The sequence below is a fragment of the Amblyomma mixtum genome, chromosome 4, assembly GCF_055824585.1.
Source record: "Amblyomma mixtum isolate Tamu chromosome 4, ASM5582458v1, whole genome shotgun sequence".
Taxonomy (NCBI): Eukaryota; Metazoa; Arthropoda; class Arachnida; order Ixodida; family Ixodidae; genus Amblyomma; species Amblyomma mixtum.
In genome coordinates, this window is record NC_143015.1 from 102,862,943 (window position 1) to 102,930,725 (window position 67,783).

Sequence of the window (67,783 nt, forward strand, 5' to 3'; positions counted from 1 at the left end):
CTTTGAACTAGAGGCGCCAATAAAAACTGAAAAAGGAAGAAAATCAAACGAATGACACGTGAACAAATCTATCTATAACGTAAGTATTCATTTTTCATTTTCACCTCTGTTCTCTCTAAAACTCTGTGCGCTTGTTCCCTGCAGGAAGCTGCAACGGTCTCCTGTCAGCCTCTCTATAGTTCGTTCCAAAAGGTACGTGGATGACAGTCCAAACAATCTTGACGCCAATCTACTTGCAGATATGATGTATGGACTAATTCCTTTTTCTAGAAAGTAACACCACTTTCCGGGTCTCCATAGTGTGTAGTTCTGGCCTAATGATCGGCTGATTGGCAAAGTGTTCTTTCAGCGTATTGCCAATATATTTTTGCACTTGATACAAAATTCGGCACATGCATGCTATTGAAACACTGTTCCGTTTTTTTAGATGCGCGATAGCTTCCCATTGTGGCGTAGGCTTCGTAGCTGGCAGGTTACGCATATTCTCCCTTTAGCCTCAATACGCAGGCGCTTCCGCAACCGTGGTAGATTCGTCACTTGGGTGCGACCGACCCTTCTGATAGTCAGACCGTTCTCGGATGTTAGAGGGCCACCCAGACTGATGGAAGTTAATGGTATAGAGTTGGCCCACCCAATAAACGCTGCGGCCTATTGCATTGACAGAAATTTTCTGAAATTTGTCGGCACTGTTAGCGGTATAAATCACTCTACAAAGAGTGCTTATATATTAGTCGTACTGGTAAGCAACAATGTTCTCATCTGAAAGATTCATATAGACTGTGTAACTGCTGCTGCACACTTAAAGCTGCCTTTCTTGTGGCATTTTCTATAACTTTCTACAAATTAAATTCTTCTTCTCTACAAATCAATTGTCCCTCCTACAATGGGTTATGCTTCCGTTATCTGGGACCCTTGCCGTAAATCTAACATAGATAAGCTCCGCCTTCAAGGTACGACGCGATTGTTCTATAGCTATTCCTCCAATGTGTGCATTGGTCATTCTCTAATCTGCATTCTCATATCGCTGGGAGTCCTCATAGCAATCTGGGAGCGGTGGCGCAGTGAACACTCTGGCTGACACAAACAAGTCATTCATTGCTACGACAATAACGCCAGCTACCAACAAAATACGGGCAAGAGGGAAACTCCGAGGCCGGATGAGATGAGCTGGCGGGAGCATGTTCCCACCATGAGGCCGGCCGCCGGCGAAGAGCACAGCCTTTCGCGTGAGCGTCAGCGAGCGTCCAATTTCTTGAGCCGAAGCACTGTGACACTGTCTACCCCCCGCGCACAACAATCACGCCATCCGTGGCGCTGCGACGCCCGCGCCCTCCCTTGTTAGTTAAGGCAACCAACCAAGATAAGGCGTGGCCGCCGCGATCTGCCCCGGCGGCAACGCGCGCCGTTGCTAAAGCGCGCTTCGATCGCGGAGGCCACGGATAAGGAGGGTGCATCGCTTCGAAGGCAACCAAAGGGAGCCGGCGAAAGCACGTCCCCCCAAAATATATTAGTGCTTAAACACCAAGATAATACACTTTCAGCTATTGGGATAATCTACGTTGTGTGGTAGTCAACACAATGGGCATAAACGGTTTGGAACGACTATTTTGGGTGTGATTGTTTTGGTAGCTTTTTGAATGTTGCTACCTTTCTCGTTTTTCTTTGCCGCGACGTTCGTATTTCGATGGAGAAGAAATGCAAAGCCGCCCGAGTTCTGAGCGAAGGCCGCGCACATTACAGAGCCCCAACTAGTCTCCATTAATCCATAGCGCTTCACTATGGCGTCGTTGATAGTTCACGTTTCGTGTCGATCCCGGAGATCCCACAATTTACAATTTGAATTCTTTTTCTAATTTTAAACACCCTTTCTGTGATACTCCCCTCCCATTCCCCCCTGAAATGTAAAGAGTAAAGTCGGAGGCTGGGTTAGTTTTTAATAGACGTTCATGACCATTCAGGCACTAATAGGAGGCCACAATTTTCCTCTTGCAGTCATCGCTGCTACACAATCGTTGGAACGATGCCCACTCGACGTCCACGTAGCCCAGCACGAATAACATGTCCGCCTTGATGGCCTGCCAACAAAGGGCCTTCGATGCAACACTACCTCCGCGATTAAGCGTCCTTTATTCTGGCGCAGGCACCAAGCCGATGAAGTGAGTAACCGATGAATGACTACAGGCAGGAAGTGTGCTTGCACGTACTTCCTGGGTTCTTTTTGGGAGCGGGGCAGCTCTAACTGTACTACATAGGCGACATATATCAGACAGGACTCAACCCGGGCTGATGCGCACGACAAGAAAGCGTGAGCGACGCAATAATGAGTGGGTGAAGTGAAGAGCAGATATCACGGGGATGTTCGCTGGGGTGTTTGTAAATTTTTTATGTTGAACTCTGAGTACATTTTTTTTATTATTTATTTGCTCCCTGTTGGCACCTTTTCTGGCTTTGCTTCGCTTGATGACTGTGGCCCTTTCTTGTCATGCACATTAGCTTCGCCTGCTTTTGTCGACTTTGCAATAAATTTCCGTTTGGTACAGCTATTAATCAATGCACTTTTGTGTGTACACTCCTGCTTCTGCGCTGTCTGTGTCCAGTCGTGGAAATACGTATTCTGAACAGAATAACCAAACTAGCCCTGAACTTTGTTATTCAGCAGCATTTATCCCTTTCTTAGTTAAGTTTGTTTTAGAAGGCCAAGTTTCTGAAACAATTTTTGGCTTCCGTAAAGGTGTGAAGAAATAGTGCAGATGAAATTGTAATGTCAGGATTAAGCGAAATTGAAGATAGCTTCAAAAATCTGTGGATAGCATGTGTGAAGTATCGGTTTAGAGTATAAGAATTCATTAGAGTAAATGCGTTTAAGGTAATATTGATGGTAAATCCAAATGCTTTCGCAAGATTATCTTAGTTGCCTTACGATTCCCTAACTTTTACGATAAAGTTTAAAGACATAGAAATTATTTGCTACAGAAGTCCTGACTTCAGACCTTTACGGCAAGGCCGCTATGTTCCCAGTGTGGAAGTGGTGTTGAAGGACTTCTCTCGGATGCACCTCGTGTATCAGATGAACTGCGAATGAGCAGGTCTGGTCTCAGCGATGCGAGATATAGCAAAGTTACCTTTTCAGAAGAGGTTTCAAGCAATCCGAATCCTAATGCATATATTACGGGAAAAAAAAGTTTTGGCTTGTTGTTTTTGCACTCTTCGCCGTAAATGATAAATATAACGTAAACAACGAAAGCGATTTGGAGCAGCTCATGTCTTTCGCTCGTTACTGATTATTTAAAGTGTGTCACAATGGCAGAGTACGTGAGAAAAATTAATATACGGAGGAAACTTGACCGGTCCATTGCCTTTCGATGGTATTTAAATCATTATGAAATGCAGCCGCTAAACTCCTCTTGCTTGCGAGTAAGTAGTGAGCTGACTGGAGCAATCCCGTCAGATTCACCTCGAAAAAAAAAGACCAGCCCAAAATCAGTAAAAATGATGCGAGGAGCATAAGAATTACCTTGCCTGCATCACAGACGGCCTGCGTCACTGACAGTCACGCAGCTCTGTACAGCTAACATATGCTGCAGTCTGCCGCCATGCTCATGCATTCGTCGCCCCAGCAGGTGTGTAGTATATGATTGCGCTATATAGCGCTACCGCCGTGGTCTTTGAGTGACGTCATTGTGTGTGGAGCGTAGCACTGCTTCTGTGAAATAATGTTCTTCTTGCCGGTCTCAAAAGCTGCTAGTGTAGTTAGTGAAAAGAAACGTCTCTTTCGGAGCCCTATTTATTGTTATCCGCGGAATTGTATCATTTTTGGCGCGGCTGGGGTGACGTTGAGAAGGACGGGGTTTACGAGAAGCTCTTTTTTGATATGGCAGTTGATTGTAACACTAGATTACGGAAATCTGGTTAGCGCGTCTTGTCAGAAATATGTGCTTTATTTCAGCGGTCGTTTCCTATGAAATCAGGCAGGTTTTAGAGCAGACAGATTAATCGGGTTCTCATTTTTGCTTCTAACAAAAAGAAGCACGGAATGATCATGGCTGTGCTTTCTTTAGATAGGTGCCACCAAGCCAGCCACCTACAGCCTGTTCTAGGGGACTGGGCCCTAAGAGGGAGCTCTCGCAGGTGAGGGGTATTCCATGTGCCTTCTGCCTGTGTTGTCGTGCGCGTTTATGTTTCGTTCATCTTTTTATTGCGAAATCCTAAATGAAAGACGTGGTGCACGGTATAACAAGTGTCTAACTGATTGCAAGATTTTGCTCGAGCTGGAGCATGTGCTGCACATGCTCGCTAGGGTGTATTGGAGAAAAGAAGCACACCCTGAAGAGAAGTTAGGAAGATGCTCCTTAGTGAACTGAATTAGAAATGGTAGGCTTTGTCTGATAAGAAAATACAGAAGAAACTATAGCTTGTAAAACACCTTTTAGAAGAATGGAAGTCACGGAGACTTCAAGACACTTGAAAAGGGAAAAGATTGGTTTAGCTCTGGTTAAACCTGGAGGATTGCGAAAGCAACGAGGAGAGAAAGAGAGAGGCGATGGAGAGCGCGCGGCAGCGGCAGCTGCGCTGACACGCTAGCTATGCGCCGCTACTGCGCATGCACAACTGGCAAGCGGGGCGGCGGCACTTCTGAGCCGTGCTTCTGAGTCACCCGCGCAGCGACGGCGGCGGCTCGCCAGCTGTGTCCCATGTGACGTCCCTGCTCGTCGCGCATGCGCAGTATGGCCTTTCCTCAGCTCCGTGAAATGGCTCCGCGACTCGCGTAGTGTTGCTTTCGCAACTAAAGTTCTCTGCAGCGTTCGCCCTAAGGCACATCTCTACGGGCCCATCCGAGGCGCACGAGCGCAGCGCCTGCGGGTACCAGCGTACGCCTGAGCCGGTCTGCGCATGCGCGCGGCGCATAGGCGAGCTCGCGCTCTCGCCGGAAATGGCTCGCTGGTTTGCGGTCGGTGTAACCAATCAGAGAACGCAGTTCTCTCGGCATTCGGTACGGCCTTTTGCGCAGTTTTCTTCGCTCAGCTGAGCTGAGCGCGAGTACCTGCGACAGGAGGCGACACGCCATCGAGTTGCATATGTTCTCCGACGCTTATCACGGCGCAGCGCTGGGCGCGTAGGCGCTGCGCTCGTGCGCCTCTGATGTGTCCATGGAGATGAGCCTTTAGACACATGCACATTGCGCACAGGATAAAATCATTAAAGAAGACTGAAAAATAGGCATAGGAAGTGAAGATAAGATCAGACTGAAGGGATTCTTTTTTCCATGCACAAAACTTGAGAAGGAAAGACACGAGGCAGGCAGAGCTAAGCTTCGTTGCTTAATGCATCGATTTACGGCCAGAGCCGGCTTATTGCACCATGCTCTGGGCTGCTTCGGTTTTTTTTATTACACAGTGCAGAAGAGCTACAGTAGAGATACAAAAAGAAATGGTTTTGATTAAAGGAAAGGCGTAGTAACTATCTGTCTACGGAGTGGGCACCACACTATCAGTAAGGTAGGAGTGAGAGAGAAAGGAGAGAAAGAGGAATGCTCCAGCTTTGACAGCGCTGCTCCGAATATATGAAGGGGTAGTAAAAGCAGGTGTGCTATGCAGTGGTAAGGGCGTACAAAAAAGACATCTTCCTCCATGTTTCTGTTCATTTCTTTTCTCAGCAGACAAGTGTGCACATATACCGGGTGTTTCAGTGAACACTTTCAAAAATTTTCATAGATAGACTTTTTGGGGTAAAAACATGGCTTTTGCGGCACAGTGTTAACAATGTTGGTGGACAACAGAAAAGTGGTGTATTGCCTTAAGTAGTAAGCTTGGTGACTAATTTTCAATCAACTTTTTAACTACAGAGTTGGGTGCCTAGTTGCAAATAGACATTTGTAGTCGGCCATTGTAGTAACCATACCAGTTGTAAGGATTTCAAAAACGCACTTACCCTCGCCTCTGTGACTCGACAAAATCTTGCTTCATCGTGCTTAAATACATTGGCTAGAAAGCCAGTTATTAAAAGTTAGTTAACCAGCTAACTACTTAAAACAATACAACACTTTTCTGGTGTCCGCCAAAACTGGTAACACGGTGCCTCAAAAGCCTTATTTTTGCCCCGAAAAGAATATCTATGAAAATTTTCACGTTTTCGCTATAGCACCTGGTATATTTGCTAATGTGCGTGCCCATCAGCGTCATGTCTCGCAGAATACTCTGAGTTGACAGACAAGTCAGTGCACGTCTTTCTGTCTGTCGTTGACTTTGCTGCTTCTCAAACAAGCTTTAAACAGAAGTCCCGCAAATCTGAACCATTTGGGGCCATCACGCTTCTTAAGTGTAGATGCAATGGACTCGCCCCTACTGTCGGGCTCAACATAGAATGTGCGAGCCTTTACGTAGGCTTACATGCATAGGTAGATCACAGCGGTGTGAATTATGCACAAACAGATTCGTTTGTTCATTCGAAATTTTAACTGAGCCCATATATATGGTGTCTTGCTTTCGCCCACCAGACCGGGCTGGTCTGGTGGGTGTTTGAAGAATTCTAGGATGATGTCCCGCAAGAGCTTCTGCTTTTTTAAGGTGTTGTCTTGGCCGAACCATGCTCCGTAGGCTGCGTTAAAAAATCGGCGATCAGTGTGTATTCATGCCGAGGAAATCATTCTTTTTTTTACTCAGCAGTCTCTTCCATATCCAATTCTAATCCAATTCTGTTATTGTCTTGTACTCAACAGTCAATACCAATTCTGATTTTCATCCAACTACTACTGCAGAACTGCGCAAAATCCGACCCAATGATAGATCGGGGCGGTTCCTCGCGTCACTAGCGATGCAGTGGCGCAGTGGTCAAGTGATGCATCTCTGCAAGGACCGGCCAGTGGCCATTTCATACCCGTCCAGCGGTTTGGCTTGTGCTACCTTGGTTTCCTGATGAATCTCTCGCGACTAGTCATTTTAACTGCAACTTCCAGGATGGGAAGGTTATGATGACGTCACAAAGTCCCATGACACAGGTGGCATTTGGGCCACCTCCGACTCTTGGTTACAGCTGAACTGAAATTTTAATGTTGTTATCTCTGTTAATATCTTAGTGGTTTTCTTTTTTGCTGAGTCATCGCTTGTTCGGTGTCTACCTCCTTCTGCCACAAACGGAGAGTGGCAGAGGAAACGGGGATCTTTGAACCTGGTAGGTGCAGGGAGAGAAATCACTCTAAACTCTTCTTGCCGCCGAACAGGTTCCACCTCGATGGCCCCCCGAGTGCTATGACATTAAGAGCCCGACCACTTTACGTCATCTTTGTGCTGTTGCGTCGCTGACGTTTTCTTTACATAATGTCACCATATCCTTGAACAAGGGGTGCCGCTAAAAATTGAAAAATAAACCATACAAATGACACATGAACAAAACTATCTATAACGTAAGTATCCACTTTGCTTTATCATGTCGGTGTCCCCTAATCTTTGTGCTGTTGTTCACTGCAGGAAGCTGCCACTGCCTCCCGTCAGCTTCACTACGCTCGAGAAGTGGTACGTGCATGACAGTCCAAGAAATCTTCACCCCAATCTACTTGCAGATACCAGAATGCATGTACTAGTGCCTTTTTCGGAAAAGTGCGTTCTCGCCTAATGATCCCCTGGTTTGCAGAATGTTCTTTCATCGTATTATCAATATTTTTTCCCACTTGTAATGAGGCCTACGCTATACAGGGTGTTTCAAGGAACTTGAACCAAGGATTAAAAAAATGGCGCACGGGATCTAGTTAAAACCATGTATTTATCCTGTCATGTGGCGCTCGTAAAAGTATATTCAAATTCCGCCTAATTAGTTGCAAAAATTTAATATTCCCTTCGCGGTCACTTGCGTTCCGTTAAGTTGCAGAAGTTTTTTGTTGCGAGATATTTTCTAGATGGTCCTTTTTTCAAGCAATTAAAGATATGGAAAAAAAACACGTGTTGGCAGTCCTTCGCTACCCCATTGTTGCGCTGCTCAGCGCGTCCTGTTTGAGCGAAGCTTGTGTGCTCACGGTCTCAAAGTGAGCGGCCGACGCCGCTCTCACCATAGTCCTACAAGGGCGTCAGCACATTCTTCCTAAACGCGAAAAGCCGGCGTGATCTGCGATAGGTGATAAGTTGGCACTGCACAGCCAATTCAGGTGGAGATTATTTTGAACCATCGCATAGGCATGGCAGTAAAAGAAGGTAAAGCAGTGGAGTCGCGTATCTCGGGGGAGCCTCCGTTTTTTATTTTTATCACTTCAGCCCATTGGAAATGAGCGCCGATCATTCGCTTGCGCACGGTCAGCACGCACGTTTCGTTCGTTCAAAATACCGTTGGGAGTCCTGGAATATGGTAGCGCATGAGCGCCGTCACATGGTTTCCTTCATTTTTCGCAGGCTGTAAAAAGCACCAGATGCGTCGCTGTAAAAACACTGGATCTGTTCTTTTTAACCTCCTCTGCAACTCAAGGAACAGCTCGTGACAATAAAGTGAACACTAGGAAATTTGAATAATTAATATTTACATAATTAACTAAATAAGCAGAATTTAAAGATACTGTGAGGAGCGCCACAGAATAGCATCAATATGTCGGTTTCGCCCGGCTCTGATCAGCCACTTTTTTTTAAATCTTTGGTTCAAGTTATGGGAAACGCCATGTATATAAGTTATCCGCCAGGTGCGTGCTATTGAAACACTGTTGCGATTTTTTTTTTGATGCGCGATATCTTCTCAGTGTGGAGTAGGCTTTGTAGCGGGGAAGCCACACACAGTCTGCCTTTATCCTCGAACCGCAGATACTTCCGGCCACCGCTGCGCACTCGTCACGTGGGTGTACCTGCCCTTCCGAGAGCCAGACCACCACGGATGCCAGACGGAGCAGTTCGAGGTGAAACAGAGAGCATGTTGCGTTTTCCTCGCACCCTGTGAACCACGTTTCCAGGGTAATCAAGTGCAGTTAGGAGGTCGTGCAGACCTCTTGAGGCATCTTCATTCTGCACTACAAACAAGAATACGCGTATATGGGTGTAAAAAGGGATTAGTCTCCTCTTACACTCTTTTTCGGGGCCAGGGTATGCTGCTCTAGCTCTAGCGCAGATTTCAGTCACAAAATATCGGGGCTTGCTCATGATTACGGAGGTGCATGCCAAGAGTGAAGCATATTAACTTTATGCATAAAGTTAGCAATAGGAGTACTAATTTAAACGCGGCGTTGCAATTCTTAAGGTTAGCAAATAGAGGCGGCTGAGGCATCGCTTAAAATGTTCATAACGGCTACAACTTCGTATATTTTGAAGGGGCAACTTATTTCCTCTGCCAACCGCGATTATTACGTCTTTTTAGCTGTGGAAATGTACCAAGTGCTTGGGCAGCACACCCATTCCATTAAAGGGGTGCGCAAGTGGAGAGCTTACTCCCATTTCACTCGGTTCGTGTTTCGTGTAAACCTCCGTAGTTTTCCGCGCACGTCTGACCGCCCCATTTCTTCCCAGGTTGTGTATGCTCTAGAAGAGAGATTCAAAATATAAAATTCACTGCTCTAATAGGCGTTTCAATAATTTCAGCCAAATATATTTTATCTTTGATCTGTTCCCGGTGGTCTAATTTTGACGCGGTGATCAGGCGTTGCAGTTAAAATCCCACTCTCTGGGGAAGGTAGCTCTGTTAGAAAATTATAGGGAGAGTTTGGTTCGTATAAGAGCAGTAGGATACAAAGAAGCTGGCAACCGCCGCGGCAAGCTAGAACATGAAGACGTTATGCATGGCGGGGAGGCAGATGGGATCCCTGTTGAGTTACAATAAAAAAGCGGCTTGGGTTAAACGTGGCTTTAAGCTAGTTTTTCGAGCGAAAGCTCTGTTAAGCGTGATCTCCACTGTCTCAAATCAAATGTCAAGAGGAAGGTCAGGTGCCCATTGTTCTATATCAAATGTCAGGGTTGAGGGCTAAGGTCAAAGTTCAAGGTCAAGCACCCAGTGGTCGTAGTGGAAATCCCGTGGAAATCGGAAGCTGCACCGAGAGCAGTAGAGCTCTCGATTTCAAAATCCGAGGATCTCGGATTGTCTTTCGTATCCACAAGAAACGTGAATCTCATTCTTATTCACGTTGGCACTGAAAACATTTTCTTCAAATGCACCACACATGGCTTAATACTCAAGCAAAAAAAATTGACACCGAATTTCCTCTTATTTTTATGAAGCGGCAGCAAGTGCAGCTGATGAATAGCTGCTCCGAGAAAGAAGATCAAGGGAAAGTACGTAACCTAACCTAACGTTACCGAACTTAACATGCTTGAAGCGGCCGTTCTGTTTTTTGCTGCGTGTTTCATGGTCTCAGTCCGTTACGTTTGTGTTAGATTGTAGATGCAAATTCAAGCTTCCCTCTATATATACCAACATTTTTCTTATAAACTGCCCTGCTCATTTTATGACCAGCTAATTTTGTGGACACCGGTGTAACATTCGATGTGCTGATTGTGTTGGTTGTGGCCATCGACCGAACATTTGATGTGCTGTTTGCGGCGGTGAAGGGCATGGTGACTGTTTGATGACATATATCGCTTCAACCAGAGGAAGAGGCATAAATCAACGGCATTATATATCTTTAACACAGCAGTCATGTCATAAACGCAACAAAAAGGCGTTTACTCATGTATTCCGCAGTAGTTGCTTCACATTTCTTTCAAAACTTGAGTGCTAAACGACATTAAAAAACATATTAACGTTGTGGCCAGTGTTTTCAAAATCAAAAACTCTCCGCCGTGGTGGCTCAGGGGTTATGACCAGCTGAGGTTAATTAACGTGCACTGACATCGCGCAGCACAAGGGCCTCCAGAATTTCACCTTCATCGAAATACAGCCACCGCGGCCGGGATCGAACCCGCGTCTTTCGGGTCAGCAGCCGAGCACCATGACCACTGAGTCACCGCGACGGGGTTCGAGCGAGGAAGGTGCTGATTACCATAGCATAAAGTAAATGAGAAATGCACGTCTGGACATTTTGTCACCACGCAGTTCTGGAAAATATGCTCTGCATTCACGTATGCAGAGGAAGCACGAAAAAGTTGCTCATTCCCTAGCTGATTTGCTGTGAATGTAGAAAAGAAGTGCACTTCTTTAGAAACCGGTATCGCTATCTTTAGTTCGTGTCCAGTTTTTTGGCTCCTGACATCGCTCAGTACACGGGCCTCTAGAATTTCGCCTCCATCGAAATTTAATCTCGGCGAAATTCCAGAGACCCGTGTACTCTGCAATGTCAATGCACGTTAAAGAGTCCCAGGTGGTCGAAGTTTCCGGAGTCCTCCACTACGGCGTCCCTCATAGCCTGAGTCGCTTTGACGTGAAACCCCAATAAACCTCACCAAACCAAACCAACTCTCCTTTATGTCGTCCAAACCACAATCAGGTTTTCCTAAAATTGTTTGGAGATTTGTTTCTTTTTTGGGATTTTACATCCCAAAGCGATTCATTGTCTGACACCTGCCTAAACGACTCGCACACCACACGGGCCTCTAGGCTTTCGCGTCCATCGAAACGCAACTCCCGCGGCCGGGATCGAACCACCGCGTCTCCCGTGTCAGCAGCCGAGCACCATATCCAACAAGCTACCGTGGTGGACATATATTGTTCGTAGAGTTTCTAGGTTGGGTGCAATTAACGTCAAATATAAGCGAGAAACACCGTCGCTATACTGTGCGTTGTTTACGCGACATTATAATCTATTTGAGGCAAATTCGCAGGTTGCACTCGGCGTTTTGGATGTGGACTGAGGCTAGAATCCCAGGATTTGGCATTCAGCAGCCGGCTCGTGCGTTCTGACTTCAGGAGCTGTCCCGTTTCTTCGGGTTCCCGGCGAGTCGGTAAGTGCATGGGGCGACTTTCTGACTGCAACTGAACTGCCCCGCTGCAACACAGGGGGTGAAACATGAAGCTACCATACCTGCACCGTGAAGTTCGTCTCCGTTATTTAAACGAGTGCTTAACAAGGTGGCTATTTTCGATAGCAGCGTTGGCCATTACAGGAAGATTCAAAGCAAGAATTTTTCACCAAAAGTATGGTGTTGGAAAGTTCCTTCAGAATGCGCTAAATTTGATGTGCAGTTAACCTCGGATGCACATAGCATAACCAAAAGCGCATGTTTTATATGTCAAGAAACGAGACTTATTTCACTTCTAAACTAACCAGCTGGACCGGTATATGTGCTTTCATAGCTGGAGCTGGCAGTTTGTTTTAAACCTATCGAGGTGGAGGACACATGGCCATGTCCACAGCGCCCGTGTGAAGCAAGGATAATTAGCGCAGCCGCTTGCAGGAAGTTTGTGCTAACCTCCTCGCGGCGCTCTCGTGTTTCGGATTGGCTCGATAAGGTTTGCGGAGATGACTGCAAGAACGTGAAACCTTGTAATTGACTTGATTAGGATTAGCACTGAATGTTGTCAGCTCAACAGATGTCAGTAGTGCATTTCAGCTGCGAGTAGCCTGGGTTGACGATTAAAGGGCAACTGAAACGATTTTAGAATTCGATGAGTTTAAGGTTGCCGAATGAGCGAAATGTGCAGGTAAAGGCTGCGAAATCATTTAGCGCTAGCATTAGAAATGGTGACGTAATCGCCGAATAAAGTCGTTGTCGGCGTTCAGGCTTCTCTGAAGTGCACAACGACGGTCAGAGGCACCGATAATGACGTCAAGTAAGACGGTATTATGTTTCCAGCGAAAAAACGGTTATTCCATGGAATTAAACCGACGCAATCGAAGGTGAAGCTCACGATGCATTGTTTGGCATCATCTGACGACGCACAGCAGCATGCAGGCGTAAGCAGCGGACATCTGAAATTTCGGCAACAATGACGTCACTGTCTAATTTCCTCGCACTCCTCCAAAGTAGTGAGGAGAAGCCTAAACATCGTCACGGCTTCAATCGAAGATTATGTCACCATTTTAAATGCCAGTGCAAAAATCCTTTGCATGGTTTATCTAGAAGCTTGATAGATTAGATTTCTTGAATAACCTCGAATTCTGAATACACTGTTTCAGTTTCCTTTTAATAAGCGTGTCATCAACATTGAGGCACTAATAGGAGACCACCATTTTTCCCTGGCAGTCACCGCTGCTGCGCAATGGGTGCAACGATGTCCCAATCAACATCCACGGAGCCCAGCACGAGTAACATGTCCGGCTTGGTGGCCTGCCAAGAAAGGGCCTCCGAGCAAGACCATCTCCGATGTGGCCGAATACGCTGTTCGGGCGCAGGCACCGATCCGAGATGTGAGTGATTCATGACCTGCTGTTGGCAGAAAATGTGATTATGTGCACACCCTCGCTCTGTTATGGGAGCGGGGAGCTCGAACGATTGTAGATAGGCGACGCATAGCAGGCGGCACTGAGCGCAGACTAATGCGCATGTCATGAAAGGGTGAGTAGGCAGAACCCAGGCACAGCGGAGTGCTTGGGCAGGAAAGATCCCTGATGCTGTCGCACTGCAGTCTTAAGCTTCATGTTGTGGCGAAAAAAGAAAAGTGTCTCTGGCTGCGAAATGATGTACAAAGAGCACCCCAGGATGCCGAAGGGACCCATTAGCACTCTTGCACGGTAACCTTAAGGCGGAATGCAACTGTCGCTTCCGGCGAAAGGTTTTTACTGCATTGTGTGCTGCTTTGATTTTTTCTAACACAGCGCTGGACTTCTCAGAGTTTGTGAATACAAGTATCTCGGTGAGCTCATGGTTTAACATCTGCGTTGAGACCTTCATGTTACCCAAATTATCTTCTTATAGTTAAAGACCTGCGTTGGGACCGTCATATTGCCCACATTGTGCATAACCTCGTGACAAAATTATTTGCAGCGATGTTGTCGCAACTCCTTAAGATGTTGAGCTTCTAGAGAACAAATCTCTCATATCTTTCAAAACTAAACTCACATCTTTCAGCAAGGAGCCACACATTCCTTATACTGCAGAATTCACAACAAGAAACCAGTGTATGGGCATGAATCTTCAGTCTGATTTGTCATGGAATAATCATGTTTTGCCTCTTCTTGAATATAGTAATATAATACGGTATTCATTCACGTTTCTCACTACCAATTAAGTCGACAGGGTGCAAAAGAAAGCAATCAGGCTTACCTTTAAACTACATGGTATCACGTCCTTTACTGAACTCAGGAAAAGAACTGGTTCGAGGGCGTTATTTGACTAAAATAATATTGTGCGCCTGCGTTTCCTATGTGAAGTTGAGGAAGGCCAATTGAAAAGCAGCACTCATCAAAAAGTCACATTTTCTTCTGGTTATGCTTTGTTGCCTTTTCACTTTGTTGCCTTTAGAAACAAGAATGTTTTGAAATACCCTTTCTTTCACGCACAATAGTCGAGTGAAACATCCTTGACAGTATGTGGGTTCAAGTCGATGACGTGGGTAACCCAACCTTTTTTGCCTCGAGTCGTCAATCTGGATGAGACCACCCTCCTTTTAACAAGAAAGGAAAACCTCCAGCGCCGCACACTTGCTCTAATCCCTCCACGTGCGGTAACCCTCCCCAGTGATTTTTGCCAGTGCAAAGAGGGCTGTGCTTCGGAGGACCAGGGTCGGGGTTGCCCTAACTCTAGCCGCAGCACTAATGTGGCTGCAATTCCAATGTTTATATCCCTGTCTCGAGTGTCCAGTCTGCAAGAACAGAAATCTTGGGGCCGACATTCCCCACCTGCTGTGGCTTTGCCCGGCGCTGAAGCCGACAAGAATTCGCCACCTCGCGGCAGCGGGTCTTTCACCGAACACTCCTGCTTCGTACACTGCCTAATACAGGAACCACAACATTTTTCAGTCCTCGGTTTCATTAGATCAGCAAACCTTTTCTCATTTATTTAACCATCCTCGTCATCCATCATTACGTACCATTTTATGCCCTGAGGGAATAAACATCTCTTAACGAAAAAAATCAGCCTTTGATTGAACGTATGATGTGAGGTCTGTTTGTTATCATTTATTGTTTTTGAATCCTTTGTAGTTCCGTTCATGCGCTTAATGTTTTGTGTGCAGTATCCTTACCAAACGTTTATTTTTGGTTTTGTGGTTAACTGTTCACTATCTACTGATGTATTTCTCACCCTGCCATGGCTCCTACTTTGGGGTTACCAATACTGTAAAAAGAAAGTAAAACGGCTGCACTAAAAGCAGGCGCGTTATGCTGTGGTTTCTTCATTCTTTTGTTAACGGCTTTTCAAAGCTCAAGTGCCAACATATTGTCTCTAAAGTGCGTACTCATCAGCTTCGCATTTCGTGCAAAGCTGTGACTGCGAAAGACTTAAGTTAGTAAACGTTTTTCTGCTTTTAGTTGGCATTGCAGCGTCCGAAGCCGTCTGCACGTCGAAGTCGCGCATCGTTGGACTACCCGCGGCAATCACATTTCTGAAGCGTGCATGCCATGGACTCGCCCCTACTGTCTGGCTGGGTACAGTAGGCGCTCAGCCTTCACGTAGACATTCAGCCATAGAAAGAGCACGAGGCTGTGGGATCTTTATTTGCTGATTATATTTAAAAAAAAAATGGCAGTGGCTTAACTCAGCTAGGAAAGGATATACGTAGCGAGAGTGTGGTTAAACTTGATTACACCTTGTCGTTTAGCTTAGTTTCTCTCCGCCTATGTTCAGTGTTTAGCTTTGGTTGCTATCCCCCCATTGCGTCTTATTGCGGCTACATTAAAGATGCACCAACCCCCCCCCCTTTTTCCTCCTACGGCGCATGCGCACAACTGTTGCAACTCGGTTTCGCCAGAACGCCGCGGGGCCGGCTCCTCCTGTGACGTCACGCCAGATGGCGCCGCGAGCGGCGGTTGCTAGGCAACGGCTCAAGGTCACGGTGCAGCCACGGCGAAACTGATCCCACGGCGATATGGCGAGACTTGCGCGTAATGTAGCTCTCGCTACAAAACTTCTACTAAGGTATAAAGTGTCTTGGGTTCAGTCATCAGACCTTACTGGGGAAGAGGTGGCTGATCATAGGTGGTGGCATTTCAGCAGGAGGTGCGCCCCGGCCTCCGGAGTTCTGAAAAAATTCTAGGAGCAGGTCCTGGAATAGTCTTGGCCATTGTGCCTGGTGTTCTCACGGTCGAAACAGGCACCGTTGGCTGTTATCGAAATGTGGCAGCCCAACTACGTTTCTTCCCATTTTTGGTTCGGTTGTTGCACTCCCATTTTTCTTGACATAACCTCTGCACATGTTTGCTACGCGGGCGCCGCTAATAACTGAAAAAGAAAATCAAGCGAGAGACCGGACCGAAAGTATTCGGAATGCAAGCATTTCCTATCCTTTGTCATCTCTGTCCCTGCTAATCTCCATCTCATTGACCTCTGCAGATGGCCGCTACTGTCTTCCATCAGGCTCAGTGTTTCCTGCAACCGAAGGTACGTGGATAATAGTCCTAAAAATAACCGCAGCATACCTCTTTCAGAAAAGTAACCAGCATTCTTCCGGCTAGAAGATGAGTGTCGTACCCTAATGATCCCCTTATTGGCAAAGTGTTGTAGCCCCATATTATCAATATTTTGTTTTGCACCTGTGTCTGCAATGAGTACTACGCTATATGTGCGAAATTTGCCAGATGCGCGCTATTGGAACACAGCTAAGTTCCTTGGACGCGCGATATCTTCCCAGTGTTGAGCAGGCTTTGTCCCAAGCAGATTACTCACGTTCTATCTTTTTCCTGAAACAGCAGAAGCCCGTGGCGACGGCAGTACTTTCGTTACGTGGGTGCAACCTACCCCTCTTGGAGCCAGAGCCACCTCGGGGTCCAAAAGGAGCGGCCTTGCAGAGGTGAGGCGGCGAGCCAGTCTCGTTGTGTTTGCACGCTGTGATCCATATTTCCAGGTAAATCAAGAAGCAGTGAGGAGGGTGCACTGACCTCTTATGGCGCGGTCAATGTGCCTTCCTAGTCTTCCGCAAGCGTTTTACCTTCAGCAGTTTGGTTTTAGTTTGTTTGCGCCACAGATAAAGCAGAGACAGGAATAACAGAGAACCGCCGTGTTCTGCTTTACGTTTGCGCAAAAAAAGAGATCCAAAATATCACACTCACGGCTAAAATAATCGTCGCAGTCATTTTGTTGTTGTTGTTTTTGTTGTTGTTGTTAGTGGCTATTTATTGGTAATAAAAAAAATTGAGGAGACACTTTGTTGACCTAAACTGCGGTAGGCGAAAGCCATAAGGGAGGTGTTGCTGCTTGGGTCACGGGCGTGTGCTTAATTTTCGCCTCTAAGTGTGGAACACGACAGCGTCTTGGAACGCTGTCAGGGAGTCCACAGAACGCCATCGCCGGTTCGGTAAATTGGTTTGGTTTTTGAGGGAAGGAAATGTATCTCTCTCGCATATCTCGGTGGACACCTGATCCTCGCCGTAACGGGAAAGGAGGAAGATGGGAGTGAACGAAGACACTGAAGACACTGTACACTGATTCCCCAACTCGACCAAATCCTACTCGGTTTTGTTTATTTATTTATCTGGTCTGACTAGCAAATTGAGTTAATTAGGCTAATTATTAGTTAATTAAGCAATTAACTGAACCCAGTCCCACTTACTTGAATAATCACTATATGATCTCTTTAATTGGTTGCATGGTTACTAGCCGAAGTACAATTGGCTCCGTTTGAAATTCGTGCACTGTGGCGTCAGGACCATTTCGACTAATTGAAGCAAGGTCAGCGTAGCTACTGCGCGACGGCGGCTATCGGCCCTTTTCATCGGGACCACTGGAGGGAATTATTTGAATGTATGCGAGCACAGAGCAAGGGGCGTTGCGAGCGCTTGACACCAAACTGAAGACTCGGCCAGCCGTCGTTTTTGGAACGCAAAACAACGCCATTATAGTCGAGTGAAAGACCGACAGTAGACGCCCTAGGTGGTCTGTTTTGTGTTTTTTGCGGGCACCAAACTACAGTCATGTTTTATACTAAGAAACTATTTGGTTTCAAGGCCAAAGAGCAGCATGGGCCATCTTCAGTGCACAATTATCGTCAGAACTAATTAAACCATGGGAGAAGACTAGAAAAAATAATGGTTGGTTATCATACCGGTGCTGGCACAGTGGTGCAGCGGTTAAGCGATGCGCCTGTGCCCTGCGATGGCAGGTCCTCTCAGTGGTGGGCCCTATGTGGCCCAGGTTGATCTTCCTGAACCATTAATCATTAAATAAATGCCAATTGCCACGGTGGGAAGTTTATAACTAAACAAGGGAACGTGAGCCATGCGGCCCACCTGCCTCCTAGGTTGCTCTCTGGGCACCGCATGCGAGTCATGGTCGTGATTTTTTGCTCGCCAATGCAACGCTGGCGCCGATGGCTTTACCGCTCTTGAGTTAAACATTTGCAGAATAGAGTAAAAAAATAAGGACGAAAATCGAAGTATGCCCGTTGGGTCTCTTGTCACGTATGTGATTTAGAATGGGATTAGTCTCCAGGTGAGCGATAATTAAGATAATCCTAGACTTAAATCAACCCTGTCCGCAAGTCGATCAGACAGGCTTTCGTAGAGGATACTCGAGTACAGACCATATTCACACTATTAGTCAGGAGATAGAGAAGCGCAAAAAATATAGGCAACCCCTACAGAGAGCCGTGATAGAGAAAGAGAACGCACTTGACTCAATCGCAACGTCAGTAGTCATGCAGGCATTGTCGAATCAGTGTAGAAGAGCGGTAAAGATACCGTAAGGTAACCTTGAATTCTGCACAGCTGTCAGTCTTCCATGAAGTCAGCAATGCAATACTGTTGACGAAATATGTCGGGCATGGCGACACGAAGTCGCCAATGTTATTCAACGCCTGTTTACAGTAGGCATTCAGAGACCTGGCTTGGGAACTGTTGGGGATTGATGGCGAATACCTTAGCAATCTTCGATTCACCGATGACACTGGCTTGCTAAGTTATTCAGGACAATAGTACAAAAGTTTGATCAATGAGTTATAGGTGGCAGGCTAAACGCTCACCACCGTCTACTACCCGCCTGCTACTACCGCCCAATGTTACCAACCATAAAAAATAATCCTAGGGGATTAATGTGAAAAAGGAGGAGCGGAGTAAGTCAGATTTCCATTTGTGTCGCGTGACCATTTTGTGGCCATGAAGTGAGCTCAGCCACGACTGGAGTTCGAGGGTCCGCGGGAGACGCGGGACACGCGCCTGCAAACGGGGACAGCAGCGCTCCGAACGAGCGAAGTTGTTGTGCGGAGTGCCCAACAGGGTTGTCATGAATGCGCACCGTCAAGACCTGGCTATGCGCGGACATGTATTAACGGTGTGGCGTCGGGAAGAGCTACCACCAGTTACGGGTGCGAGTCACAACCGGTTACGATCGGTTACGAGTCAGAAGCGGCATTCGCAGAGCTAGATCGTTTTGAGGCGAGGTCATTGTGAAGCTCCATTACTCTTCCTCGAATTGTCCTGTCCTGCTTTTGCTGATCTGCACGCACCCTCTGGCTGCGTGGGACCCTTGCTTAGAGGGCTTCAACCACACAGGAAAATAATTGCCGCCTGCGCTTCTTACTGGCCAGGGCTCCTTAGCGGCCGAGAGAGTCCTTTTAAAATGGGGGAATCTTGGTAGTTACCTCAGACCACATATATCTTGTCTGACTGCAGACAGGGAGGTGTCGGTCTGTGTTAAGTTCTGACATTGTGTTTTGTTTCTTCTGTTTCAGGCAACAGAGGCGTGATCGTCGCAGGCGCGCGATCAAACAAGTGCAGATCGCTGGAATAGTGATCTTCTTTATCGCACTGACCCCTTTCTACCCCTGTTTCCCGCTTGAAGAAGAGAGTAAGGCTGTTTTCGAGAAAAGTTGACTTATGTTCGAACATTACGCGACGGCACACTATATGACTGAAATTAACTGTTAAATTTTCCTTCATTCTATATATTTAGGGTTCTCTTGGAGTTTTTGTGACCACGACCGTAACGGTTGTAGTGCAGAGCAATTCTGCAAAATTTGAGCTCAAATATTCTTCTGTGCTACTTTTGAGGGGGTTTGACCTGTTCGTACATGAACCAGGGTTCGGAATCCCGTTTTCCAACGCGACATGTTCGACACATTCAAGATTATTGATGTAGTGTTTTCGCGGTAAGGCGGGCATGAAAGAAAATAACAACTGCTCCTGTGGTGAACATTATGCCCTGTTTACATGCGTTGAAGTTGAATGTGCAGCCATCTGGGGCCATGAAGGCGAACTGCTCCTGCCCAGTGACGCGACCTTCAACAGCGCCTCGGCTCTCCCGACTCCTGTTGGCCGCTGCCCAGTGTCGCGACCTTCAACAGCGTCTCGGCCTCCCCCGACTCCTGTTGGCCGGTAACCGTGTTTGTTTGCTTTTCATCTTACACAAGTGTTGTGTGATTGCCATCGTGTATTTTGTTTCTGAACCCCACACTAGCCGCTGGCTATGGGTTCAGTCAGTGTTTTGATAATGTGTATGGCAAGAGTAGAAATAAAAGGAATGAATGAACTGGCTTCACAGAAAGTTCCCGGAAAGGAGACGAACGCAAAAGGAGACCGAGAAAGGGGCGTGCCGGGAGGAAGAGCCAACTCAAGGGAGCTGAAAGAGAGGAGAGCCGAAGCAGCCGCCAGAAAGGTTAGATATGCTACTGGCTGGAAATGTCTGCTGTGCATTCGCGCAAAGGGCATCCCTCCCATCCTTCATTTCCTTTTATTTGTCTAGTGATTGCCAAAGTTTATGCCGCCGCGGTCGCTCAGTGGTTATGGTGCTCGGCTGCTGACCCGAAAGACGTGGGTTCGATCCCGGCTGCAGCGATTGAATTTCTTTGGAGGAGAAATTATAGAGGCCCGTGTACTGTGCGATGTCAGTGCACGTTAAAGAACCCCAGGTGGTCGAAATTTCCGGAGCCCTCCACTACGGCGTCTCTTGTAGCCTTAGTCGTTTCGGGACGTTAAACCCATAAACCCATAAACCCGATAATATATCGAAGTCTGCTATATGCCATCTTGCCATGCTTTACACCAAGCTTCTCACTTGCTTCTGACGAAGCAAGACAAACATTTATACGAAGCATGCGGAAACGTGGTTATAGCAATCCTCATATCACGTATGTACGTGTACAGATCTTTAAAGATTAGGAAACAGGGTCACACAGAGTCCTATGACGAGCATGTTCCGTTCGTCATAATTCTGTTCTTTGAAAGCTACCGTGCTCCTACTTACGGCTTGCCCTCCGGACTTGTCCGTGACCTTATTAAGATGAAAAATGATTTCTTGCAATGTGACTTAAAAGGAAAGCGCATTATTATGCCAAATGATGAAAAATGTGTCATTGTTGTTTACTTAACAGTACACGAGTAAAAACTGATTTTTACCCTCATAATAAATCATCGATTCTAGCTCGAAGACTTTACCGAGTGCCGCCTGAAGAGTAACAGACCTCAAAGGCAAATGAGAAATGGCGGCTATAGTTTTGTTGCTGAATAAAAAAAAAACATATCCAGTCTACTTTCATAAAAATAGATGAAAATTGAAACATTCGGGTAAGGCGAAATTAATTGTACTTTGGGAGAATACTTTCCGATTTGCTCGCAATAAGACATTAATCATGCACACATATACATGTACGTGTTATATCTGCAGATTTATACTTTAAAAACAGTGAACAGACACGCCTACGAAGTCAGTGCAGCGGAATTTCAGCGAGGCGAACATTTTGTACATGACAGAACTAAAACTGACTAAATTAACTAACAATCTAATTTTTTTAGAGCCCCATTTAGTTAATTTGACAGCCCGCGTTGCACGCGGAGAAAGTAGAAGCGTTCGCATTAGTTTTGCAGAATATACCAAACGTGGTTTTTGACTCGGGCAAAAAGTGATTAGCGTAATTTCAGCGGTAATGGTACTCCAAGCGAGGTCATCTATTAAATGCGCAACTCATGAAACCCAACCCAACCAGCTTTAAAAAGCGTTATGACAGTGTGGACAATAAAACCCAATCCGAATTTACTTCAGTTTCCCTAAAGAACTTATGCCATAAACACAGAAAAAAGCACCTGATCAGTCTTTTTTAATTATTAATCGTCTTTCATTTGAGCTCCATCACGTGGAAATCCTGGAAAATGTAAACGCAGCACGGTGATGCCTTGTAATAAGCTTTGGCTCGTTGAAACTGGCAGCTGTGGCACACAGGTGGGCTTTCGCATGGACGAATACTCATAATATCGGAGAATAAAGAGAATTGCAATTAAACGCTATAGAGCGCGCCGCTTACTTCAGCACGAACCAGCCCAGAAGGCACTGATGCATCTCTCACTCTTAAAATAGTCGTTGAGTTTCCGCAACTTGTTCAAAAGTTGTGATCAGCAGGCTGTCGTGGTATCCGTCTCTGTGTTCCAATACTGTCTTCTTCAGTCTGTTAAATATATCAGTGAGGCCATGTGTTCGGTGAACTGACGGGATGCGAGCTCCAATCGCTGGCCAATGCCTTCATTTCGAAGCGTTAAGTCCGCACTGCTCTGGCAGCCCGTTCAGCGAGCGTGACCGAGAAGTGGCAAGAGGGCAGGCTGGGGCACCCTGCATGGAGGGGTAGGTTACCCTATGGTGATGCAATCACGGGACCAACCCACGGGCGCGCCCTATGCCTTGCGCCCCGCAGTATTTTTCCGGAAAAAAAACAAGATTCTGTACGGCAGCCCACGTTAGTGTTTCTAGAGATTCCGCGTCGGTACATGCTGCTCCTGCCACAACTCTCTCCTTCCTCCTTCTGCATTCTCATTATGTTCATTCGGTGATGAATTAAAACATCCATCGCCACTGAAGCTAAACCTGACAACCGGCCTTTGTTCGGGGCGATCTGGAAAGGTGCACAGATAAACTTACGGCGCAAAAGCGACTGGGACGAGATCTTTCGAACATACTCTAATATTCTGAATATACTCGGAGTAGAAACGCAATTTTCGCACTGCTGCTTTGGCGGTTGGAAAACATTCTAGCATGGCACCCTAATTTGCACTCAGTAAAAAGCGAAGTTCTTTGTTTGTCATGTCTGATCGTGCAAGCAAAGAAGAATGCCCGCGAATCTCAACATTGAATGCCTTTCTTCAAACATAAAATACTGCCATTTTCCCTAATTTTTGGTAGCATGACGGCAACTGCAACGTATGCGCCATAACAGCCAAAACTCTAGTGTTGAATGGCAGTGTCGTTGTCAAGAAGATTCTTCAGGGATGGATGAATTGGAAAAACCTATTCGCTTGTTTTTTGTCCATTGCTCATCGCAGTGTTTTTTTTTTTTGTGGCGCTTTATTTTTCAAAGGTGTTCTGAAAATGGAGTACTGATCTCCGGACACGAGCGGAAGTTATCCAGATTTTAGTGGACGCCTACTTGCAGTTTTTGGCGTTCCAGGGAAGACCACCGCAGCGTGTTTTGATGGCGTGGTCATTTCGCGTACACATTCCGCGTACCCGGGTAGTGCTCAGGGAAGACAGTAAGACGAGGTGCCTGTCGAGGTCTAACCCTGACGCTCCTGCTCCGATGGCAGCTTGTGATTACTTCGACCCTTGTTGGGTCGGAAACGTGCAGTCTTCTCAGCACGTTCCACTCCCCCTAGCCTCCTTCACATTCTTAGCGGCGGTGTACGAGGGCAGTTCTTCTGGGTGCACGTAGGCCTGCATTGTAGGTATTAGCACTTTCAACCGCTCCAGTCACCTTCACAAATGTAGGAAGTGAAACAGAAAAGGAGGGAGAAAGCGTTATTCTCCTGTTCCCGTTATTCGCTTCCCGTTATTCTCCGTTATTCGCGTCCATTCCCTTCCTGCCTTTTTTTGCCGTTTGAAAAGCTCACATTATGCAGAGAAATTACGCGTTAGAAACACCTCGCGATCTCGAGAAAGGGGTTTCCACACCATGGCCACTAGTTCCGGCACGGATTTAAATATTAAATATAATCTCAGTGTTATTCTTGGGCATAAAGACATGACCAAGTGACGTCATAAACATTCAACCACAAAAATAACGTGCTTTAGTGGTCTACTTGACATTCATGTTGACATACATTTTGACATTCACCTTGGCATTAGTACCTTGTTTTTAACGCAGTAATTTATGTCGAGATCTTAAGACCACGTTATATGCTGCTACGACTGCACACGTGGGGGCTATGGTGTGGAGGGGTGATACGGATGTCCAACAAGGTTGCTTCTAAGCTAAGGATGGCAGTGCATAATTTGTCATTATGCTCGACTGTGCCAATTAGCCTTTGAAATATATGCTCGGCACACAAAGGGCGGCTTAACAAAAGAATAGCATGACTGGAAAAGCTGGTAACCAACAAAACTACAGTATTGACCGCGTGTCTGGAATATTGAATACCTTTCCTTTTTGACAATTTCACATTGGGAGTGATAAAATTCAGCTGTACCAGGTCAAGTTTGCTAAACGACCTTCTTTTCACAATGCAGTACAGTGCCTGGCTGTGAACGACTTCGGGCGCAGATCAACCTGCCCGTGTAAGTAACTTGGATTGGCTTCTCGAGTGCTCCGTTTGGTGATAAGAGCTGGGTTGGTTGGCCAGGCGTAGAACACATTGACCGGAATTGAAATGCCCACTACGCCGGGCAGTTTTCTCCGCCTCTTTATAGGGGTATTCGGTAGCTCAGTCGACACTCTTCTACTTTAGTGAAAGAATACAGAGCAAATAAACAGGACCGACGAGAGAGACGCGACGGCTGAATGGAAACTGAATGGAACTGAATGCACAAATAAGTATGAAGATATGTGGAGAAGCAGAGAAAGGGCATCACGAAATAGAAGAGCGCAAAAAAGTTCACATTGACCACTTCGCGGCAGGACAAGCAAACAGGTTTGCTGAGTCGTTATGTCCCGTTGCGCGCAATAACAAATGCTTCAAAGATTCCCTCGTCCGTGATTAGGTAATAATGCTGGAAGATGGCGCAGAGTTCGAACAGAGGAAAATAAGTCTTGCCCGTTTTATAATTGAGCGCCAGGTACGCACTGGGGATGGCTACATACAGGGACGAAGCTTGTTTTGAGGCGATCATTGATGCATCGCCTCATTTGACCAACATCAGGCCCCGCACGAATCAGCGCCTCTTACGGAACATGCTTAGTTCAGGTGCGGCAGGCAATGAAACACCTGCCGTACCTCTTGCGTCATACTGTCATACGAGGACCTATAACCTTCATTCACCGCAAATTGCCTTCGTTATTTGGTGCACTTAAAATATTCCCCAACCCAGCGAGCGGCGCGGCTCAGATTATGAGATATCTGGTGAACGTGGGGAGCTACGTCGAAGGTTGTGCTCCTAGGTTCTTCCTTCTAGGCAACAAGCATTCGGTCGCCTCTGACAGACTCGTCCACAGTGCTGAGCAAAATGAATCCTGAAGTGAAGCTGACATCAAACACTCCATATGTGCGTGTAAACATCCCTGCACCTGCTCGTGGGCTCAAATGACATTCTTCTGGACCCCTGAAGCAATATGTCGCGTCAAAACGCTGTATTGTGTGGAGGCGACAGATGGAAACCTTTTACTAGCCCGTATAGATGATTGTTGCCAATGAGGACTGTCACTCACAGATAGCGAACCTGGCGTTTATACGGAAATTCCTTCGTTACTGTGACCACACACCGCCTTCGACGCTCACGAACACCTCCCTCAATCGAGGGCACGTCCACGCAATTTTGGCTTTCATTGGGTAAAAGGCACTTAGTTCAACCTGCAGCTGCTTGTCATATTGCGCACGTAAGATATCGCTGAGCACAGGACAAAACCAGGGTTCAGTGCAGTTATCTTTGTGCTCGTAAAATGATACCTCGGAATTTAGAGGTGTTGACAGCAGTTGGAAAGAAATGCTTCAGGGAAGGTGCTGGTGCCATATGAATTCTGCAATGGGGTGCTAAAATCAATTACATTTCATTTTTCTGTTCAGATGCTTTAGCTCGTTTTTGGATGAAAACGGCGATATGCCCTTAGTGGCTATGTGGAAACTTGAAACAAGTTGGGAATGGTATTCTCGAGGGCTCCTGACACAGTATACCTCACCTAGTTTTACGCTGAGTACGTTATCCTTCATCCTAGTTCAGTTCAGCTTGGCAGCTGAGCTCTAAATGTTGTGGGAGACCTGGTTTAGTGATGCTTGCTAGGGTGTTCGTTTAGCTCTCTAGAGCGTGACAACCTCTGCTCGAGGAGACGTTTGTAGGAGGCGTTCATAATTAGATCTGTCGCTCTTCGACCCTCGGATGGCCAGCTGGTCCGGCAGGACATCCACTACAAGACCCATCTCTCTAGCAGTCACTGGCCTCGATGGCCTTGTCCTGGCGTATTCACGGCGCATCGTAGTGAATTCTTTGTAGGAACTTTCTTCATTCCACATCTGCTTGTACTTTTCGTACCAGCGGCTGCGCGGCCGTGCACTTCCTCTGGACTCTCAGCAGCGCCCGTGGTCATCTCGACCTTGCTCCTGCTCTCGCGCTACTTGTCGACGTGGCCATACACGATGATGAGGGATTCGTTGCCCGGACAGGGGAGTTCTTGGGCTGTTGCACAATCCAGTGGGTGAAGCCGGCGCGTTGGCTTCCGGCATCTGAACCATAGATGCGCAGCTGAAACCTGTAGGTCATTAACAAAATATACAAGATAAATTGCAACTCTCAAACCAAACTGATGAGCTTAGAACAAGGAAAAATGATTTTTGTCCAACTGCTGAGGGCATGATTGCCTTAGCTGTTATGGGGTTTAAAAGGGGAGATAAACACGTATTCCCCGTTTAAGCGCGGCTGACACAGTTCAAAACCGCGCGGACCCCATAAGCGCGGCTGACACAGTTCAAAACCGCGCGGACCCCACCCCGTGGTCGCGTACGCTACTGAGCGCACGCCGACCACGGCGGGCCGTGCTCTACGGGAACAAAGGAACGACACAAAGGCTGACACAAACAAGGCATTTATTGCTATAACAACAATAACGCCAGCTAGCAACAAAATACACTGAGGAATCGAGGATGTCCGACTCACCAGCACGGCTACGAGCGAACGTCCGCCCACGGCAGGGCAAAGGGATAAACTCCGAGGCCCGACGGAACGAGCTGAGGGGAAGACGTTTCCACACGAGGACGCCCGCGGCCAAGAGCGGAGCTTTGCGCGTGAACGTCCAACACGCTTCCCGATGCCGAGCAGAAGAGACCTAGCCTTCCCCCGCGCGCGAGCGGCCAAACACGCCATCCGTGGCGCTGCTGTCGCTGCGACGCGAGCGCCCTCCCCTGTTAGCTAGAGTAACCAAACTAAAGGGAGTGCTTTTCGGGGGCAGCTAACAACAGTGGGGTGCAGTGCGGGAAAGTGAACGCAGGGGACGAAGGCGTCCCCACATCCCCCAACCTTAAATAGACCCACGCGCCTGCAAGTTACATGCTATGGAGGAGTCTCCTGGTCTTCATGCACTTGAGGCAGGTCGTGCAGCGGAGGTCACGCCGACAGAGTGCACGCAGTCTTCCGCGGTATTCCGAAGGCGGCGTGAAGGTCTCCGCTGGGACGACTCGCATGGCCCGCGGACTATGTGCCCGCAGGCCCGCGAAGAGGAGGACCGGTTGACCACTGCAGGCCAAGATTCCGCAGTAGTCGCCAGGGCAACAGCAGCCAGAGGTGGCTGCTGTCTGGTCTCGCCACAGCTGCCCCGGATGGATGCGGCGAACAGGATACAGGCCGCTCCGTCGCAGCAGGCGGCAGCGAGACGATGTGCACAGGACAGCAAGCCGCAGTGGCTCCGCTGGATCTGAAAGATTGCCAAAACACACTCCGCATGCCTTTAACGTAGGTCACGGGAGGGGAAACGGCGTACACAAAGGCCTGGTGGCTCAATGCTCAACTCGCTAGCAAAACGTGTCGGGCGGCTGTGCAACGCAAAGTTCGAGTGAACAAAGCCCTTTCTTGAGTTGAACGAGAATGCTCGGTTCATGCGAGGTTAAAAAAACGGGTGGGCCAGCAAAGTGCGCCCCCTCTCAATACCACGGTCCGGTGGTCGTGTCACTTTTGACAAGGTGCAGGCAGCTATGAATAGCCTTAGGCCTCACTGCCACTGTGAAGGTCGACGACCCCCCAACAAAAGAAAGACCCGAAACGGGTTTCGTGCGCGCAGCCGCGAGGAGACATCAGCGTTGTGGGGTGGTCCTCCCCGCTCACTGCACGAAGCAGCTGCTGAGTGATCGGCGCCCACCGTATCGGACGGTGTCGGAACGCCCGGTGCCGAGCTACAATACCAGCGAGCTCGTTACGGCACCCGTGGTACAGGCCACCCGGCTCCCGGAGCCGCGACTCCCAGAGTCGAAAAAGAGACAGCGAGAAAATATATACAGAAAACTCGGACCACCCACGCGGCTTCCGTACTCACTCGCTTCGGGCTCGGCAACTCCGCGGGCGCTAGGCCTCGCGCTCCCTCGATGCGGACCAAGTGGTTCTTGAAGAAACTCCAGGAAGAAAACTTCACAAAAAAAACATGCTGAGCATGTCGAAAAGTTCAAACATGCTGCAGCGCAATACACCTCGCACTCAAGAAAGCATGCCGCAGGTCCTAGCGATCAAAATTCACTCTAGGCCTAGCACTTGTCAAGTCCGGACAAAGAGCGTTCCTCGAACCGAACAGACTGTCGTCCAATGTTCCAAGAGCAGTCCCCACGTTGGGCTGCCAGATGTGGGGTTTAAATCGGGGAGATAAACACGTATTCCCCGTTTAAGCGCGGCTGACATGGTTCAAAACCGCGCGGACCCCACCCAGTGGTCGCGTACGCTACTGAGCGCACGCCGACCACGGCGGGCCGTGCTCTACGGGAACAAAGGAACGACACACTGGATGACACAAACAAGGCATTTATTGCTATAGCAACAATAACGCCAGCTAGCAACAAAATACACTGAGGAATCTAGGATGTCCGACTCACCAGCACGGCTAGGAGCGAACGTTCGCCCACGGTAGGGCAAAGGGAAGATCCGAGGCCCGACGGGACGAGCTGAGGGGAACAAGTTTCCACACGAGGACGCCCGCGGCACAGAGCGGAGCTTTGCGCGTGAACGTCCAACACGCTTCCCGATGACGAGCAGAAGAGACCTAGCCTTCCCCCGCGCGCGAGCGGCCAAACACGCCATCCGTGGCGCTGCTGTCGCTGCGACGAGAGCGCCCTCCCCTGTTAGCTAGAGTACCCAAACTAAAGGGAGTGCTTTTCGGGGGCAGCTAACAACAGTGGGGTGCAGTGCGGGAAAGTGAACGCAGGGGACGAAGGTGTCCCCACACTGTTTACGTGCCGCTTTAAATTTCAGTTAAATTATGATTCGAAAGTGCGTCCACAGAGCCTGTATGCTGTCTGGGAAGGTGCAACTGTGTGTCTGGGAAGGTGAACATAAATGATGCTGCGCCTCACGTAGTTATAGCGAGATAAAATGATCAATCTGCGGACTACGCCCGCCAGATCTACTAGGCGCGAGCTTTAAGTTTATTTACTGGCCCAAATTTCGATTAAGCAGGTACTATTAATCGGGCTGTATTTTACCCTTCTGACCTGAGCAAAGAGCGAGAGGGGGGCAGGTTGATGGGTGATCTCTCCAGGAGGTGTCTCCGACCTTCGAAGTATTTGCTAATTCTAGGAACATGCTCCAGAGGAGCGTCTGTCTGTGTGACCGGTGCTGTGTTGGATCGATTCGGGTGTCTTAGGCTGCTGTAGAAACGTGGACACCCATGTAGCGTATATCACATGCTTGGTTATATTACTGCGCTTCGACTTTTCTTCAATCCAAGTCTGTCTAACTTACGAAAAGAAGTGGCTCAAAGAACTGTACAAAAGTACACCACACAGTTCTTACAACACGATTTGAATAATGAACGCAAGCATTCGCTTTTACTTTGTGATCTCTATCACCACTAACCTCCATGTCATTGATCACTGCAGCCAGCTGCTGTCTCCCGTCAGGCCCACCATCTGTCGGCCCAAAGGGTACGTGCATGATAGTTCTCAATAATCACCAATCAATGATTGTCCTGTTTCAGGATTGTTATCAGTATATTGCCGTTCTGGAAGCAGTGTGTGATCCCACCCTGATTATGCTATGCACAGAAAAATACGCTGTTGTCGTTGCCTTTTTGCATCAGTGTGTATATTATAGGTGTTCTAAAGGGCGTTTTGGAAAATGTGTTTTCGCTTGTATTTTGTTTTTTTGAGGGGGGGTTCCTGTGGATAACTACATTCACCCCCAGCCACATATGATGTCCATAAAAATTAAAATCCGTGTGGACTATTTGCTTTCGAGAGACTCATCCTCAGCACTCTGCGATAGCCATGGAGAATTATGCAGTAAAGGAACACAGTCAACATAATTTTTATTATTCTGTTAAGACACGACTAAAGTAATAGATTGATAAAACTGGTACCTATTCAAGGGTCACATGTCATATTTCGGTAATAACAAGCATGAAATATGCAGGCTATGTTCTCAACTTGTGTGCTGTGGCAGGGGTGATGAGCACGGTTGTGAGCTCCGGTCAAACATAGACCGACTATCAACCGGCAGATTTTTGAAGACAACTCTGCGTATTACTCGGCGAACGACAGAGCAGAAAGCCCCCACGCGAATGGCTGAAAAACTCTTATTCCTGCTGTCCGAGGCAAAGTAGAAAAAAGAAGTGGGGAAGCCGTGGCGCTTAATCCAATTTAATAGCAAAATCGGCCACTCAGAGTAATAATTCGAAGTTTCTATGAATGCTTGGAGCCTGTTCCACAGCAGCACAGCTAATCGGCCCAATATTGGCGATGTATTGGCAAAGGCCGGTTGTGCAAAGCATCATAGTGACGCTTTCCATTTCCAGTATTGCGCCGGTTACCTGTGCTCATTGGGTATATTGAGTTCCTACGACAAAACGACGAACTGAAAATCGCCTTTAGTGCACCTTCAAGTCCCACGCAGCATGTGTGGATATCTCCAGGCGGAAAGCTACCCAAGTAGCTCAGATAATCGGCCCAATATTTTCAATGCAATGGCAAAGGCCGGTTCTACAAAGGTTCGTAGTGACGCTTTACAATTCCAGTACTGGGCCAATTACCTGTGCTGCTTAGGTATTGGAGGGACCTTCGTTTTCGTGAGGGCGCGATATGTTCGCAGTGTGGAGCAGGTTTTGTCGCAGTCGGATTAAACGTTTTGTCTCTATTTTAACACAGAACAAGCTTGCCGCCGTCACGGAACATTTGTCACATGGGTGTGGCCTGCTCTGCTGGGAGTCGGGACACCCTGTATCTACCCCCAGCCCTCAAAGGACGTGCCGCAGGTGAGACAGAGCTAACAGCATTTTGAGGGCGTCCGATGGTCTTGTTTCTAGGAATATAAACGACGAAAAGAATATATATATAGCATTTTAAGGCACCACCATTATACTTTCGCTGTACCACAAACGGGTTTGGCGAAATCAGCTTGGTATTATATAATGCTTGAGCAGGAAAAGGCATTCAGAACGAAAGACTTTATTCTACAGCAAGCGTTGCATTCGTTTTAAAACACCGCTATAAACCGGCGTTTCTCTAGCTTGCATTCATTCTTTTGTTTCCTAACTATTGTGTAATATCTTGATTAGTTCGTTTTTATTTGTGTATAACTCTCGCACAAATGCTGTGCATGAATTCTGTGTATAATACTGAGTTGTGTCGCTATAATTATTTTTTGAAATTTCTGCATGGGCCCAAGTCTAGCCGAGAATGCTAAGCGCCCAGATGATTCGCATGTATTTTTTTTACTGGCCGTGGAAATCAAATTGATTTCGACCGACCGACCGGACAGTGGGCTGCTTTTGTTCCGTGGACTTCTTGACAGTACTGCAAGACACTGTCGCATTCAACTCTTAAAGGCGAGGCGTACGCATCCTCTAAAATTTTTCGATCCCTATACACCTGAAGTTAATTGTATTCCTTATTTTATTTTTGTAGTATGTTACCCCGCCCCAAACTGCCATAAAAAAACTGCGCTTGGGCTTAATATTGAAATTTCTTCCCGATCTCTACGGCAAATGGGCGGCGAAGTGTGCACAATCATTCTCTTCTTGCAGTCATCGTAGCTCTGCATTCGGTGGGACGATGCCCGAACGGGGTCCATGGAGTCCAACACGAGTAACATGTCCGGCATCGGCGCTACCGAGACTGGCAAGGAAGCGCTGCCGAGCCAACTCCAGTCCCGAGTGCCACGTCCGCAATTCTGGCGCAGGCACCGAGCCGATGCGGTAAGTAGCTGGGCACCGACACCCGTCAAAAACACGCTTGTGCTTCTCTTTTGGGAAAACAACTCGAACCATTCGACATAGCCGATGTATAGACGACAGCGCAGGACGATTGGCGATGTCGCCGACACCGCTAATGCTTGTTCATGCTTACGAAAAGAACGTTACTAGTAATGCGTGAATGACGAATGAAGAGATATGGGAGAGGCGTTTGCCCTGCAGTGAGCGTAGTGAGGCTGATGATGGGGATGACGATAAGCCCGCGTTTATTCCCTGAGGCACTCTGCCCTCTTTCCGTTTCTTAATACTGTATTTGAGAGAAAAACTGACGCCAACCAATATTTTAAGCTTGCCCAACGTTTCGGGACCAACTCGGTCCCTTCTTCAGGGGTGACTAAAGTGTGCCAGCAGCCGCAGGGTGTTGCCTTCGCTCTCCCTTTCTTAGCACCTGGCGGAGTCCACTAACGTACGCAGAGGGGAGCGTTCCTGGGGTTCTATTCATCGCCGCCTTTGTGAGCCGGATGTGCCATGACTCCACATGTCGTCTCTTGAACAGGTTTGGCTCCACGGCCAAGACGCTCACTTCCTCGAAGGCTATTGGGTGGTCGGCGCGCTCGCAGTGTTGGGTTGGCTTCCGAATTCATTAGCCGGACGTCATTCTTGTGTTGCCTTATTCTTTGGGGGAGGTTTTTTGTTTCGCCGACGTATAAAGCCAGGCTTCATACGTCGGCTTCATACGGCTGGATTCACTCCCGTGATCCAGATCTGCGCTCACTACCTTACCTAACTGGGTATATCACTTACCACTTCGTTCACCTCACTACCAACTGTAAACAGCAGTTCTCTTCCGAAAGTGCAGAACTCTTTTGCGTACTAACTTTCAGACCCACAGTTTTGCTCTGCCTCTCAACGTCACTTATTATGCTTTGGAGTTCGTCCCTTGAGTGAATTAGCAAGGAAATCCCAGCAGGGTATCTGAAATTACTATGATATTCTTCATTAAGACTCATCTCCAACTGTTCCCAATCCAGGCCTCTGAATACATCCTGTAAACAGTTGGAGAATAGAAATGGCGATATCGTCTCCCTGCCTGACACCATTCCTTTTTGGAATTCTTTCCTTACTTTATGAAGGAATATGTTAGTTGTCTATGCCTGGTTGTCTATGCCTGTGCCTAGTTTCCTCTTCACTGCTTTTAGGCTACCTCCGCTTTTTACAGTATCCTTGATTCTCTCCGTACCAAACTTCCTTGTATCGGTTACGTTTAGCTTATTGATTAGCTGTGATAGCTACGCGAGTTCTCATCTTTCTGTGGGGTTACTTGCACGCTTCGGTGTTTCTTAACCTGTTCTTTCACCTCCCGAGAAAGTTTGCCATTATTCTGTCGGAGCATCCGGAGCCGCCGCGAAGGCTCAGTGCTTAGCGCGCTAGGCTGCATGCCCGAAAGACGCGGGTTCGATCTCGGCCGCGGCGGTTGAATTTCGATGGAGGAGAAACTCTAGAGGCCCTTCTACTGTGCGATACTCTACTGTGCGAAAGAACCCCAGCGGAGCCCTAAACGACTGTGTCATCCATGACCTTAGTCTCTTAGGGATGCTAAACCTAGTAATAAGCCGTTTATGAGCATCCTTCCGGCTACTTCTACTGTCCAATCCATAATGATAACCGTGGGCTCATTGTTCACTGCTGGAACACGTTAAAGAACCCCAGGTGGTCGAAATTTCCGGAGCCCTCCACTACGGCGTCTCTCATAGCCTCAGTCGCTTTGGGACGTTAAACCCCAATAAACAAACCAAACCTAAACCAACTAATGTCCTCGTACTCAGTTAAAGCCGAAGATCTGTTCTGCAGCGACACCCTGAAATCCTCTACTTTCCCTCTTACTGCTAACTCGCTGATGGGCTTCCGTCTCTTTAGTTTCTTCTGGGCCCGCTGGTCTTGGATAATTGGGGAACTTATCATCCTTTAATCGCTACAAGGCAGCTCTCCGAGGACCTCCACATCGTGCACGATGCCAGGGTGAACGCACAGTATGAAGCTTATTTTATTTTTTGGTCTCGCCAGTGACGTCCTTGCACGTTCAATTCCTGCTCTGCTGTTTTCTGGATGATCATGACCCGTAAATGTTTTCTGTCGGCAGCTCGACTAATAACCCATCCCGTGCTATTTCTAGAACCTATGTGATAGTCCCTCACTACCTGGTGTCCAGACTGCTTATTGCTTTTATTGGCATTGAAGTCGCCCATCTGTATCGTGTGCTGTGTTTTTACGCAGTAGCTTATACAGCTCGTTCAGTCGAAAAACCGTTGGCATTGTAATAGTCGGTACCGCGTGTCCGGATATAATAGAGCGCTGCGTAAAAAGAAAAAGTATCATGGTAATTTGTGATTCTAGTGTTGACGATTAATTGGTGTGTGATAGACGATGACGAGATACAGAACTGTTCTGATTGCATAATTGATTAATTAAAAAAATAATAAATAATAAATTGAAAAAAACGGGTTCAAAGGTGTAAAAAGGGTCACAATGAACGGCCAAGTTTTTAGCTTGGTAATTAAGAAAAGTATGTGTGTAATTAATCAATTAGTTGAATCAATTATTATTGAAGAATGCGTTTTAAGAGGCCTCCTAGAGACTGAGAGCAATTTTTCGAATGGGCAAGGTGCCGCGCCTAACGGGCGATGGTGTTCCGTGGCAGCGCTGAATGTTGGCGCGTAGGCCTGTACCACCTTCAGTTTTCACCTCTTAATTTTGAAGCCTAATTACGGTTACAGGGCATACCTCACTCTGTTTTATTGCGAAAGCGATACTACTGGCACTTTCACGCCTTTGCCTTGCCGCGGCGGTAACCACCATCGTGCCGCGGCGGTAACCAGCATCGTGCCGCGGCGGTGACCACCATTTACCTTTGCGAAAGCAATACTACTTCCACTTTCACGTCTTTGCCGTGCCGCGCCGGTGGCCACCATCGTGCCGCGGCGTTGACCACCATTGACCTTCATTTGACCTTGATTGCATTAGATTGGATTAGATTAGATTGGAGTGCACTGGATTGGACTGGACTGGATTGGATTGGATTCGATAACATTAGATTACATGAGATTATATTATATTAGATTGGATTGTATCGGACTGGATTGGATAGGAGTGGATTGGATTGCATTGGAGTAAATTGGATTGGATTGGCGTGGATTGGATTGGATTGTATAACCGATGCATCACCACAAGTCTAACCACAAGCACCACCACCAGCTGTACCATGGCGTAGGTACGGATATTGCTTTCGCAATTACTGGGCTAAGCTAAGCCACAGCGAATTTTTTCTTCAAACTGCAGAAGTGCGCGGTGATGTAGCCAAACCTGCCTCCAGCTTCGAGTGTGCCTTCGTCACGTGGGTGCCACAGCAACCAGTCTTCGCGGCGTCGACACACCGGCCTGACTGGTCTCTAGAGGGAGGTTTGGCAGGTGAGGGGTATTGCCGAACTCTTTGCTGCTGCGTTCCTGCGTGCGTTTCCGCGTTTGTGTGGCCTTCCGAAAGCTTTTCAGGACATGTACTGCCAAACCCTTGATAGCAGTCACGGCGTGCACTACATCGATTCACTACCCAAGGACATCTGGTAGAGTCAAGTGCAACAAGCTTGCAAATGAGCTCCACACAAGCTCTTCAAGGCACACTTACGGAAGAAAGCATATGCTAAAAGGTTTCGTGTTACTGCATAGAAAATTTTAATATAAACCATCGGCTACATGGTGTCACAAAGTACGCAACAAGTTACACCTCGTGAAAAGCGCCTTAAGTTACCGGCAGTCATGGTGATGTCAAAAAACTTTGTGCAGCTTTTGCGTATACACCCAATGGAACGTATGATCACTAGCGCATAGTAAACGGGATCTCTTTCCGACCACAGAAGTTGCGAAACCAAAAATATTTTCCCTTGTTTTATGTTACGCACACTTTCCTTCATTCTATTTCAGTTCTAGGAAAGGAATTCAGCTTGACAGCTGAGCTCTAAACGCTGTGGGAGGCCTGGATTAGTGATGCTTGCTAGGGTTTTTGTTTACCTAACGAGAGCGTCACAACCTCTGCTCGAGGAGGCGTTTGTAGGAGGCGTTTGTAGTTAGATCTGTCTTGGACCGTCAAATAATCAGCTCGTCCTGTGGGACGTGCACTACAAGACCCATCTCTCTAGCAGTCTCTGGCCTCGTTGGCCTTGTCCTGGTGTGTTCATGGTGCATTGTCTTGAATCTTTGCAGGAACTTTCTTCATTGCCATTCTATTGTACTTTTCGTACAATCTGCTGAAGGGCCGTCCACTTTCGTCCTCCTCCGGGTTCTAAGCAGGGCCCATGGTCATCTCGACCTTGCTCCTGCATGCTCCCGCACTGTGCTACTTGTCGACGTGGCATGATACGATGATGAGGGATACGTTGCCTTGAGAGGAGAGTTCTTGGACGGTTGCACAATCCAGTAGATGAAGACGCCGGCTGAGTTCCGGAATCTGAACCAGTGACGAGCAGCTGAAACCTTTAGGTTATTAACAAAATTTACAACATAAATTGCAGCTTTCAGTCCACTCTGATGAGCTCAAGACAAGGAAAGTTTATTTTTAGCCACGTGCTGGGGGCATGGGTGCCTTGGCTGTTTGCGCTCCCCTTTCTATTTCATCGCGATGGAGAGTTGCGTCCACAGAGCCACTATGCAGTCTGAGAAGGTGCAACTGCGCGTGCGCAGTTGGAGCCTCTGGTTGGGCAATGCTGCGGGTTTAGAGGCTTCCTACAGCGTGGGGTAGTTGCTCTCGTTAGCACTTTTGATTTTTTTAAGCTGTTCACTGCTCTCTCGTTACAGCCCTCTCCAGCGCTGAAACATTCGCAATGTCCACCGAATCCTGTGGTTGAGGAATGATGGGCTTGTGCTGGTTTTCTGTAGCCGCCGTGGTTGATACACTCTTGGTTGCTTAGGTGTGACTGCTTAGCCTTTGTAGTAGCAATAAACTTTATTGCCCAAATGAGCCCGCGAGAGTCTTCGCCCAAAGCGGGCAGAGTCCGTAGTCCAAGAGGCTATGGGCGTTGGCGCTCGCTGCGCCCTGTACAGCGGCATCACTGAGCCTCCCGGTCGGGGCTGGTCAGCCAGATCACACAGTTCTCATCGGAAAGTTATTGCGCAGGTTGCACAATTGCCCGCTTTTTGTTTCGCACCTTCCAATGCTTTGAGCTGAAATCGTAGCTAATGGGGAACATCCTCTTGGTTCTGAGCCTCTGTCTCGAACAAATTTGATAGGTCAACAATTTAGCTTCCTTCTGGGGTACTCTTGATTCAGGGTTTTGGTATGTATTCTACTTTAAGTCTTTACGCCTTCCTTTAGCTGATATACAACTACTTTCTTTACCAGTGTTAACTGGTTAACTTTAGCCATAGTTTATAGACAACCATCAGGAAAGTGACTGTGTGCCCTTTACACAGTCACTGTATCATCGTCGCCACTAATAATCCCCACCTAACCACGGCTCTGGCCACTTCAGAACGCGAAACTAGCTCGCTTTTGCAGGTCATGTCGTCACAAATACCAGCCGTAAGATGCAATGTGCAAGCATTTCCCTGGACACAGTGCGACCGTCAACTGTTTCGTGCTGAACACAGATGATGCTGAGCCTTCACGCAGGTATAGCGAGATATAATGATCAATCTACGGACTATGTGTGGCAGATCTACCACGCGGGTGCTTTGAGTTTATTTATTTGACCCAAATAACAATTAAGCAGGCTGTATTTATGGTGTCTTGGGTTTATTCTTCTGACCACTGCAAAGAGAGACGGGGGGAGGTGAGTGGCTGATCTCTCTAGGAGCTTTCTCCGACCTTCGAAGTGCTTTCGAATTATGGGAACATAAGACAGAAGAGCGTCTGTCAGTTGTGACGGGGGCTGTCTAAAATTGAAATGTGTAGAAATGTGGACGCCCAAGTAGCGTATGTTACATGAGTGGGTATATTACTGTGCTTCTACTTTTCTTCAAATGAAGTTTGTCTAACTTGCGAACAGAAGTGACTCAAAGAACTGTACAAAAGTAAACAGGACAGGTGGCACAACACCATTTGAATATTGAACGCAAGCATTCCCTTTTACTTTGTGATCTATATCACCACTAACCTCCATGTCATTGCTCACTGCAGCCAGCTGCTGTCTCCCGTCAGGCTCACCATCTGTCGTCCACAAGGGTACGTACATGACAGTGATCAATAATAACCAATCAATGATTGTCCGGTTTCAGAATTGCTCCCAGTATATTGCCATTCTCAAAGCAGTGTGTGATCCCAACCTAATGATGCTATGGAGTCAAAAGTACGCTGTTGTCTTTGCCTTTTTGCATCCGTGTATTATTAAAGGTATTCTTTAAAGAGCATTCTGGAAAACTTGTTTTCGCTTTTATTGTGTTTCTTGGGGGTTTCTGTGTATGATTAGATTCAGCCACAGCCACAAATGATCTTCATAAAGATAAAATACTCGTGGATTTGCTTTCGAGAGAATCAGTCTCAGCACTCTGCAATAGCCATGTAAAACTGTGTTGTAAGGAAACACAGTGAACGTAATTTTTATTACTGTGTTAACGCACGACTAAAGTAATAGAATGATAAAGCTGCTATCCATTGGCGGTCCAGAGAACATATTACCCAAATAACAAGCACGAAATACACGGGCTGTGTTCTGAACTCGTGTGCTGCGGCAGGGGTTATGCGCACAGTTGTTTGCTCCGCCCAAACATAGCCCGACTAGAGACAGGCCGATTTTTGAAGACAGCTCTACGTATTACTCTGCCAACGACAGAGCAGAAAGCCCCCACGTGATTGGCTGAAAGGCCCTCCTATTCCTGCTGTCCGAGGAGAGTTAAAAATAATTGGGGAATCCGTGGCGCTTAATCCAATTTAATAGTAAAATCGGCCACTCAGTGTAATAACTCGATGTTTCAGCCAATGCACGGATTGTGTAACCCAGCAGCACAGCTAATCGGCCCAATATTGGAAACGTATTTGCAAAAGCCGAATATAGAAAGGATCATCACACCGGGACCCTCAATATCCGACATTGGGCCGATTACCTGCGCTGCTTCGATATATCGAGTTGCTGCGATAAAAAGAGAGGACTCAATATCGTCTTTAGTGCCCTTTCAAGTCTCACGCGGTACCTGTAAATATCTCCAGAGGGAAAGCTATTCGAACGGTCTCCATTTTCTTGAGGGCGTGATATCTTCGCATAGTTGAGCACGTTTTGTCGCACTCGGATTAAACGTTTTTGTTTCGTTACTTTAACGCAGCACAAGCTTGCATCCGGCACAGAACATTTGTCACGTGGGTGCGGCCTGCTCTGCTGGGAGTCAGGACAGCCTCTACCTGCCGACAGGCATCAAATGACGTGCCGCAGGTGAGACGGACAGCCAACAGCACTTTGAAGGCGTCCGATGGTCTCGTTTCCAGGAGTGTAAAGGACAAAAGAAAAAAATATACATAGCATTTTAAGACGCCACCACTACACTTTCGTTGGTCCCCAAAGGAGTTTGGCGAACTCAGACGGGTATTAAGATATGATGGGTATTGGGTATTAAGATTAAGGTATTAAGATTAGATGGGTATTAAGATTAAGGTATAAGATATGCTTGCGCAGGAAAAGGTAGTCAGAACGAAAGACTGATTCCTACAAGCGTTTCATTCGTTTTAGCGGGTCGGTTTCCGAGCACACTGATGTTAACAGGCTGCAGGAACCCTGGCTTTTAGTTTGTTCAATGGCCACTGCGGCCGCCATCCGCAGAAGTACAGCTAATTGGACCAATATTGGGAATATATTGGCAAAGCCCGATTACGCAAAGGATCATACGAAACCTGCCATTTCCGATATTGGGGCGATTACTTGTGCTGCTTGGGTATACAGAGTTGCTACGATAAAAAGAGGAACTGAAATTCGCCTTTAGTGCACCTTCATCCCACGTGGTACCTGTCAATACCTCCAGGGGAAGCTGTTGGAGGGGTCTCCGTTTTCATGAGGGCGCAATATCTTTGCAGTGTGGAGCAGGTTTCGTGGCAGGTGGATTACATGCTTTTTCTTTTGTTTTAACACAGCGCAAGCTGGCAATCGGCATGGCTCATTTGTCACGTGGGTGCGACCTGCTGTGCTGGGAATCGACAGCCATCAAAAGGCTCACCACAGGTGAGACGGAGAGCCAAGAGCACATAACTTCCGATGGTCACGCTTCCAGGAGTAGAAACGACAAAAAAGACGATACATAGCTTTTCAAGGAGCCACCACTACACCTTTATTGTTCCCCAAGCGTGTTTGGCGTTGTCAGATTATTATGATATGCTTGCGCAGAAAAAGGTATTCATAACAAAAGACTTGTCCGACAACAAGCTTTGCATTCACTTTAGAGAGTCCGCTTCTGAGCACACTGATGTTAAAAGACTGCAGGAATCCTGCCCTTGAGTTTGTTCTCGCGACACTGCGACCGCCATCCCCAGCTGCACAGCTAATCGACCCAGTATCGGAAATGTATTGGCAAATGCCGGCCCTGCACAGGACCTGGGTCAAACTATCTATTTCTAATATTGGGTCGATTACCCGTGGTACTTGGGATAGTCCCGGTTACAACCAGGCAGTCTGGATAGATCACGTGCACAGCACTGCACCAAGAGTTTGGGTCAGGTGCCGAAAGAGTAACGTTAAACTACTCCGGCTAGCACTCACAAGAGAAGACTGCGCATCATAAGGTGACCGATGGCATCCGCCCTGTGGACCCATATCCTGACACTGGTTGGTTGGTTTATGGGCTTTAACGTCCCAAAGCGACTCATACTACGAGAGGCGCCGTATTGAAGGGCTTCGGAAACTTCAACCACCTGGGGTTCTTGAACGTGCACTGACATTGCCCAGTACATTGGCCGCTAGAATTTCCCCTCCATGGAAATTCGACTGCCGCGGCCGGGATCGAACCCGCGTCTTTCGAATCAGTAGCCGAGCGCCATAACCACAGAGCCACCGCGGCGGCCAACATAAAAATGGTTTCACCGAGTAAAGAGCGCGTGGAAAAGTACAAGCACATTCCCAGTCATGCTTAAACAATATCTTATTATCAATAAGGGTAAAAAAAGGACCTGGTTAACATCAAATCATTTGCACGTCAGAACATTTCCGAGCATAGGTTTAAACTTTACTATTCGAGCTACAGCTCAAAAAATTTGCAATGCGCTTGCTTTGAATGCGAGCGCCAAGCCAGCCGCTGAACCCTTTGTAAGATTGCTACATAGAACAGTTTTTTACAGTTTTCTGCTTTTCTTGCTGTACTAATACCTTAAACGTCGAAGGTGTTTTTTTTTTTTGTTGCTATTTAATTGCGCATCGCTCCGATCGTTACCTTTCTTCAAAAGAAACACTTTCCCTAATAATTTAATATATCCAGGCCGTAACAAAACCTTTTTGGTAGTTTGACAACGCCACATACGAGTGGTTTATTTCTTCCACACGTTTCCAGAATCATACCAAGATATTTCTGACAAAAGCAATTTTAATGAGAAAACGTTACAGCGCAGTTTTTTGATATATTAAAGATTTCTCTGTGACAATAAATATATCTGCTTATCTCCCGTGCGCAGGCTGGAATATTTTTGTAATTATCGTTTTTGCTATTGTTAGAAGCTTTCTCCTTTGGTTTACTATGGCAGTTTTAACTGCTTCATGCGGGCGATGGAAACGCTATAGAAAGAATGATTTTGCTACATATTGGAAGAATGGACCAATGTCTTCAATATTTATGTACCAGTACTTTACAATTTCCCAATATTCAAAATTTTTCTCAAATATTGGAAGAATGAATCATTATCTTCAATAATTATCTTCAATAATTCATTATCTTCATAAAAAGAATGATTTTGCTACATATTGGAAGAATGGACCAATGTTTTCAATATTTATGTACAATATTTATGTACTTTACAATTTCCTAATATTCAAAATTGTTCTCGAGGAATGCCCTTCACTACGGCGTCCCTCATAGCCTGAGGTTCTTCGGGACGTCAAACCCCAGCAAAGCAAACCAAACGAAGAATGTTTGAGATGCTACTGTAAAGTGAAACTACTGCTATAAATCGCAACTCAAGACAATAGCTAACTTATACAGCAGCGATAATGGAATATTTTCCTGCGTAGAAGATGCGCATGACACGCTAACAATTCAGAAAAACGTTTTATCGCTCGTGGCTAAATAGGTCACCAGAAATTTTGCAAGTGCGTCTAGTAAGCTCACTTCTTTAAGAACTATCATCTGCGTTCTCCAGCAAGCTTAAAAACAAAGCGCCGAATTTACAATATTAAGGCGGCTAAATTAATCAAAAACAATAATATATCCCTTCCGCGCGCAGCGCATTCTCAGAAAGCGCCGCTAGTCCTCTATGTACTACTGTCGAGCTCAATACGCGTCCGGAGTGAACCTGGTGAGGATTCCGCTGTACAGTGTGTCAATGAGCCCGAATACAGAGCACCCAAGTTGCACGAACTTTGAGTGTACATCGTTCTTTGCATCAACGAGGGAGCGCAGACATTTTCAGTGGCACTGGGATGCACACACAGCTGCTGTGCGGCAGCTAGCTCATTTTTAGCGTGATAGCACATAAGTGTTTACATAGCATCCTTCGATGCGAATATCGAAAAATGCACATCGATCGTGTTCCTCAGCAAAATTATGGTACCAGCAGCCACCCATTTTTAAGGCGAAATCCTGTAATGGCTCATACTCGCTCTGTACGTCCTTGCGCTGGAATCGTGTCAACTGGGGCCTCTCCTCCGCGCAGCGGCGCAACCTTTTCACTCCTTAGCAACCATCGCGCTGGTGGGGGGCGCAGCTGTGGATGGATGGATGGATGGAAAAACTTTATTGTCAATAAATTGGTGTTCTTGACCCTTACGGGTCACTGGGCGCCGTGGTCGATCCTTGGTCCAGGATGCCGCACTTGACTGCTGCCATCGTGGCTCGGCGCGCAAGGAATCGTTGCGCTTCCTCGTCCTCGCTGGCCAGCAAGTGCTCCCACTGCATAGCAACCGTGACGTCACACAGTAGCGGTAGAATGAGCGCGCGTGCGTCGGCGATGGCAGCTGCACCGCTGCTCCTTCGCCAAACGTCTCGTTGCAGTCGAGCGAGCGAGACGCATGGCTCCGAAGCGGCCTAGAGAGTCCCTCGTTTACTACAAGCACCTTTGGGTAGTTAAATGGGATAATTGCGAACACTCTGGCCATTCCACTGGGACGCCATGTACGTCGTGGTATATGCAGTGCGTTGATCAAAAGGCTTTCGCCAGCACACTTTAAAACCAGTGCCTTCGGTAATGTTTTTCCTGTTTTAATACTTCCCGCCTATTACGCTTTATGGAATAGCTGAAGAAAAACATTCGTCATGCTTTGTAGGGTGGGCACGAAAGCAAGCATTTTAAAACACTGTCCATGTTTGTGGCGGTAGCGCCTCTCAATTATACCTAATGATGCTGTGCAGAGAATGCGTTCGGAAGGGTGAATCCTCCTCTCCAAGTCTTCTGGTAGACTTCACCCCAAGCATCACCGAAACCACCCCTCTTCTGCCTCCTTCCCACAATCGCTGCGGACACGGTTTTGATGACTGAAGGCCACAGACATAGGATAGTAATTCTTTCGCATTAAAAGAGAAAATACGCAGTCTATGACTTTTCTTTCATTGTTCAGTTGCTTTGCTGCGGGCTCTAATTGGCCACTGTATTCAGTAACGTTTCAGATGGAGTAATTGTTCCGCCGTTACTGAACGGGACAGCACGCCTAATAAACAAGCGGCCTTGTTGCTTTGTCTTCAAGTGACGCTCCAGCGGCTTGTTAGCGGTGGATAAGAACACTGAACGGAAACGTTGCAAGAATCGAAATCAATGGCGTTTAATAATATCGTGCTAGATTTTTAACTCATATGCATGATATTGACCAGGGGTTGAAGCAGGGGTTTTCTGCGTCGTTTAGTGCGATACACACTTCCCTGTTGTGTTCGCAGGCAGCCAATGGAGCCTTGGATGTGTGGGAGGTACCTTAAGTCGCCTTGTCTGACCTGAACTGCTCGAGCTGACTGGCACCACCTCTTCGTAGTGCTGATGTAAGTGCAAAGGGCTTTCTTGGCTTTAGTCAAACTTAGTCCTTAAAAAAAAGAAGAGCCGACGCTGAGGCAGCAATCGAATGTCCATCGCTAACACATGAGTCATAGGTCTCTAGTTCGAATCTCCAGGGTGCCCAAGGCGCTACAGAAAGCGCGCGCGCTACGAGTAGACGACGCGACGAACCGGCTGCGGCCACCCGTCGCCCGTCAGTCAAAACTACGCACCAACGGAACGTCTTTCGTAAAGGTTTTCAAGATTATGTCAGCTTAAAAGCGCGGGAGCCAGAGTAGAAGATGAGGATGTTAGCTCTCGAACGAAACAGCGAACGGGCTTTGATTTGAATTTTTGCAGCTTTTCGGGCGCTCATGGCTCTAATATTTCTTAGAGGTAATCTTCGATGCCTCATCCATGCAGTGGGCTTGTTTTTCTAAAATGTCCAGTGTCCAGACCCCTGATAATGGTCCTTTAAGGGAAGAGGTAAAGAGACTGGGAAGGCACACAAGTGAAACTGCATATGTCGTTGGTTAAAATCCCTGTCGCGAACTCACCTTCAGCTTGACTACCACATATAAGTGGCGTCTCTCATAGCCTGAGTCGCTTTGGGACGTTAAACCCCATAAAACCAAACCAAACCAACCACATATAAGTTATATGCAACGAGAAATCGTATGACACCACCCGGAAGGCTTATCGTCATCGTCAAAACTTTTATTTCCACCGAAATGAAGCTCCTTTTTGGACCCCCCGGCACGGAGACCTAAGGGAGCCCTACTGCGGAGCCTCGCAAACTAAGATCTGTTGAAGATACATTGCCGCTTCACGGCCTCAGCCGCCAGGCGGATGGCTTGTCGTTGTTGAGTGGGGTCCTCGCTCCGCAGCAAGGTCTCCCAGGCTTCTCTATGTTCTATCTTTTGCTCGGCGCCCGGGCTGCCAGCACCCAGAAGGGGCTTATGATTTCCCCCTTGTAATCTACTCCACGCAATTGCCTCCTCGTTTCTGAGGGAACGGTTGGTCCCTCCTGCTCAGCTTATAATTTTCCGTGATTTCGTGCTCCAAATCCAGCTACCTTTCATGTCTATGCGAAAGGGCTGCTCTAGGGCCGCCCAGTGATAGAGAGCTCGGGCAAGCTCGAGTGCAGCCTCATTTCCTGCAATAGACTCGTGCGCTGGAATCCATATTATCTCTGTTACGTTCTATCGGTGTCGCATCGAGGACGCGTCTGGCCTCTTCCGAGATTCTTCCTTTCCCGAAGTTCCTCACTCTATTTTCGCTGTCACTTAAAATCGTCGCGGCCTTGTTACAAAATCTTCGTGGCCTTGTTAGCGACGCGAGCAAGCGCTATCGCGAACTCTTCCGCCGCGTTCGCCTCTCTCGTGCTGCTCGAAGCCGCTACCGTTGGTACTCCTGCCCCGTCTACTGCCGCTTATACAGCCGCCCTGTGCTGTCCGCACGCACGCGCCTACATAAGCCACCAGCTAGGTCTGCTGGTCGCTCCCTCATCTTCCTTTCGCAGGCCTTATCCCTATGTTCTCGCCTTTCATGTTATACTTGTTGTGCATGTTCCGCGGCATAAGTGGGACGCATATTTTGGCTCTGATCTCTGCCGTGATGTTAACCATCTTGTACGGGCTACTTTCTGGCCGAATTACTACTCATTCGTGTATTGTCCTGCTCGTTTCAGACTGGCCGAGCCGTGCTAATTGAAATATTCTCACCCCTTCTGCCAGCTCAGCCCATCTATTGTGTACCCTGATTTTCTCAAGCCGCTCCGTCGACGTGGATATGGGGAGTCCCAGAGCTCGCTTGGCGCATTTCCTTAATATTCTGTCTACCTTCTTTATTTCTGCCTTGAGCACGTTTAGGAACGGCGTCACGTTACAGATCCCACTTATTAGTACGCCTCCGACATTCTCATTAGATTCCTTTCATTTAGTCCTCTCCCTTTCACCGCTACTCTCTAGAATATGCCTACCACTTGGTCTGCATATGTGGCTAATTTGTTTACGGTGTTGCTGTCGTTGCCTTTCTTGTTGATAAACATGGCTAGGATCCTCATTTCCTCAACCCTGGGCACTTCCAGGACTCCCACCACCACTTTAATTTCTACTCTCTTGTTCCTGCCCTATTATACACAAACAGCTTCAACTTCTGCGGTGAGCCCGCCAGGCCTCTTTCGGCCGCGTACTTCACCACCACATCTGCTTCCCTTTGCTGACTTGTTTGTGTCGTCCGCGTACATGCTGAATTTTAGATCGGGGATCTTGATCAGCATGGCCGGGCGACCTCTCATCGCTGTGTTAAATAGGAAGGGGTACAGTGCGATTCCTTTCGGGGTACCTTTGATGTCCAGCCCTATGCTGGGGTCTCTACAACTTGCATTTTAATCACCGCCTGCCTCCCTCGGAGAAAGCCCTTAATGTACTCGTATGTTCTCTTGCCCACGTTTATCTCCTCCACACCTCTGAGCACCGCCTCGTGTCGGATGTTGTCGAAGGCCTTCGCGTGGTCAAGACCTAGGATCACGTTGATCACGTTGGTATCTAATCCTTTCTTTTCTATACTGTCATGTTTGAGTCTGAGCATTACATCCAGCGTGCTGAGCTTATGTCTAAAGCCCATCATCTCGTGCGGCCACAGGTTTCCATCTTCTATGTATCTCGTTAACCTCGTTTGCACTACGTGCTCGATGAGTTTCTCCACGGACGACGTTAACGAGATCGGTCTTAGGTTTTCCAATTTTGGTTCCTTCCCCGGCTTCGGGATGAGAACAACCACTGCCTGTTTCCATTCCTCCGACAATTTACCTTCCTTCCATACTCTGTTCATGTATCACGCAATCGCCTCTATCGAGTCGTCGTCTAGGATCCTGAGCATACCATTGGACATTTTATCCACGCCAAGTTCCGAGCTAGTCATAGGCCAGCGATAGCTGCTATGATCTCCGCTACCATAATGTCCGCGTCTAACTCTTCATTTTATGCTCCTCCATATAGTGGCGGTCGTACTTCTGTCGCGTCCCCTATTTAAATGTCCTTGAGCGTGTTCATCAGCTGTTTTTCTGCCCCCTGGAAAGCATGTCTCGCTTTCACCTGGTCAATTCTCGCTGCCTGTTTGGATTTGCCCGGGTCATGGAGATGTCTCAGTATCTTCCACGTCTTTGCTAGGCTCATGCCCCTTTCCATCTCGTTGCACCTGCAGTACTAATTTTGCTCTTTTAGTTTTATCGCATCCGTTTCCATTTCCTTGGTGTGCCTGGCTAGCGAAAACCTTAAGCTTCTGTTCCATGTTTGATAGCGGAGTCTCTTCTCGAGCCTTTCCTTCTCCTTCCACGTGGTCATTAGCTTGCTGCCGGTTATCTCCCGTGCATCTTCCCCTTCGACTACCGCTTCCGCGTCCCTGGCGTCTTCCCTCAGTTGTTTTGCCCAGCCTCCTATGTCGCCAATTTCCTTAGCTTTGTGGCTTTTCCGAATCGTCCGGAATCTGTCCCACTCCACGATTCTCGCCTGCTTGAGTTTCCGCAGCTTGACTCCTTCTCGCAGATTTTCTCTGGTGTTTGCCCATTCTACTCTTCCCGCATTCTTACTGAAGGTGAGGTACGGCGCGGTGTCTCTGCTTACACTGCTACCTACTCTAGTGGGCGCACACGGGTTGGTATGCAAGGTTAGTCCGAGGTTTTGGGACTCCTCAAGAAGAAGTCTGCCCTTCAGATCTTGCCTCGCGTACCCCCAGTCCTTGTGTGCCGCATTAAAGTCCCCCACGATCACTAGCGGGCTCTTCCCGGCCAGTCTGATGACTTTTCTAAATAACATTCGAAATTTCTTCTGCTTCGGGTTGCTGTAGATTTTAAGCAGAAATATGATTTTTGCTCTCTTGCGTCCCGTAATCATTTTTATCATTACCGCGCTTCTATGTCCCCCGTGCTCACGTCATGCTCTCGGGTTGCTATATTCCTTTTGACCAGCGTGGCCACTCTTCATTTTTTACCCCTCTTGCTACAGATGCTTTGGTATCCAGCCAGTCTCACCTGATTTCGCCCGGTTTCCTGCAGTGTTATAGCAATCGCTTTGTCCTCTACATGTAAGGTTAAACGCTGTAGGGGACATTAAGCGTTCATTGACCTTAACGTTGCAAGCGTTTTACACTCCGATGATTTTAAGGAAAGTGCGCATAACTGCCTCCCTTGGTTTGTGGACGCCTGAGTCGCGCTTACACGTACGTAGGTTGATGAGTGAGAGTAGGGGGCTGCATGCGTTAGTGCTGGTAATGTTGTGGCATGCGCGGCACTGCTGCAATGGGCCGCAGCGTTAGGGTGAGCAAACTTTCGCGATCAACCAACCAAGTCAACCACGGATATACGTGGTAGGTCCGAGTAAGGTCGAAATCTCCACTACCAGGCTGGGATGCCCGTAGGGCACCACCACGGATGTCCCTATCAGGATATACGCATCGGAGAGTCTGAGTATGTCCGAGGGACATTTGTTACTGGATAGCTGGCGGACATCTGCAGGCAGATGTCTCAGGAGTATCCATATATATCCCTCTAGGGATGTGAACTTACGACAATGCATATATATGTTTTCCTCACACAAAAAAGGATGAAAAAGTCGACTTCGTAAATGACAATTCACGCAATCACATTTCTACTAGAAATTAGTTTAATAGTCAGATTTTATTAACATCACTCGAATATGGTATAGATGTGAAAGAACCTGAATGAATTAAACTAACTGTGGCTTTCTGACTCTAGTGCTCATAATTATCGTCCTATTCTCCGCCAGCATTCCTTCGAGGTAACCGGGCATGTATCTATGCATGCAAACTTCCATGAAAGCAGAACCAGCTAAACTCCTACCATGGACCGCGGCAGAGCGACAGGCCTAAAGTCAATCCAATCATTCAGTCAACATTTCCGGCTTGATCGTCTCGTTTTTCGCCGCGTGGGGCTCCTTTCGTCCTTTACTTTTACTGAAGTGTGCGGTTCGTGTGTTATGTGGTTGCTTGGCTGTGCTACAAATGTGATGTGAAACCATCGCACACGAAAAGAACTTCTTTTGCACATGAAGTTCTCGCGAAAAAGCTCCGGTGTCATACGTATTAGTGGCTAAATTTTGCCACATCATAGAAAGCGTAGGTAGCTGATCAACTTGTTTATTAGGCATGCCGAATGGAAGTCTCCAACCATCTACTGCACAGTACTTTGCACTGTGTAGTAGCATTCTTTACGAAAGCTTAAGTGTTTGGCTAGATTTGCAAACTACAGTCACACATTTTTCACTTATCTCCCAACCACTGACTGCAATGATATCATGCAGTGCGTTGGTATAGCTTTGTCAAACATGTTTATGCCCGCTGGTCTTAATGCGCGGCCAAAACGCAGGACCATATATGGCACCCCTAGAGCTATATGTTCCTGGATTGTGAGCAGATCTCTCTTCCTTACTCCCGTGCAGCTGTGGATCATCACATATGCTGTTGGTGCCCTGATATGTGATTCATCAGTGAACCCTATGGGCAGTATAGTTTCAAAAGTGGTAGAGTAAAGATCCACAGGTTCTCATGTCTTCTTTCCTCGCACCAGAGGTGCCCCACCAGAGACGGTTTGTTCCAACTCGAAGACTGAAGCTTATTTCCTCGCACCAGGGGTGCCCCGTCAGAGACGGTCTCTCGAATAGTCGAGATGCAGGGATAAAGGCAAATACTTCAAGTTTATGTACATATATTTACAATAGATACAAGTTTAGGCACTCGAGACACATTAAGCAGCAAAAGAGAAAACAACAAAAAGTGGATCTGGCTAACACTAGGGGAGGCCCCTACTCGGCGTGGCCGAAGATGCCTAGCATCTCACCTTAGCGCAGAACCCTTTTTCTGGCGCCGGAGCCCGGTTTTAAAGACCTCAAGGCCCGGCCCACATTTCGTAGCACCCAATCATTCTACATTCTTCCTATCATTGACTAATCGAGAGCATGGTCAGACCTCCAACTACCGTAGGGTAACGCCCTTTCGACAAACACAAACGCACGGTCGTGCCAGCATGTGCGCAGTAGAACATTCTCTCCACAAAATAAAAATAAAAACAAACACAAATACACATTCGTGCCAGCACGTGCGCGAATCGGTAACGCGGGGCGGGTGGACACCCGTACTTCACGGCGCGTTTGCGAGCGGCCGCGTTCCAAGAAAGGAGACGCTCCGCTTTGAGTGCCCCCAGTCGCGTTCCAATGACCCCCGCGAACGCTACCGATCCCTTACACGCCCTTCCCAAGATTCTACAAAGGGCTCAAATGCCACTTTTAGAATTATAACAAAGGGATCGGTACGGGTCACAAAACCACCCTGTGGGTGACATGCCGCAGCTACACCACAAACAAAACCAAGAACAAAAAAAAATGCACACGAGCACCAACACAACATTACGCAAAATGCACACTTAAATACACACAGTGGCATGCCTGCCGTGCGCCGTAACACAGCGTCCAAGTTGGTGCGTTGCACCCACTTCACCAGCATGCACACCGTGGTCCTGCTCGGGAATGATCACACACACACACAGACACTCGCAACTTGAGCGTTCAGTAGCACTCGCACGACGTCCGTAAGTGGCCACGTGAGCCTCCTTAGTCGCACCGAGCGTCCGTGTGTGCGTTCGAGCCAACAGGTGTCTCGATCGACACGATTAACGCCTAATGACCGCTACGATCATTAGACTTGTGCCACAGCGGGGCTAGAATTCAAAAATTGCTGCCCTCCAGGATCGAAAACAACGTCCTGAACCTCGATAAGTCCAAATACTTCAGCACGCGACACACTTCAGGGAAAGCTTTCTCCGGCGCGGCGGTTCGAACCGCGTACTGCGTGAGGAACATAGTCCCTGTCCAGCCTAATCATATCAGTGCGACCACTTTTGCCACACGTGATTTGGCGTTCTGCAGCACGGGATATACTGTTCCCCGCGCCCGACTTCCACCGTGAAAGCCGCGCACCTGCCTCCTGTTACTCTACCTCGCTTGGAGCCATTTGCCCCTTTTCTGCTCAGGTAAACACTGGAATTGCCGCAACCCCTCGCAGTGAATTGACCCTAATTTGCCTTGTGGCAAGTCGCCACTCATTTCCGGGTCCTCAAATGACCTGGCCGGACACATCGGGTGCGTTCGAGGATTGCGCGGCGCTCTGCCCGGTCGGTCCAGCAGGCCCACCTCCGCTCTCTGCCTCGGATGAAGGGCTCTTGCCGCCAGTAACGCTACGGGGCACTTCATGCCCTATGGCCGACACAGTGTGCGGTTGCAGCAACGCCAGACTTCCTCCTTTCACTCGCTCGTCGATCTGACGTCTGTCCTTACCGACCGTTTCCTGCTGAACGAAAAGCTCTTTTTCGTAGCTTGCCTGAGACGGAGTTTTTATTCCTGAACTCGCGCCCTCGTCCCTGGTCTTATCTGGGGTAGAGCTAATCTGGGCGGCCGGATCCTCGGAGTGCGCGTTCACCGCCTCTAATACCGCGACGCTGCGTTTCGTCACGATACTTTCTTCAACTGCGATTCCAGCTTCGCAGAAATCTGGCTCACTTCTTACTTCTGGCTGGCTGTTTTCTTGACCTGGGCTTGACAAGCATAAGGCTTTACCTTCCAGCACAGGTGGCCTCTCCTCTCGGGACTCGGAGTAGTTGTCCCTCGCTAGTCCACTAGCTTTCCTAGACTCCTTGAGCTCAGCGAGCTCCAGCGCTAGCTGCTGGCGCTTTGCTTCTAATTCTTCCAAGACGCACTTAACATCCTGAGGTTTCTCTTTGCACAGCGGCGCCTTTCCTCCATTCACTTTCGCAAGTTCAGCCTGAAAGTACGCTAAGCGCGCCTTCGCTAATTCCACTTGGTACCTCACATCGAGTGAGGGCCGGCATGGATAGCCCTCCATACAGCCGTCTGTACTCCTCAACTGTCCTAACGGCTCGAACACATGCACAGGGACGCTAACAATGGGACGAAGGAAACTCACAGTTTCGATGCATCGATCCGCATTGCCAGCTCCTTGGCGTCGCAGTCCACCGCCACTTTCACCGCACGCTGCGATGAGCTGTCGGACGCCGCTGGTCCTGTGCCAGCTGCTGTCGCCTTGCTTCGCGACGCCGGTGACTGTCGAGTTATCGACGCGCTGCTTTTCTGGACCGTATGCAGTCCCGCGTCGCTGGACTACTGCCGTGGTCCTTGCATCCTTGCCGCCGTCTCTCCGCAGGTCCGTTCTCGAACGCTGACCTGTTACCTTGTCGTCGCCTTTCTCCCTGCCTTCAAGTCTTCTTCCTGCGCCGTCTTCCGATGGCCGCAGGATCCTCGTCGACTGCGCCAGTAAAGATCCACAGGTTCTCTTGTCTTCTTTCCTCGCACCAGAGGTGCCCCGCCAGAGACGGTTTGTTCCAACTCGAAGACTGAAGCTTATTTCCTCGCACCAGGGGTGCCCCGTCAGAGACGGTCTCTCGAAGAGTCGAGATGCAGGGATAAAGGCAAATACTTCAAGTTTATGTACATATATTTACAATAGATACAAGTTTAGGCACTCGAGACACATTAAGCAGCAAAAGAGAAAACAACAAAAAGTGGATCTGGCTAACACTAGGGGAGGCCCCTACTCGGCGTGGCCGAAGATGCCTAGCATCTCACCTTAGCGCAGAACCCTTTTTCTGGCGCCGGAGCCCGTTTTAAAGACCTCAAGGCCCGGCCCACATTTCGTAGCACCCAATCATTCTACATTCTTCCTATTATCATTGGCTAATCGAGAGCATGGTCAGCCCTCCAACTACCGTAGGATAACGCCCTTTCCACAAACACAAACGCACGGTCGTGCCAGCATGTGCGCAGTAGAACATTCTCTCCACAAAATAAAAATAAAAACAAACACAAATACACATTCGTGCCAGCACGTGCGCGAATCGGTAACGCGGGGCGGGTGGACACCCGTACTTCACGGCGCGTTCGCAAGCGGCCGCGTTCCAAGAAAGGAGACGCTCCGCTTTGAGTGCCCCCAGCCGCGTTCCAATGACCCCCGCGAACGCTACCGATCCCTTACAGGTAGTGTTGCTGCATTGTAGACAAAGTGCATTATAAGGTTCTCTCTCATACTTTACTTTCTTGCCCATGCAGTGTGGCTGTGGCCGACCTAAGCTAGCAGCTGTATACTACCTCAGCGTGCAGCAGCAGCCTTCAGGTAAGTTTGAACTCTATGCAAGTTTCCCCCTACACATAATGGATACCTTTTTTATTTACTCTGTGCACGCAGTGTACTTGTACAGTGATGGATAGAAACTTGCGGGGTGAGAGTTGGTCGGAAAAATTTATCTTTGTGCTGTTAGCTAAAGCGATTTGATCAAAAGCCTAAAATCATGAAGGGATATAAATACCCGATCTTATTGAACAATTGTCAGCTGGCTGCCTCGCGAGGCAATGTAAAGATAAATATTTTTCTGGAAATTCACATCCCGCAAAACGTTTCCTGAGAGTACCTTGTGTAGCTAGCAGCTGTCTGGTAAGGATCGCTACTTTCACACTGCAATCTTTTAGGCCTTCAGTATGGATGCGACTGCCTGTGGGAGTAGTTGTGGTGTCTTTCTCTGTAAACGCATTTCTCATGAACTCGTAAAAGCTCTTTGCAGTAGTACGTTTCATTTGCAGTGTATTTCGTAAAAGCAAAGTAGAGTGCATTTTAAAAATATTCCTGCCTTCATTGCTTACGACTTACGAGCTGTTAAAGAAGTAATCTTGCTCTAGCAGCTACATATAACTAGTTTGCTTGGCACAGTGTAATCACTGCATGGAACTGAACGTGGTCTGTCAAATCCCTTTGCTTTAATGACATGTTCTGAGATTACATAGTGTGGACTGTTTTCTGCAGAAAACGTTCTCAGTTTGGCTACAAATTCATCCCTTCTCTGTACGGTACCCTTCCTGCTGCGTGTACCAACTGTATGGACAGCTTGAAGAATTTCTCGTGAAGACTGAAGGCGGCCTTTATGTCATAATAAAATCATCTTGAATTTGATAAGTTTTCACATTTTGGTCGTTGATTGCTTTATATTCATGCATATGACATACGGCAAGGCGTGTGCCCGATTTCAAACACTCTGCGGGGTTTCATTAGGCTCATGGGCCCTGCGAGATGTACTAATTCGTGGTTGTCGTAATGGCTTCCCTCAGGACTGTGGAGAAGGCATCACCCGCAAATATCTTCAAAAGATCTGCCGCCGGATATCCGGGAAAGATGTTTGTCGGCGGTCCGAATAATTATATTTTTACCTCCATCGGAGGTCCGTGTGAGAGCCGTTGGACATCGGAGGATCTCCCGCAGATATCCGTATATCCAGCGAAGGACATACTTCGGACGCCCGATGAATGTACATTGGTCAATTGGGAACTGCCACCTGTGAGGGTGGCAGGGTGGGTGCGCTGCCTATCCAGTGTCTGGAACGCTCTCAATGCTCTCAGTTGTCCGATACCCCATAGCTTTTCCTCTCTAACCAGGTTCAGCAGTAGTTAAAGCCCTGCTAATTTTTGGTTTTTGGAATGCCCGCACACATAACACTGTTACACTTAGAATCCAGTCATTCACGTTATTTGTTATTTATATTGTGAAAATTTTGTGCCGCCGCGGTGGCTCAGTGGTTATGGTGCTCGGCTGCTGACCCGAAAGACGCGGGTTCGATCCCGGCCGCGGCGGCTGAATTTCTTTGGAGGAGAAATTCTAGAGGCCCGTGTACTGTGCGATGTCAGTGCACGTTAAACAACCCAGGTGGTCGAAATTTCCAGAGCCCTCCACTACGGCGTCTCTCATAGCCTTATTTGCTTTGGGACGTTAAACCCCATAAACCAAACCAAAACCAAAGTTTTGCTGTGTTTATCGATGTCTTGTATTAACCCACTCCCCTCTGTAATGTTCCCACCCTGAGAATATTAATAAATTAAAAAAAACTAAGCGGCTTGGCCTCTGTAGTGTTTAGTGCGCTCCAGGCACTAGATAGGCAGCGCTTCCACGCTGCCACCCTCGCAGGTGCCAGTTAATGGTTGATCGCGAGAGTTTGCTCACCCGAATGCTGCGGCCTATTGGAGCAGTGCCGCGTGTTCATAGAGATATGTTCCTCAGCGGCGTATCTGCCACAAGTTTCCAGCGCTGACTCATGCAGCCCACATCTTTCTCTCATCACCCCACGTATGTACCTATAAGCACAATTCAGGTGTCCACTGACCAAGGGGGCCAGTTATGCATCATCGCAGTGCAAAACTGCCAACGCCAGCGCCAATGAATACAATGAACGACGAGTACCTATGGCTTGGTAAATTTGTAAATTGGTTTTTGAGGAAAGAAAATGGAGCAGTATCTGTCCCACATATATCGCTGGACACCTGAACAGCGCCATAAGGGAAGTGAGGAAGGTGGGAGTGAAAGAGAAACAGGCGCCGTAGCTCCCGAATAATTCGACCACCTGGGGATCTGCAACGTGAACGCATCGCATAGCACACAGGCTCCTTTTGCGTTCCGCCTCCATCGAAACACGGCCGCCGCGGTCAGGTTCTAACCCGGGTACTCCGGCTCGGTAGACGAGCGCCTTAAGCACTGAGCCACCGCGGCTGCTAACCTACGGCTTCACTAAATTGGCTTCAGTAAACTGGTTTTTGAGGTAACGAAAGGCGCAGTATACGTCTCGCTTATCCCGGTGGACACCTGAACCGCGCGATAAGAAGGGCGGAAGGTGGGAGTGAAAGAAGAAAGAGATGCCGTAGTGGAGGTCTATTGCAAGTTTGTTGTAGTGATTCTTTGCCTGTTGCTGATGGCAGGCAACAGCTGGTGCAATTACGGAGGTTAAATGCTTGCTTCCATTGCTATTCTTGCAGGCGCCTTGGTGAGTCCACCACACTGGTTACTCGGAAAAACTGGAGACAGGCTCACGAGCTAATCCGCATCTTGTAAGAGGCAAACGAAGAAATTCCTCTAGAAATTTATTCAATGGCTGAACGTTTCGATGCCCGCAGAAAGCGGCATGAAGAGAAGTGTGCCTTTGGCTCTGAACGTGGCAGCCGAGGTGGCGGTTTCCAAAGAGGCGGTGGCGGCGGTTGTAGGGGAGGTGGGGCAACCATAGCCGTTCACCACTGAAGGATGATTCTGAATTCTGAAGTGAAATAAACATGTTATATCAAGAAATATTCTGATGTGTTCAAATTTCTGCAGTTGTGGCATATATAGGCAAAAGTACTCTGTGTACTTTAAGTTTGTTGTAGTGATTCTTTGCCTGTTGTTGATGGCAGGCAACAGCTGGTGCAATTACTGACGTTAAATGCTTGCTTCCTTTGCTATTCTTGCAGGCGCCTTGGTGAGTCCACCACACTGGTTACTCGGAAAAACTGGAGACAGGCTCACGAGCTAATCCGCATCTTGGAAGAGGCAAACGAAGAAGTTTTTCTAGTAGTAGTAGTAGAAGACGTTTATTCGGCCAAAATTTACAGGCCGAGCATATCGACCACCTGGGCGACCAGAAGTCGCTGTTCTTCCTCCCCTTCAGCGCCAAGCCAGTCGAGCCAGGTGGTGATGGATAAAGAAGGTGGGGGGTAGGAACCCGACTGCTGAGCAGCCGGGCAATAGAAGAGGCAATGGGCAAGGTCCGCATAGATACAGAGGCAGTTGGGACAGGAAGGGTCCGATCGATAGCGATAGAGAAAGAGGCGAGACGGGGTGATGATTGCATTCATTTGAACGTGCCGAAGAAGGCGAGCCTCCGGCACTGTGAGTGATGGATGAGGGGGAGGGTAAAGGCGTTTGTCGAGGCGGAGCTCGAGGTAGACCTCTTTTATGGTGCTGCGAAGGGTGAGTCTCGCACCGTCCTCCGAGGGCTTGGGCCAGGGGATCAACGGTGCCCGGAAAAGTGTGTCACGGGCGAGCTGATGAGCCAGCTCATTGCCGTCAATCCCTGAATGCCCAGGGACCCAGCGGAGGAAAACGATGCAAGGCTGCAAAGCGGAGACCGCTCGTTCGACCTCCTGTTGAAGAGAAGGGGTTAGGGTGCGTTTCTGTATGTGGTGTATAGCGGCTTGTGAGTCTGAATAGACTGTGTACTCTTGAAGAGAGGGAAGGAGGGCAAATGACTGGAGGGCATGCGCAATGGCGAGGGCCTCGAGGGACAATGCATCCGGAGGGCGTAGAAACGGCCCGCTGGTGTGAGTTTCAGGAGCGGGGAGGTGGGGGTGGTACAGGGCGTAGCCGCAGGAACCTCGAGGAGCCACGAAGGAGGCATCCGTGTAAGCTACACCCTGGGTATCAAAGAGAGGGGAATGGTGCTGTGCGGCCGCATGACGACGGCCGGCGTGCAGAACGGGGGACATGTTGGACGGAAGGGGGAGGATCCGAAGATTGGGAGCCGGGGTGGGAATAGGAGAGGTAAACGGGGCGCAGGGAATGGGCGAGATACCCGCTTGAGTCAGTAACCACTGACCCTGACGGGTAAGGGAAAGCCGGGCAATCTGCGAGTCATGATGGAGAGAGAGCAGAGAACGGAGAGGATGAAAGAGGCCTGTTGCAAAGATCTTTGCGTAGGGTGCAAAGTACAAGACCTTGTTGAGGGCCAGCGCGTGGGCAACTCGGCACGCATGAGCCTCGTGGAGACCTGAGCGCCGAGTGACCACGCGCCGCAGGAGGTGAGTTACGGAGTGGCAGGTGGCGACAGCACGGTGGAGGGCTTGCACGTTCTTGGCTGCATGCAAAGGAAAGCCAAGAACTTTGCACTGCGTGACGACAGGAATGGGAGAGCCAGAAAGGTGGAGAGAGACGAATTGGTTGTGTGAGCGCTGGTATGAGGAATGGTTGAGGAGAAGGAGCTCGGATTTTTCAGGAGCAGGAGGGAGGCCAGCAGTGGTGAGAAAGGAGTCGATGAGATCTAGGCCACGTTGCAGGGTGTCCTGTACGTGACCGGGAGAGCCAGACGAACACCAGAGAGTGATGTCATCGGCGTAAAATATATGATGCAGGTCGGGAATTTCAGCTAGCTGGGAGGCGAGAGGGGCCATAGCAAGATTGAAAAGGGTAGGAGAGAGAACAGCACCTTGAGGAGTGTCTCGGGTGAGGTTGTGGGGGTCGGACAGATAGGTGTCGACTCGAAAGCGAGCGAGATGTTTAGAGAGGAATGAGCGGATATAACAGTACATGCGGGAGCCACAGTCTAGGGAGGAGAGTTGGGAAAGGATGTGGTCGTGGCAAACACCGTCGAAGGCCTTGCGAACATCGACGGTCACAAGTGCGTGAATTTGAGTGGGGGTAGGTGAAAGAAACGTGTGCTGGAGAACCAGAAACATGTCCTGTGCACAGACGTGGTGTCGGAAGCCGATGAGAGAATGAGGGAAGAACTCCCTCGTCTCGAGAAAATTAGGCGAGTCAGGGCCATTCGCTCAAGGGTCTTACCAACATATGATGTCAGGGAGATTGGGCGGAGGTTAGAGAGAGAGGGAGGCTTGCCCGGCTTTGGAATCATAGAAATGAGGGAGGAGGTCCAGGAGCTGGGCAGGCAGCCGCTGTCCCATGCATCATTGTAGGTTTTAAGGAGGAATTCTTTGGCGCAGTCAGGAAGGTTGCGAAGTGTGGTGTATGTAATGGCATCCTCACCGGGAGCCGAGCATGTAGCATTAGCAGCCAGAGCCGATTCGAGCTCCCGGAGAGTGAAGAATTGGTCCAGATCGGGGTTAGGTCCACCGCAGTACACCGGGTAGGAGGGTGCCAGAGGGGGCGGGAGATAGAGGCGAGCTGATCAAAAACATCGGAGGGAGTTTCTTGAGTGAGGGCTTTAGCTAGAGTGGGAGCAAGGGCAGGCTTAGTGCCAAGGAGGGATTTGAACAGAGACCAAGTAAATTTCAGGTTCTTCTTCTTCTTCTTCTTTCCACCAGGGGTGCCCCGCCAGAGACGGTTGGTAACTCGAAGACTGAAGCTCTTCGCACCAGGGGTGCCCCGTCAGAGACGGTCTCTCGATGAGTACAGATGCAGGGATAAAGGGAATACTTATGTACAGTTTATGTACAGTGATTTACAATAGATACAAGTTCAGTCACTAGAGACAAATTAACGGCACAAAGAGACAAAACAACAAAAGCGGTGGAACTGGCTAATGCTAGGGGAGGCCCCTACTCGGCGTAGCCGAAGATGCGTAGCATCTCACCTTAGCACAGAACCCCGCTTCCAGCTCCGGGGCCCGGTTTTAAAGCTCTCAAGGCCCGACCCACATTCCGTAGCTTGCAATCATGTTGTGCTCTCAACATGATTGGTTCTTCAAGGGCATGGCCAGCCCTCCGGCTTCAACAAGATAAAACCACCCTCACTACCACTAAATAAACATAAAAAACAAACACAAATACACATTCGTGCCAGCACGTGCTCGAATCGGTTCCGAGGGGTGGGGGGACACCCGTACTTGCCGGCGCGTTCGCGAGCGGCCGCGTTCCAAGAAAGGAGACGCTTCGCTTTGAGCGCCCCCAGCCGCGTTCTGATGACCACGCGTACATAACCGATCCCTTACACGCCCTTCCCAAGATTGTACAAAGGGCCCAAATGCCACTTTTAGAATTATAACAAAGGGATCGGTACGGGTCACAAAACCACCCTGTGAGTGACATCCCGCAGCTACACCAGTACTGGCACCAACACAACCAAAAGCAAAATAATGCACACGGGCGCCAACACAACACAAGCAAATTGCACACTCAAACACACACGGTGACACGCTTGCTGTGCGCCGTAAAACGGAGTCCAAGTTGATAGGCTATACTCAGTTCACTTGCATTCACACTGTCGTCCTGCTCGCGAATGAGCACACACACGCACCGACACTCGCGACTGGAGCGTTCACTAGCACTCGTACGATGTCCGTAAGTGGCCACGTGAGCCTCCTTAGTCGCACCGAGCGCCCCTCTGTGCGTTCGAGCTACCACGCGTCTCAATAGACACGATCAACGCCCAATGGCCACTATGCCCGTTAGGCGATGTCACAGTGGGGCAAGAACTCAACAGCTGGTGCCCTCCAGGATCAAACACGTCCTGGTCCTCGATGGGTCCAAACCCCTGACTACACGACGCACCTGAGGGCACGCTGTCTGCGGCGCACCAATACGAGACGCGTGCTGCGTAAGGAGCATAGCCCCTGTCCAGTGTAATCATATCAGTGCGGCCGTTTTTGCCACACGGGATTTGGCGTACTGCAGCACGGAACGTACCGCTCCAAGCGCTGACTTTCAACGTGAAGGCCACGCACCTGCCTCCAGCTACTCTGCCTCGCTTGGAGCCATTTGTACCTTTACTGCACGGGCAAACCTTGAAATTGCCGCTCCGTGCTTGATCGGCGCTTGCCTGCTTCGTGGTATAGTCTGAGGCTGCATGAGCTCCGTGGCAGTCGCTTGACCCTAGTTTGCCTTGTGGCAAGTCGACACGCATCTCGTCCTCGAAGAACCTGGTGGGACCCACGTCGGGTGCGTTCAACAACTACGCGGCACTCGGTCCGCTAGGCGCAACAGATCCACCTCCGTTCTCTGGCTCGGATGGAACGCTCCTGCCAGCACTAACGTTACGGGGCGCGTCCTGCCACCTGCCCGACACCGTCTGCCGTTGCGGCAACGTTAGGTTTCCTGCTGTCACTTGCTCACCAATGTGACGTCTGTCGTCCCTGGTCGTTTCACGCTGAACCAACTGGTCTCCTTCGCAGCTGGCCTCAGACCGAGGTTTTATTCCTGAACTCGCGTCCGCGTCCCTGGTGTCATTTGAGGTAGAGCTAACCTGTGTAGCTGAATCGTCGGAGTGCGCGTTCACCGCCTCTAATACCGCGACGCTGCGTTCCGTCACGATACTTTCTTCACGAGAGATTCCAGTTTCGCGGAAAGCTGGCTCTCTTTTTACTTCTGCCTGGCAGTTTTCTGGACCTGTGCTTGACAGGCACAGCCTTCCAGCACTGGCGACCTCTCCGCTCGGGACTCGGAGCAGTTCTCCCTGGCTAGTTGACTAGCTCTCCTAGATTCTTTGAGCTTAGCCAGCTCCAGCTCTAGCCGCTGGCGCCTTGCTTCTAACTCCTGCAAATCCGGAGGTTTTTCCTCGCATAGCGGTGCCTTTCCTCCATTCACTTTTGCAAGCTCTGCCTGAAAATAAGCCAAGCGCGCCTTCGTCAGTTCTACTCGGTACTTCACATCAAGTGAGGGCCGGCTTGGATAGCTTTCCATACCGCCTTCCGTACCCCTCAGCTGTCCTACCGGCTCGAACACAGGGACGTGAACAATGCGACCAAGCAAACTCACGGTTTCGATGCGTCGATCCGCATTGCCAGCTCCTTGGCGTCGGAGTCCACCGCCACTTTCCCCGGACGCTGCGATGAGCTGTCGCACGCCGCTGGTCCGCCGCCGGTGACCGTCGAGTTCCCGACGCGCTACTTCCTTGACCGGACGCAGTCCCGCGTCGCTGGACTACAGCCGTGGTCCTTGCGTCCTTGCCGCCGTGTCTCCGCAGGTCCGTTCACGAACGCTGACCTGTCGCCTTGTCGTCGCCTTTCTCCCTGCGTTCAATCTTCTTCCTGCGCCGTCTTCCGATGGCCGCAGGATCCTGTCGGCTGCGCCAGTAAATTTCAGGTTCTTCTTCTTCTTCCTCGCACCAGGGGTGCCCCGCCAGAGACGGTTGGTTTAACTCTCAAGACTGAAGCTCTTCGCACCAGGGGTGCCCCGTCAGAGACGGTCTCTCGATGAGTACAGATGCAGGGATAAAGGGAATACTTATGTACAGTTTATGTACAGTGATTTACAATAGATACAAGTTCAGGCACTAGAGACAAATTAACGGCACAAAGAGACAAAACAACAAAAGGGGTGGAACTGGCTAATACTAGGGGAGGCCCCTACTCGGCGTAGCCGAAGATGCGTAGCATCTCACCTTAGTGCAGAACCCCACTTCCAGCTCCGGGGCCCGGTTTTAAAGCTCTCAAGGCCCGACCCACATTCCGTAGCTTCCAATCATGTTGTGCTCTCAACATGATTGGTTCTTCAAGGGCATGGCCAGCCCTCCGGCTTCAACAAGATAAAACCACCCTCTCTACCACTAAATAAACATAAAAAACAAACACAAATACACATTCGTGCCAGCACGTGCTCGAATCGGTTCCGAGGGGCGGGGGGACACCCGTACTTGCCGGCGCGTTCGCGAGCGGCCGCGTTCCAAAAAAGGAGACGCTTCGCTTTGAGCGCCCCCAGCCGCGTTCCGATGACCACGCGTACATAACAGATCCCTTACAGACCATGTGGATCGCGAGTGCAATGCAGAGTCAAGACGGTCACAAAGAGCACTCCAACGAGAGTGCTCGAGTGAGGCGCAGTGGGCGACGATCTCGGCCCGCAGAGCAGTGATCCGGGAAGAAAGTTGGGCATTGTGGGGTTGGCAGCGGAAGGAGCGTTGAAGACGTTTACGGCGACGCCATAAACGGAGTAGGTGAGGATCTGGGTCTGGGACTGGGTGACAAGAGCGAACACGACGGCTACTGGTCGTGAGCGCTGCAGTGATGCGTGACGTCCAGTCGTCGTAGTATTGGAAGGAGTCAGAGGAGAGATTAGCGCGGAAGGCGTGCCAGTCAGTATGAGTGACCGGATGACTTCGAGGGATGTGGGAAAGAGAGGTGGAAATGTGGACAAGATAGTGGTCACTGAGAAGAGTTTCGGCTGTCACTTGCCAGTGAAATGAAAGTGAACCCCGAGAGAAAGTGAGATCGGGTGTCGTGGGACGCTGTGAGGCAGTGCCCGCTCGAGTAGGGGAGCCAGGAGTATTGAGAAGGGTGAGGTGGCGTTCCTGGGCCAGACAGTGGAGGAGGCGGCCGGGTTTGAGGGTTTGAGGGTATCCCCAGAGTGTGTGAGGGGCATTAAAGTCACCACCAAAGAGGAGATGGGAGTTAGAAGGAAGAGAGTGAAGGAACTTGCCCAGGGCGGAAAATAAAGAGGAGGTAACAGGGGTGTTGTAGAAAGACAAAAGGGCGAGTGAGACGCGGGAAGAAGGGTGGTAATAGACCACATCAACTAAACATTTAAGAAGGACGGAGGGGATATCAAGTGGCTCCACGAGCACGTCGCTAAGTACATAAATAGACGCAAGTGGTGTGGCCGTAGCGGCATGGTAGGCGCGGTAGCCTGGGACAGTGCGGGCCGTCCGGGTCTCCTGGAGAAGGAGAAAATGGGGCAGGGAGGGGCGGGCGAGTAGATACTGGTGGAGGGGGTCTTATTATGGCACAGATTTCGGCAGTTCCACTGCACAATCTCGAGGTCCTCGCCAAAAGCCATTATGATAGTGTAGAGGTAGAACTTCGTGAGGGTACGCGTTCCTTCTTTTTGGCCAGGGGCAGTGACTCATGCAGGGATTGGAGCGTAGAAGTGAAGGATTCTAATTGTTTGGATTGTGCTTGGAGGGTGGTAAGAATCTGCAGAACCGATGTCTATAGCTGAACCAAGCGAGTGTGGTGTGCCTGTGTGGTGGTTTCGAGAAGATCAGCCAAAGGGGCGACCTGGGCGGTGGAGGAGGGAGTGGTGAGTGTGGCAAGGTGCTCATTTAGCTTGGTAAGCTGGGAGGGAAGAGAGGAGGTGGTTGTCTGGAGGGTTTGGGTCAAGGCGTGGATCTGTTGTTGTAGGTCGTGGGAAATTCGCTGTTGCTCTCGCTGCTGGCGTTCCAGCATAGCGAGCCGGAGGTCGAAGGAGCGGCTCTCGTCAGTCAGGGATGGAGAGGGTGGTGCAGTGGAAGAGACGCTGGAAAGTGACGCTGGAACCGAGGAGCCTTTAACTTTGGCGGCGTAGGAGCCTGCTGGTGACGTGACCGGAGCTGACGGAGGTTCATTATTAGAGGAGGAGGAGGGGGTGGGGTGGGTTGCGTGGCCCGGCGCAAAGCTAGGCGTCGTAGGTACGCAGCTTTTGCACACTCGCGTTGTTTACCGAGGAGAAAGGGGCAAGTGGGGTCGAGGGAGGAGTGGGTGTTTACCTTGCAATGAACGCACCAGAGCTGGGCACAGACATGAGCCGAAGGGTCGGCGGGTAGAGGAGCAGCACAGCGACGGCACTTTGCCAGAACGCTGTGCTGTGGACACTGCTGGGCGCGGTGTCCAAGAGCGAGACAACGGGTGCAGGTGGGAGGCTTAGGCTTAAGGGGACGGCACCGGAAGGCAACGCGTTTGAAATACACAAAGTGGGGGATTACGGTTCCAGAGAAAGTTATGAGCACCGACTGAGTGGTGCCCATCATACGAGCAGCAAGAATATCGGTTTTGAATGATTCGATATCATGCATGAGGTCATAAGGGGTGAAGTGGCCACCGACGTTATGGATGACGCCGAGGCATGAGATGGGAGGATTAGGGGCATATGTTTTAATGGTGATAGGCTTACCGTGAAGCTGAAGATCCGTGATAGAAAGCAGGAGGTGGGCGGTGAGAGGGGAATGAGTTTTTAAAAAGACGAGGCTTTGGGCTGGCTTGGCCTGAAGGGTAATCTCCGCACTGCTCTCGGAGGACAGTTGTGCAGCGGAGACGACTGCGACGAGGACGTCGTAGAGCGGTATCTTGGGGTTGAGGGTGCCAGGGGGAAGCTGGATGCCAACTGTGATGAGCTCGGTGCGGGGCCGGGTGGCGGAGGCAGGCTTACGGCAGGCACCGATGGTGGTCCAGCCGACCTCAGGGGCCGGAATGAGATGGCCGTCGACCGGGGACGCCGTAAGGTCCATGTCTGCTGTGTCGTCAGCCTGAGCCGCAATCTGCGACGCAGGTACCAAGGTGCTGGACTTGCTGTCAGCGGGAAGTGTGGTCCGAGTAGGTGCGGCGGCACTGGCGGCGGCGACGAATGCAGTCGACTGCGATGCGTCTGTGGGCCCGAAGCTCTTGGCTTCCCTTAATGCGTGGAGTTGGCCAGCAGTGGACGCCGCGGCGGTGACGAACGCTGCCGGCTGCGTTGCGGCTGTCGATTAGGAGCTCCCAGCGTCGGTGAACGCGACGGGAATGGGCGCGGTGGTGTGGCCGGTGTTGAACGCAGCCGGTTGAGACATGGCTGTAAGCGTGGTTGGAGTAGGCCCCGGGGCGGCCGCGTCGGAAGAAGTTGACACCGGCGAGGTATGGGTGGGTCTCGGCTTCAGGGGCTTGTTGAGACGCTGCATGCCAGAGGTGCAGGCGCGGCGCGTTAGGGTTAGTGAGGCGCCGCGCCGCAGCAGATTTTTGGAGGCGCTTGGAGCGCCAGCTCGACAGCGGGCCGTGATGCGAATGGTGTCCTCGTGGTGCGGATGTCTTCCTGACGCGATGGAGTGTATATCCAGGGGCGGGCAAGGCCCTGGACCAGGCCAGCGGCAGGTGAAAAACGGAGCACGATAGTCAGCCAGCTAACCAGGGCTGCGCCACCTAGCGGAATCTCGTTTTTCTAGAACTTTATTCAATGGCTGAACGTTTCGATGCCCGCAGAAAGCGGCATGAAGAGAAGTGTGCCTTTGGATCTGAACGTGGCAGCCGAGGTGGCGGTTTCCAAAGAGGCGGTGGCGGCGGTTGTACGGGAGGTGGGGCAACCATAGCCGTTCACCACTGAAGGATGATTCTGAATTCTGAAGTGAAATAAACATGTTATATCAAGAAATATTCTGATGTGTTCAAATTTCTGCAGTTGTGGCATATATAGGCAAAAGTACTCTGTGTACTTTAAGTTTGTTGTAGTGATTCTTTGCCTGTTGTTGATGGCAGGCAACAGCTGGTGCAATTACTGACGTTAAATGCTTGCTTCCTTTGCTATTCTTGCAGGCGCCTTGGTGAGTCCACCACACTGGTTACTCGGAAAAACTGGAGACAGGCTCACGAGCTAATCCGCATCTTGGAAGAGGCAAACGAAGAAGTTTTTCTAGATCTTTATTCAATGGCTGAACGTTTCGATGCCCGCAGAAAGCGGCATGAAGAGAAGTGTGCCTTTGGATCTGAACGTGGCAGCCGAGGTGGCGGTTTCCAAAGAGGCGGTGGCGGCGGTTGTAGGGGAGGTGGGGCAACCATAGCCGTTCACCACTGAAGGATGATTCTGAATTCTGAAGTGAAATAAACATGTTATATCAAGAAATATTCTGATGTGTTCAAATTTCTGCAGTTGTCGCATATATAGGCAAAAGTACTCTTTGTACTTTAAGTTTGTTGTAGCGATTCTTTGCCTGTTGTTGATGGCAGGCAACAGCTGGTGCAATTACTGACTTTAAATGCTTGCTTCCTTTGCTATTCTTGCAGGCGCCTTGGTGAGTCCACCACACTGGTTACTCGCAAAAACTGGAGACAGGCTCACGAGCTAATCCGCATCTTGGAAGAGGCAAACGAAGAAGTTTTTCTAGAACTTTATTCAATGGCTGAACGTTTCGATGCCCGCAGAAAGCGGCATGAAGAGAAGTGTGCCTTTGGCTCTGAACGTGGCAGCCGAGGTGGCGGTTTCCAAAGAGGCGGTGGCGGCGGTTGTAGGGGAGGTGGGGCAACCATAGCCGTTCACCACTGAAGGATGATTCTGAATTCTGAAGTGAAATAAACATGTTATATCAAGAAATATTCCGATGTGTTCAAATTTCTGCAGTTGTGGCATATATGGGCAAAAGTACTCTGTGTACTTTAAGTTTGTTGTAGTGATTCTTTGCCTGTTGTTGGTGGCAGGCATCAGCTGGTGCAGTTACTGAGGTGAAATGCTTGCTTCCTTTGCTATTCTTGCAGGTGCTATGGTGAGTCCATCACACCATAGCATAGCAATGCATGGTTACTCGGGAATTGCTGACCTAAAGTGCGTGAGGCGAAAGTCTTAAGCACGGTGTCGCTGCTTGTGTCACTGATGTGTGGGTAAGATGTTAGGCTTCGCCTTTAATAGTGGAACGCGACACTGTCTTGCAACGCTGCCAGGGAGTCCACAGAACGCCATCGCCCGTTCGGCTGTACACCTTTGCTCGTCGGTAAGTTGGTTTTTGAGGAAAGGAAATGTATTTGTCTCGCATATCGGTGGACCCGTGAACCTCGCCGTAACCGGAAGGGATGAACATGGGAGTGAATGAAGACACCGAATTCACTATATAGACGCGCCTTTGCTCATTCCAAACCATCGAGCTGGCATGGCGGAGTGGTTAGCGTGCTCGCCTCGCACTCCCAAGAGCCTGGTTCGATTCCCCAACTCGACCAATTTCCTACTCGGTTTTATTTATAATTGCGCGAGCAATACTGCTCGCAGTTTGAGTCCTTCAGCGTTGTCCAGGCGATGTAACCACGTTTGACCTTTAGCCATGACCTCCGCTGTGACGCCACGCCCGAAGTATAAAGCCGGTCGTGGACGAGAGAGACGGAGCCCCAACTCGTCTCGTCGCGGTCGTCCTAGCGTAACTACAGTGCGCCGAGCAGCGTCTGCGCGCCGCTGCCGCGAATAAAAAAAATTAAAATAAAAA

The 67,783-nt window shown here is 49.0% G+C and overlaps 1 protein-coding gene across 21 annotated transcripts; it reads left to right on the top strand.

Moving 5' to 3' along the window:
- The first annotated feature begins 10,237 nt into the window (after nucleotides 1–10,237).
- On the top strand, nucleotides 10,238–57,505 carry LOC149347652 (uncharacterized). Of its 21 annotated transcripts, none has more exons than XM_089587255.1 (14): nucleotides 10,238–13,240; nucleotides 16,323–16,370; nucleotides 16,679–16,779; nucleotides 19,654–19,769; nucleotides 20,143–20,296; nucleotides 20,467–20,576; nucleotides 24,408–24,455; nucleotides 29,900–29,944; nucleotides 31,161–31,269; nucleotides 32,041–32,211; nucleotides 35,545–35,673; nucleotides 44,248–44,346; nucleotides 53,473–53,536; nucleotides 56,683–57,505. In XM_089587255.1, the coding sequence occupies exons 2-11, from the start codon at nucleotides 16,323–16,325 to the stop codon at nucleotides 35,555–35,557; spliced, it is 915 nt and encodes a 304-aa protein (XP_089443381.1). In that variant the 5' UTR covers nucleotides 10,238–13,240; the 3' UTR covers nucleotides 35,558–35,673; nucleotides 44,248–44,346; nucleotides 53,473–53,536; nucleotides 56,683–57,505. The 21 variants fall into 21 exon arrangements, with proteins under 21 accessions (XP_089443381.1, XP_089443382.1, XP_089443384.1 ...); XM_089587256.1 differs by lacking the exon at nucleotides 56,683–57,505 and adding an exon at nucleotides 54,221–54,377; XM_089587258.1 differs by lacking the exons at nucleotides 32,041–32,211; nucleotides 35,545–35,673; nucleotides 56,683–57,505 and adding exons at nucleotides 40,313–40,400; nucleotides 56,215–56,660 and having other exon boundaries at nucleotides 31,163–31,269.
- The last annotated feature ends 10,278 nt before the right edge of the window (nucleotides 57,506–67,783 follow it).

Coding starts and splice junctions, on each gene's coding strand:
- LOC149347652 (XM_089587248.1), top strand. CDS start 16,323: ATGGCCGCTACTGTCTTCCATCAGGCTCAGTGTTTCCTGCAACCGAAG. Junction 29,945..31,160: donor ACCATCTGTCGGCCCAAAGG/GTACGTGCATGA, acceptor CTATTTTAACAC/AGAACAAGCTTGCCGCCGTC. Junction 31,270..32,040: donor CCTCAAAGGACGTGCCGCAG/GTGAGACAGAGC, acceptor CTCTTCTTGCAG/TCATCGTAGCTCTGCATTCG.